The sequence below is a fragment of the Maniola jurtina genome, chromosome 19, assembly GCF_905333055.1.
Source record: "Maniola jurtina chromosome 19, ilManJurt1.1, whole genome shotgun sequence".
Taxonomy (NCBI): domain Eukaryota; kingdom Metazoa; phylum Arthropoda; class Insecta; order Lepidoptera; family Nymphalidae; genus Maniola; species Maniola jurtina.
In genome coordinates, this window is record NC_060047.1 from 10,209,892 (window position 1) to 10,280,939 (window position 71,048).

At 36.1% G+C, this 71,048-nt stretch overlaps 7 protein-coding genes and 1 long non-coding RNA gene across 8 annotated transcripts in view; 6 read left to right on the plus strand and 2 right to left on the minus strand.

The window, feature by feature from the left end:
- The first annotated feature begins 9,409 nt into the window (after window positions 1-9,409).
- Window positions 9,410-21,940, plus strand: LOC123875309. The gene is made up of 8 exons (XM_045921060.1): window positions 9,410-9,517; window positions 12,377-12,593; window positions 15,297-15,404; window positions 16,024-16,166; window positions 19,308-19,436; window positions 20,213-20,429; window positions 20,751-20,858; window positions 21,690-21,940. The coding sequence occupies exons 1-8, from the start codon at window positions 9,410-9,412 to the stop codon at window positions 21,845-21,847; spliced, it is 1,188 nt and encodes a 395-aa protein (XP_045777016.1). The 3' UTR covers window positions 21,848-21,940.
- A 2,713-nt stretch (window positions 21,941-24,653) lies between these two features.
- On the plus strand, window positions 24,654-32,580 carry LOC123874823 (bilin-binding protein-like). Its single transcript, XM_045920346.1, has 4 exons — window positions 24,654-24,792; window positions 29,249-29,465; window positions 30,729-30,836; window positions 32,285-32,580. The coding sequence occupies exons 1-4, from the start codon at window positions 24,685-24,687 to the stop codon at window positions 32,431-32,433; spliced, it is 582 nt and encodes a 193-aa protein (XP_045776302.1). The 5' UTR covers window positions 24,654-24,684; the 3' UTR covers window positions 32,434-32,580.
- Window positions 32,581-36,870: 4,290 nt separating this feature from the next.
- LOC123875310 (bilin-binding protein-like) lies at window positions 36,871-39,662 on the plus strand. Its single transcript, XM_045921061.1, has 4 exons — window positions 36,871-36,996; window positions 37,992-38,208; window positions 38,748-38,855; window positions 39,508-39,662. Exons 1-4 carry the CDS (start codon window positions 36,889-36,891, stop codon window positions 39,660-39,662), a joined length of 588 nt encoding a protein of 195 aa, XP_045777017.1. The 5' UTR covers window positions 36,871-36,888.
- Window positions 39,663-41,024: 1,362 nt separating this feature from the next.
- Window positions 41,025-43,904, minus strand: LOC123874821 (insecticyanin-A-like). Its single transcript, XM_045920344.1, has 4 exons — window positions 43,715-43,904; window positions 42,426-42,651; window positions 41,815-41,919; window positions 41,025-41,308 (listed from the first exon to the last, which is right to left on the minus strand). Exons 1-4 carry the CDS (start codon window positions 43,829-43,831, stop codon window positions 41,115-41,117), a joined length of 642 nt encoding a protein of 213 aa, XP_045776300.1. The 5' UTR covers window positions 43,832-43,904; the 3' UTR covers window positions 41,025-41,114.
- A 957-nt stretch (window positions 43,905-44,861) lies between these two features.
- On the plus strand, window positions 44,862-47,861 carry LOC123874818 (insecticyanin-A-like). The gene is made up of 4 exons (XM_045920340.1): window positions 44,862-45,031; window positions 45,975-46,206; window positions 46,672-46,773; window positions 47,560-47,861. Exons 1-4 carry the CDS (start codon window positions 44,870-44,872, stop codon window positions 47,748-47,750), a joined length of 687 nt encoding a protein of 228 aa, XP_045776296.1. The 5' UTR covers window positions 44,862-44,869; the 3' UTR covers window positions 47,751-47,861.
- Window positions 47,862-47,945: 84 nt separating this feature from the next.
- On the minus strand, window positions 47,946-52,671 carry LOC123874820 (apolipoprotein D-like). The gene is made up of 4 exons (XM_045920343.1): window positions 52,368-52,671; window positions 50,888-51,095; window positions 48,984-49,082; window positions 47,946-48,596 (listed from the first exon to the last, which is right to left on the minus strand). Exons 1-4 carry the CDS (start codon window positions 52,488-52,490, stop codon window positions 48,379-48,381), a joined length of 648 nt encoding a protein of 215 aa, XP_045776299.1. The 5' UTR covers window positions 52,491-52,671; the 3' UTR covers window positions 47,946-48,378.
- A 1,279-nt stretch (window positions 52,672-53,950) lies between these two features.
- Window positions 53,951-57,626, plus strand: LOC123874822 (insecticyanin-A-like). Its single transcript, XM_045920345.1, has 4 exons — window positions 53,951-54,270; window positions 55,085-55,292; window positions 55,907-56,005; window positions 57,409-57,626. The coding sequence occupies exons 1-4, from the start codon at window positions 54,166-54,168 to the stop codon at window positions 57,624-57,626; spliced, it is 630 nt and encodes a 209-aa protein (XP_045776301.1). The 5' UTR covers window positions 53,951-54,165.
- Window positions 57,627-63,696: 6,070 nt separating this feature from the next.
- The window catches only part of LOC123874829, a 17,611-nt gene continuing 10,259 nt past the window's right edge, over window positions 63,697-71,048 (plus strand). Inside the window, exon 1 of the long non-coding RNA XR_006798013.1 lies at window positions 63,697-63,707. This is a non-coding gene — a long non-coding RNA (uncharacterized LOC123874829). The remainder of the gene's footprint in view (window positions 63,708-71,048) is intronic.

Consider the following 71,048-nt stretch of genomic DNA (forward strand, 5'->3'; position numbering starts at 1 on the left):
TTGCAACTTTTTTATTGAAAATTACATTTTGCGGTCACTAGTCATATTATTTGTGTAATGCACAGTAAGAGAGTCGTAATTTTAATAGTATTAAAATCAGCCACGTACAAGTCAATATGTACATTCAAAGTGATTTCAACTTCATCATAAGTATAAAAATACTAAAACCCATTTTCTCTGACTTTTCTTTGTGGAAAATTACCTAAATCGTTTGGAATTTAAAATTTTCTACTTAGCCCGGTAATTAATACCGCAGATAAAAACAGTGCGATTTATGGACTGATAACTAGTATTTAATACGCTTCCTATAAATTCTAGGTGGACAAATAAAAATCGTTCCATAATCTTTAGTCCTGATATGACTGACAAATCTAATAGTTATGTTAGTTATGGAACTGATAAGATAATATAACAAAGATTATATTGTGTCTATGATAGATAACTGTCAGGGTTAAATAATACTGAAAAATTATATCTTAAAGTTGCCTACCTGCCAGTGGTCATACATACCATCATCGTGTACATTGATTTGAATATTATACTGAACTTGCACCCAGTAATAAAACTGAGTTTATTGTGGGCTCTTCTCAAACTGGGCGCGTTTGGAACCCTCGTAGCTTTAGTTTTAAATTAACGTAATGAGCTAATACTATTACATTATTATTTTACAACTAGCTGATGCCCGCGACTTTGTTTCCATAGATGTAGGTTTTTAAAAATCCCGTGGAAACTCATTTATTTTCCGTAATAAAAAGTAGCCAACACGTTAATCAGGGGTAATCTATGTCCGTTTGGTAGTTTTTGCGTGATTGAGTAAGACACATCCATCCATACCTGCAAACTTTCGCGTTTACAATGTGTATTAGTAGGATAACAATAGACAAACAAGGGTTAATTAAAAATTTATAACACCCCCGACAAGTGAAGGTTACAGTAACTAGAAAAGAGCTGATAACTTTCAAACGGCTGAACCGATTTTCTTGGATTATAGCTAAGAACACTCTCGATCGACACCTTTCAAATAAAAAAAAAAAAACAAAATTAAAATCGGTTCATTAGTTTAGGAGCTACGATGCTACAGATAGATACACACGTCAAACTTATAATACCCCTCTTTTTGGGTCGGGGGTTAATGATTGATAGTCAAAATGTGTAACATTGGTGCTTACCTATTTTGAATATCTGATTGGACTTTGACTTTGAAATATTAAAAATTATGAAAAATTTAGTGAAAAATTATGAAGTGAATTATCATCATCATCATTATGATCAACCCATCGCCAGTCCACTACAAGGGTCTCCTCTCAAAATAAGAAGGGCTTAGGCCATAGACCGCCAAGCTGGCCCATTGCGGCTTGGCAGACTTCACACACCTTTGAGAACTTTATGAAGAACACTAAGGCGTGCAGGTTTCCTCACGATGTTTTTGTTCACCGTTAAAGCTAGTAATATTTAATTAGAATAACAGCTTACTATACTAAATTTAAAATGGATGTGTTAAAAAAAAAAAAGATGTTGATGATAAGATACTGTAACTTAAAATGTGTGTTATCAAGATTTGAGATAACATAGGTATGAAAAAAATTATTTTATCATATTTTAATTTTTAATATAAACTAAAATAAGAGTTGTCAGAAGGAAGTGTTCCTTGTGACATGAGTCCGTCACTCCGGACTAAAAATAATAAGATCTACTTATATTTCAAACTCCGTTAATAAGGTGGACAAACGGACACACATTTTCTTGTACATACCCCAGAGTTTTAGGGTGGTTAAAGGGAATAAGTCGGCCAACTCATGGCTTTTATAATATTATGTCAAAACTCTACCACTGGTTCGGAAAGAAGGTTCCATTGAGTGGAGCCAGAAAAAACTGCAGTTACTCAACATGCTATAATGTTGTGCAACAACAGTACCTACTGTATTGAAATCCGCAAGTCTTAAAAAATGTCTTAATAACCAAGATAGTGCAAATCCTAAAGCCGAAGTTGTAATTAGCGGGCTGTAATAAAATCAGCTTTCTGTCAATCGATTGTTTGAAATGCATACCGCTTTCCTACCTACCATCCTACATAACCCGAACATGGGTGCAGCGAAAAGATAATGGACTAAGAGCCCGCGAGTGCCAGACCTTCGTTAGTTTAAACTTTAAGGTCCCTCGCAGGGGGTTGCTGCAACATAAAGGCCCCATTCGCACGAGAGTTTTTTTAACATCCGTTAAAAAGCGTTCAAATAGAACAAATGCATTCCCAAGTATCTGTTCACACGTCAACGCTTTTTTAACGCGCACTTTGTATTTTCAGCGCAAAGACGAGTTTTAACGCAACGCTTTTTTAACGCTCGTGCGAATTAGAGCTAAGTGTCTAGTTATATATGATGTGATTTCTAATACTATTCCGAAGAAAATATAAAAAACTAGCTGATACCCGCGACTTCGTTCGCGTGGATGTAGTTTTTTAAAAATCCCGTGGGAACCCTTTGATTTTCCGGGATAAAAAGTAGCCTATGTGCTAATCCAGAGTATAATCTATCTCCATTCTAAATTTCAGCCCAATCCGTCCAGTAGTTTTTGCGTGAAGGAGTAACAAACATACACACACACACACACACACACACACACATACCAACTTTCGCTTTTATAATATTAGTGTGATTAGACTTTATACTTTGACTTAAGATTTTTTACACCTAGGGCAACTATTATCCGCCAAAGCCAGCATGATCCAAACTTCATAGTCGCTGATCATGCCTCCCAGTGCTAGGGACAATATTCAGAGAAACTTTCAGCTTTTATAAAATAACGTAGGTCTGGCACTCGCTGGCTCTCTCTCTACAATAAGTTCTAGATATGATAAAATATATTGTATTATTGCTGAGAAGTATATGAACGCATTTCTTAGAAGGGGAAGTACCCTTTAGGTTTTCGTGACAGACACGACAGATGGACAGACGGACAGACGGACAGACGGACAGACAGACAGACAGGCAGACAGCAAAGTGATCCTATAAGTATAAGGATTCTTTTTTCCTTTTGAGGTACGGAACCCTAAAAATAACAGACAGACACACTGTCGCATTTATAACTTTAAGTACGGATTGGATTTTTTCAATATCATGACCGGATATCTTCTGACCTAAAAAAAGATTTATAATTCATGAAAGTATAATAATAATAATTTTCTACATTTTTTCAAAGCATTTGACTGTTATCAGTAGTAATGAATTTTATCTATCCATGTACATACTTACCTAGATAATGAGCACGCCTTTAATCTAGAAATTCGATAATAATCCTATTGTTTAGTCATCCACATATCGATAAGCCCTAATGTAGGTACCTATACAATAAAAAAAAGTATTTTTTCAGAACTGTTGTTAATTAGATGTTCATCAATTCTAAGAAGTACGATTATTTATGAAACCGATAGGTAATATACTTACAAATAATAGTAATAATCAAGATACCCTTACATTTAACTACCCTTGGTATATACCCTTTACCCTTTCAGCGTTCGTATTTCCTGCCACGAATATCCTAAATGCCTTCAAAGCAAGAGTGAATTTTATCTAGGCATATCTTCTAGGTGCTCCAATATAGACCTCATCATTGCTTTTTCAAGAATGATTGTCGTCAAGCGCAAGCCTATCAAGCAAAAAAACCGGCCAAGTGCGAGTCAGACTCGCGCACCGAGGATTCCGTACTCGGGTATTTTTTCCGACATTTTGCACGATAAATCAAAAACTTTAACCTATAATATATAAAAATAATAAATAAAAATCTGTTGTAGAATGTACAGGCAAAACCCTTTCATAAGATAGATACCCCCACTTGATATACCTAGTTATCTTAAACGTAGAAAATTGAAACACATTTTAATTTTTTTTAATGATATCATTACAAATTCACAGTTTTCGGTAGCCTATGTGTGGGACCTTTACGAGCGACGATTGACACCTCATTCATCAAAATCGGCCCCGTAGTTTAAGCGCTACGGTGGAACACACAGAATCTGGATACAAACATACACACCCACATACATAGACCTTCCTTTTGGCTTTGCCGCAGTCGGCTAAAAAAATGGTTATCTAATAGGCAAACTAGAAACCGTAATAAGCTTACGACTCCTACGCTCCGGCTCCGCCTCGGGAAAGTCCAAAAGTAATTTGAGGGAATGAGCATAACCTTTTATAACACACTTCCGCAATCTATTTTGGACTTGACTTTAAACAAGTTTAAAAAAGTATTAAAGGTCTATGAGTCGTACCTAGTTTTTAAGTAGATTACATTATAATATTATTATACCAATGTGTTTTATATGTAGGTAATGTCGACGGCACTGGTGTACGGAAAAATTCAAGTTACGGGTTTATGATAAACTAAACTATTGCAAATTCGCAGATATGACGATTGTGATGGTTTCAGTGGACTCCACATGCCACGTCGGTATCCTCGTGAAACAGATCGGGATACTTGAGTTTTTTCTCCGTCGCAGCTCTCACGAGGTTCTCGTCATACGGAATGGTGATGTCCACCAAAAACACCCTCGACTGTGTCCGATCCACCACCACGATGTCAGGCCTATTCACTGGAATAGTTCTGTCTGTGATAATGGACTGGCCCCAATAGAGTTGGACTCCGTCGCGCTCGAGTACCGGCACCGGTGTGTACTTGTAAGACGGCAACCTCTCATCCAGGAGACCGTATTTCAGAGCAAGCTCTTGGTGAAGGATTTTGGCTCCTTGTTTGTGTCTGTCTAGACACTCAGTGTTGGCAAGCGCCGAGGATCCAGAAAGATCATGTCTGAGTGACTCGCCGGGATGGCGACAAGCTAGATAGATGTCGTGAGTGCCATCCAAAATGTTCCTTCGGTAGTTTCGCGTCTTTACCATCTGATCTTGTATCGCACAGACAAAACCTTTGGTGTCCCCGAAGAGGTCACCAAAGCGCAGCCATTGCATGTGTGGCTCATTAAGAGCTTTAAAAAACGTCCTTGCAACTCCTTCTCCTTCCATATTATGGTCTCCCGCTCAGAGGTGCTAAGTACCAGCGGTTTCTGCCACTCGATTTTGGCTAAGGATACTGAAGTGAGTTATCTTTCCTATCCTTTATCACTTATTGCTACTATTAGGTATTATTAAATCAATATTAACGTGTAGCAAAAACCTGTAGGCGATTAATATGCTAATATTTTTTTTTTCAAAAATCCATTAGTACACTATGATAATATACGACCATATTTATTTTCTGAAACGACAGAACAGGTGGACATAACAATATAACTATGTATTTACAAAAAATCCATTTAATTAAACTATTTAATCCACCTGTTTATGTTCGGAAATGATAGAATAGATAAATCTTATATGTATCTAGACTAGATGATGCCTGCGACTTCGTCTGCGTGGATTTAGGTTTTTTTTAAACCCAAGAGAACTCCTCAATTATCCAGGATAATAAGTAGCCTATATCGTTATCTACACAGGATGCAAGCTATCTCTGTACCATACCATCCAAGCATTTGGATGATGCTCGCGACTTTATCCATGTAGAATTAAGTTTTTAAAAGTCCCGTGAAAACTCTTTAATTTACCGGGACAAATTCTATGTTCATCTCCCAGGATGCAACGCCAGATATGCCACGAACATACGAACTATGGTACCTACTAATAACACCCTTTGGCGGTATTCCTACTAGATTTCAACATAGAATTATTCAAGGGGTGGATAAACAAATACTTAAGAAGCCGGCAGGCGGCAACGCATTGCCGGTTCCTCTGGTGATGCAAATGTTCATGGGCGGCGGTAATCACTTAACATCATGTGACCTGCCTGCTTGTTTGTTCACTATTTTTAACCCCCGACCCAAAAAGTTATAAGTTTGACGTGTGTATCTCTGTGTATCTGTCTGTGGCATCGTAGCTCCTACACTAATGAACCGATTTTAATTTAGTTTTTTTGTTTGAAAGGTGGCTTGATCGAGAGTGTTCTTAGCTATAATACAAGAAAATCGGTTTAGCCGTTTGAAAGTTATCAGCTCTTTTCTAGTTACTGTAACCTTCACTTGTCGGGGAAAAGGCAAACAGACAGACTAACTTTCGTATACTTACTGTTATACATTAGTCTGGATTTCAATATTCCAATATCAAGTCGAACAGCTTGTTTCTAGTGATACCTAAATGCATGAAGAAATTTAAATTATGAGGCGTTGGACACGCGCCACTCTGTCATAGGTATTCAACGACATAACAGATGTTATGGCCGATTCACACGATTCGAGTGGTATTCTAGTCCATCGTGTTATATAAATAACTAAATGATGCCAGATGATTAGATATGCTAGATGATTTAGGTTTTCTAAAAATCTCGTGGGAATTCTTTCATTTTCCGGGATAAAAAGTTGCCTATGTTAATTTCCGGGATGCAAGCTAACTCTGCACCAAATTTCATCAAAATCGGTTAAACTGTTGGACCATGAAAAGATAGCAGACAGACAAACAGGCAGATGGACTGGAAACACAATTCAGCATTTCTAATATTACTATGGATCAGAACAGTGTTTTGTGAAAAGTTCACACTAAGTATTATACACCTATTGCAAGAATCAGTAACGTTTTCACCACATTTTTATGCGGATGGAATAAAAGTACTTAATAATGTTACAACTGAGAGCATGTAGCGCTAATGAAATGGATCTATACTTATAAATAAAATAGAAGTGTCTGTCTGTTTGAACGGGCTAATCTTCGCAATGGCTGAACCTATTTTGACGGGATTTTCACAGACAAGTAGAGGAATAACCAAGGAGTAATAATATAAGTAGGCTACTTTTTAACCGAGTTTAAAAAATGGCGGAGATAGGTTTTCTTCTACCTATGTACACATACCTCCGAGATTTCTGAACCAATTTGCATAATTTTTTTAATCGATAGAGGAACTTTGCGACATTGTTCCATCAAAAATTTGGATTCCAACTCCTCAATCCTGATGCTGCAGCGGATCTGACCAAACCACGCGGACGAAGCTGCGGGCATCATAGATAATAAATAAATTAATGTTTTACAAATTGTATCGGCAGCACAAAAGTCCCTAAGTTTGAATAACGTGTAACTCAGGGTTCCCACATAATGATTTGAAAAAATGACGATCCCCCGCTGATTTTCGGCTTGCAATCTGCTTCAGGTAACTTCACAGAAATCATTGGCTGATAAGTAGCCACAGCCATGGCATCCTAAGCTTTTTTTTAAATTAAGTATCTTTTTTTTTAAATTAGTAATAATATCTTCCTGAATTTCAAGCTATGCTAAAAATTTGAGTTGCGTATCCGGGATTGAACCCGGAACACCTGAATACGAGGCTGAGTGTACGTCGCTATCACTAGGCTATTACCGCTTACGATAGGTTATCGCCGCCACTATGGATTATGACTCTATTTTTTTTTTAAATTACCAATAATAATTAATCAACACCAGCGTTTCTTACTATTAAATTTGTATTAACCCCCGACCCAAAATGAGGGTGTTATAGGTTTGACGTCTGTATCTGTGTATCTGTCTGTGGCATCGTAGCTACTAAACTAATGAACCGATTTTAATTAAGTTTTTTTGTTTGAAAGGTGGCTTGATCGAGAGTGTTCTTAGCTATAATCCAAGAAAATCGGTTCAGCCATTTGAAAGTTATCAGCTCTTTTCTAGTTACTGTAACCTTTACTTGTCGGGGGTGTTATAAATTTTTAATTACACTAGTATTATATAGGTACCTACCTTCAGTCAAAAGTGAATATGTATCTTCTATAAGCAAGCGCACTCTATCTTAGATTGCATGATCACTTGCCAGCAGGTGTGTTTCCACACAAACGCTAGCTTATAAATTAAAAAAACCTCTTTTCATAATATGTACTAAGATAGATATATGTATAGATAGATGTACTTATAGAAAACTTTATTGCACACAAAACATGAGATAATCAAGACAAAATAAAGAAACTAAAAACTAAAAACGATTTGTATGCAAAGGCAGCCTTATTGCTCAGAGCAATCTCGACCAGGCAACCTTTGGTGAAAGGAGAAACTATGTGTGTTGGATAGTACTAACACGCAAATTAAATTAATAAGTTAAAATTTTCGCCGGGTTTTTCATTGACCGCTACTATACAAAATAGCGTCCTATTTATCTTGTACCTACTAACCTAACAGAGTTATTATCTGATTGTATTTTTCTGTTATCAGATAATAGTACTTACAAGAAACACAAATGCACACTATGAGCGTCATGATAGAATAGATAAAATCTATAAAAGGGAAACGCCTTACAGAGCCGTACACAACGTGTCGTATGAGGCATGATTTCTTTGGGTAATCAAAAAAATAAAAATACCGGTCAAGAGCGAGCTCAGACTAGTCACTCTTGGTTCCGGATTTAATCTATAGGTGCATTTTTACCCGAAAAGAGGGGTGTTATAAGTATCTGTCTGTGGCATCGTAGCTCCTAAACTAATGAACCGATTTTAATTTAGTTTTTTTTTTTGAAAGGTGGCTTGATCGAAAGTGTTCTTAGCTATAATCCAAGAAAATCGGTTCAGCCGTTTGAAAGTTATCATCTCTTTTCTAGTTATTACTGTAACCTTCACTTGTCGGGGGTGCTATAAATTTTTAATTTACACTTGTTTTATTATAAACACGAGTAAGTGTCAGTCTGTTACCTCTTTACGGAATATCTGAACCGATATCATGACATTTGACACAACTACAAGACGGATAGTTATTATACTAGAACTACTAAATAGTTATTATGAATTATGACGTAGACATCCGCTACGAAAGTTTTTTTTGGAAATTCAAGCCTTAAGGGGTAAAATAGGATTTTGAATTCTGTCCACGCGGACGAAGTCGCGGGCATGAGCTAGTATTGTAATAAGTTAGGCGGAGATTGCCAGACTTCACAAAACTATGATCTATAAACTTTCAGGCATATAGATTTCCTCATATTGATTTTTTTACCTTTTAATGAGGAATTTGTCTGTGACGTCTATCTTACAGAACGCTCTCTAATTTTTAAAGGTTTTCTCCCACATATTTTTTCAGCTTTATAAAGAGTTTAGTGACGTGTTAGTAAGACGGGCAAGTATTTCGGCATATGCAATCTCTCATTACGGAACGCCAAAAACATACATAAATTAATGGCTTGAATTTTGCATTTTAGTATTCAAATAATTATAGGCGTCCTATTCTAGACAACTAATAAACTCGTTGGAAAGACAGAGTAGTAAATAGTGGGTGCCACAAAACGAGGATTTTTCCATTAGGTCTTTCAGAAGACCATGACCCTGGCCAGGGTGGGTTTATAAGTATGACTTATGAATTTGAAACTGCAGTTACTCACAAGGTTTTGGAAAAGCACCATCGTTATCAAAATGTACTCTTTGATTCTTTTCGGTCTGGTGGCGTCGGTTTCTGCCAACGTCTACCACAACGCGCAATGCCCGCTCGTTAAACCCGTGGAGAACTTTAATTTGGAAGCAGTAAGTTTTTATTATGCTTTTAAATATAATTCATTCAACGGCGAAGAAAACATCGTGAGGAAACTATCTTTCTTTATAGTCGTATTCCTTCATTGCTGAGGGTTGTGATTGTGGTATAATGGTAGGAGTTCTCTTGGGATAATAATGCGGTGGGTTCCCAGATCCGACCGCATACAACTCACTGAGAGAACGAAATTTCGATTCTTACGTTTTTACAGTTATTATCAGATGTTATTGATAAAAGCCTTGAAAGTCGGTCACCCATCCAGTTACCGACTGGGGTTAATGGTGCTTAACAATCGCAATCGATTGATATGCGTTGTCACAACTAGGTCTCACGTCCACGAGGAAACTATACCCTGCGAGTTTTCCGTAATGTTCTTAAAGGTGTCTGTCAAAAGTTTGCCAATACACTGCCAATACTTGGAAAGCGCAGTGAACTATTGCTTAAACTATTAGTCCCCAAAGTGGTCCAGGTGGACCCCCAGGGGTCCACGGGAGACTCTACCCTGCGAGTTTTCCATAATGTTCTCAAAAGTGTCTGTCAAAAGTTTGCTAATACACTTCCAATACTTGGAAAGCGCAGTGAACTATTGCTTAAGCTATTAGTTCCCAAAGTGGTCCAAGTGGACCCCCAGGGGTCCACGGGAGACTCGACGGGGGCCTACGTTTGTGTGACAATTTGTAATCGGGGGTTCACGAAAGTTTATCTGCTTTCGATAGTTAAGAACTAAAGTGTTGGCTTGACTTCACCTATCAATGTAGGCAGATAATATTTTAAGAAGCTCAGCGACTGTTAATTGCAAAAACTTGCATATTCCGTATTCTGTACACCATAAATATGATAACAATAATAGTTTATAGTGTAATAATTACAACACAAAAATATATACTTATTATTTTTCTTTTTCTTTTTACCACTCCAAATGAGAAGTTTTCTAAATTGAAATAAGTGAGAATTGATTGGAAAAGCGTAAAGTTGGATGGAATCACTTTTTTTTGTCACTACTTTATGAGATCACAGGCTCAACAAAGTTTCATAATTATAATCTTAGCGTCTCAGCTAATTAAAATACCTAATAAATGATTATTATTTTTAATTAGTCATATCTAGTATATTGTTCACTAGCTTATGCCCGCTACTTCGTCCACGTGGACTACAAAAATTTCAACCCCTGTTTTACCCCTTTAGGGATTGGATTTTCAAAACTCCTTTCTTAGCGGATGTCTACGTCATCATAGCTACCTGCATGCCAAATTTCAGCTCGATCAGTCCAGTAGTTACAGCTGTCCGTTGATAGATCAGTCAATCAGTCAGTCAGTCAGTAAGCTTTTTAACCCCCGACCCAAAAAGAGGGGTGTTATAAGTTTGACGTGTGTATCTGTGTATCTGTGTGTCTGTGTATCTGTGTATCTGTGTGTCTGTGTATCTGTGTATCTGTCTGTGGCATCGTAGCGCCTAAACGAATGAACCGATTTTAATTTACTTTTTTTTTGTTTGAAAGGTGGCTTGATCGAGAGTGTTCTTAGCTATTATCCAAAAAAATTGGTGCAGCCGTTTAAGAGTTATCAGCTCTTTTCTAGTTTTCTTGTAGCAAAGAAGGTTACATAACCGTTAGTTAGGTTCATAATATTATGTCAATTGACAAATGTCAAGCTGTCAAGATGGACGTTGCCTAGATACATAATTATTTATTTGAAAATGATGTTTTGGAAAACTCAGATACTTTGGATCGTAGGCGCGGAATAGCTATAATCCTAGAAAATCAGTTCAGCCGTTTGAAAGTTATCAGGTCTTTTCTAGTTATTGTAACCTTCACTTGTCGGGGGCGTTATAAATTTTTAATTTACACTTGTCCTTTTATACACCTATATAAAGCCTATATATAGATTAGCAGTATCCAGTATCACGTGACGTTATTTTCATTGACGATAACTGGATTGCTTGTGTAGTTATTGATGTAGTTGTGAACGAAATTAGATAATAATAATCATTATTTCGTGTGTGGTGCGATATTCAACTATCGTAAAAGAGTAAACGTTAATTAGCTGACCCATTCAAACTTTGTTTTTAAACAATTTTTAATGCCGCGGCTACATTAACGGCCATTAACGCGTTTTCAACGGCTTTTCACAGTAACCGTAGGCGTGGTCACGTTCAACGCCATAATTTGATCAATGGCATTCACAATGCAGTTTGGCGTTTGTCGACAAGTCGGGTGGCGATATATTTTGGCACATCAAAGAGATTCAGGGCGACAATCATCTTTGAAATACATAGTTTTTTTTAACTTTCTTAATTTTTTAACTTTCTCGGTTTTTTTAAAAAGACCTCATCATCTCATAGTGATCTTAAAAATTACAGCTGAGAACTGACGTTTCAAGAATTCCTGTTCAAACACTCATTTTCCATGGTACTGCAACCCTAAATAAAGTGTCTATTTAGAAAAAATGGTTCATTACTCCTAATAATTTAATGTTTTAATCTTGACTTTTATTTTTATTTCATTTAATTTAAGGTAATATTCAAACACCAGTTACAGTGGTAAAATGTATAAGGGTCATCAGATATTATTTCAACATATTGTACCTGACATATCATTGAATAAATAAATCATTCATTCAATTAAGCGAGGCTACACCTCGATAGCTCAACGGTTGAGCGGACTGAATTCCGAAAGGTCGGCCGCGGCGGTTCAAACCCTACCCGTTGCACTATTATCGTACCCACTCCTGGCACAAGCTTTACGCTTAATTGGAGGGGAAAGGGGAGCATTAGTCATGATTAGCATGGCTAATATTCTTTTTATTATATATTAAAAAAAAAGAAATTATTAATATTAATTATTTATCTTTCAGTACGGAAATGGAGTATGGTTCGAGATCGCGAGGTTGCCCAACGATGCTGAGAAGGGCGCGCAGTGTGGTTCTACTGAATACTCCCTCCAAGGCGACACCATCCAGATCAAAAGCTACCATGTCGCCAACGGAAGACTGGCTTCGATCGACGGCAGCGCCAGGCTAGCACTCCCAAGCACTAGCCAAGGAAAAATGATTTTCACACTCCCTTATGGCGGTAAAGATCTGGATTAATTTAAATCAAAGACATTTGAATCGAAGTATTTAATTTTCGTGTAACGCACCGATCTTTAAACCTTTAGCCTGCATTTTTTTCTTTCGTTGTTAAATGTATACTTATTTAAAGTTAAACACCATGTTCAAAACTGGCATCTTAAATTACATAGTTTATTAGTTCTAAACTAATGAAAATATTACAATAAAACTTAAAGCTAGCCTTATCTAATTACTATACAAATCATGCCCGCGTGGAATGGTGCCAAGAATACTGGCTGCATTTCCACGCTGGACAGTCAGGCTGATCCGTTGCGCAAAAAATGAGCCGGCCCTTCTGTCACCTGATGAGGCTATTAAACGCGGTGAAATGTGTCGTAAACTAAAATAGGGTTTGTCGGTCTTTTATTATAACATTGGTAAGAAAAGGTGAGCATAGTCTAGTCTGAATCAACCAATCTACGAAGTATTCAAGAATATAATAAGCATAAAACTAAATAATCAGTCCTTGTTGCCTCTTCATTGAACGAAGTTTGATAGATGTTTGTCCAAAAAGTTAATCACAAAAAAGTAGGTATATAAGTCCAATTTGAGGTTACAACGTGGTGGTTTGCGCAGGTCATAGACATTATATGCATAAGCACGAAATTCTGTTTTTGTAACATATTTAGTCAGTTTCGTCTTCGGATTAGATTACTTGCAGTGTGGCGCCGGTGACCCCTTTTAGAAAAACCGGCCAAGTGCGAGTCAGACTCGCGCACCGAGGGTTTCGTACTCGGGTATTTTTTCCGACATTTTGTACGATGAATCAAAACTATTATGCATAAAAATAAATAAAAATCTGTTTTAGAATGTACAGGTAAAGCACTTTCATATGTTACCCCACTTGGTATAGTTAGTTATCTTACTTTGAGAATTAAAATACATTTTAATTTTTTTAAATGATGTGACCACAAATTCACGGTTTTCAGATTTATTCCTTTACTTGTGCTATAAGGCCAACCTATCTGCCAAATTTCATGATTATAGGTCAACGGAAAGTACCCTATAGGTTTATTGACAGACACGACGGACGGACAGACGAACAGACAGACAGACCGCCTAACTAGCGCGACCTGAAGTCACTTGTCGGGCGTACACCGGCAAAATTTTATTTGAGTAAAGATACCTCTTTTAATAATAATCACGTATTAAAACTTGGACAAAATTAAATTTTTAAGCAATTTCTAAGCGAGATATGCTATGTCATTATGACAAACGCATTAATTTGCAATTTTATCAGCAAATACCATTATGAGCACTTTATTAAAAATGCGACTCGTTTTATCTTGCTTTTACATTATCAATATCTAAAATAGTTAGACAATTTAGTATCATAGAACATTGTTGTTTTATAAAATAAATATGTTTTTTTTCACACTTCACATTTTTTTAATTTTCTTGAGGATATTATAAAAAAAATACGATAAGCAGACCTGTACGGTATATCTATTGAAAGCAATTTCGGGATCTCAGAAAGGAATTTGCATGATGAAATATAGGTACATTATAATGCAGAATCTTATAAAATACTAGCGTATGCCCGTGTGGACTACATACATTTTTCCCTAATTTACTCCTTTAGGGGTTGAATTTTGAAAAATCCTTTCTTAGCGAATGTTTACGACATAATGGCTATCTGCATGCCTTTCAGCTCGATCCATCCAGTAGTTTGAGCTGTGCGTTGATAGATCAGTCAGTCAGCTTTTCCTTTAGGCCCAAAAAGAGGGGCCCATAAGTTTGACGTGTGTATCTGTGTATCTGTCTGTGGCATCGTAGCTCCTTGACTAATGAACCGATTTTAATTTCGTTTTTTTTTGTTTGAAAGGTGGCTTGATTGAGAGTGTTCTTAGCTATAATCCAAAAAAATCGGTTTAGCCGTTTGAAAGTTATCAGCTCTTTTCTAGTTACTGTAACCTTTACTTGCCGGGGGTGTTATAAATTTTTATTGTACACTTGTACAAGGTGTAACCAGAACGCTAGCAAAAACGATGACAGCTGGTGATGATTACTAAATTAGCTGGTGATGAGTACCACAAAAAATCGCGATTTTAAAATCCTGTTTAAAAAAATATTGCAAATAAAACATCTGACTGACGCTAGAGGTCAACGAATGTTTTGTAAATAGGCCACTCTGGATCAATGCCGCGTCGTAGGTGGGGCATTAACCTGAGTTTTGCACGCTATACATTGCGGGTTTATAAAATACTAAATCACTAAAGCGACACAAAATAAGATATATGGTTATTGGCATTGGATTATGTTTAGGTAGTATAATAATAACTCTTAGTTTTTGCTAGCGTCCTGGTTACACTTTGTAAGTATATTTAGATATTTTAAGTTTTTCTAAAAGTTTTGCACTTCCTAGTAAAGAGTGTCGTGTGTGTAGATTTTTTTGAAATAGGTAATATCCTTATTACTTTTATTCAGTAGGTATGTAGTTGATTTTATTTTATTTATTTTATTTTTATTTATTTAATCGTAATCAACAGCGTTCACAAAATTATTATTCTAATCTTAACCTAGGTTTTATATAAGGCCACAAGAGATTACTTACTTATTTACATTCTATTTCTATAATTTAGCCGTTTTGAAGAATTTGTAGGTTCTTCAAGTGATTTTCTTTGGTAAATGCTTGATTTTGTAATTGTTCAGTTGTTTTTTGCAGTGGCTGGCGCTAAGAACGAATACATTGGCTGGATCCTCGACACTGACTATGTGAACTACGCCATTGTCTACCACTGTAAATACAATGCCGAGAAGAAGGTCCGTCAAGGTAATAATCTCACTCTTATATGCTACATTTTGGTCTAGATCTAGTGGCTTACTTATTTTTTAGATCTTGAGGTCCCTGCTTTGAGTCTGGGGTTGGGTTTGGCTAGAAAAGCTGAAGTTTTCTGGCAAGAAATTGTCAGTAGCAGCCAGGCGTTTATTCAGCAGCGGACGTTTATCACTACCCATATTATAAACTAGCTGATGCCCGCAGCTTCGCCAGCGTGGATTAGTCAGATCCCCTGCAGCATCAGGATTGAGGAGTTGGACTCCAAATTTTTTATGAAACAATGTCACATAGTTCCTCTATCGATTAAAAAAAATTACGCAAATCGGTTCAGAAATTCTCTGAGATTTCGGTGTACATAGGTAGAAAAACACAACTCCCTTTTTGAAAGTCGGGATTCTCCTATCTGGGATGACTTCATGTTCACGCTGGATTATTGTAGTCCGTCTTAGCAGACCCCCCTGGTAACAGAGCTGTCTAGCTCACATATTATCTCCTCATCTTCATCAGAGCCTCTCCACTCTCTTCCTCGTTCTCTTCCTCCTCTCCACCATAACGTTAGGTCACTAAATAAGCCAGGTCTAGTAATGATAGCTTATTCTTGACTTTGTTTCAGACTTCGCCTGGATTCTCTCAAGGTCCAAGACTTTGGACGCCAGTACAAAGGCTAAGATTGACAAGTTCATAGGGGAGTGTACGTTCCTTGACAGCAGCAAATTCATTTACAACGACTTCTCCGAGTCAGCCTGCAGGGTCCAGGCCTACTGAATAACCTGCTAGAAGATTAAGCTTTAAGTTTACGAATACTTTTTCTTATTAATTAATTTTTACTAAAATTAATTATTGTCATCGCAACAGTTCATTAATTAAAATTATAAGTTTTATTGATACAAACACAGTAACACAGCCTTAAGTCTAAAACAAAATGGTGGTGATATTTTAAATAAAGAAATTTAAGTTAAAAAATTCTTTTCCTATACATACCTACGTAATTTTTTTATTAAATTAAGGAGGTAGAAAACCGCAAAATGTCAAAATTTAACTGTGGTGTTTTGCTCCTTAATTAACACAAATAGGCCAGTCATTTAAGCTTAAATTAGGTAAGAATCTCGGAATTCGAGATACCCAGCTGTAAGTGTGTAAATACTTGTATATTGACACCCTAAAAGTTGTCTCAAAACATATAAACCATTTTTGTGACCTTTGACCTTGATATTTAATAGTTGCCTACATCCTACCATATGTAGGTTTTGAAACAACTTTTAGGGTGTCAATATACAAGTATTTACAGACTTACAGCTGGGTATCTCGAATTCCGAGATGAACTTACTATAATGCAGTCATTAGACTAGTAGGATAACACTTTTAACCTGAAAAATCAAAGAGTTCCCACGAGATTGAGTTGTCGTTTTAACATATCCCGGGAGTTAGCCATATCCCTAAGGGAGTTGGCTAACTCCCGGCTTATACCATTTCGCTGCCACATATCCACCTAGTGGGGGGTTCCTTACACTGTGTTGATAGATAAGAGTGCACAGTAACAATTTTATTTTATGTGATTGACTTAAACAACTATTTATGATATTATTTACCCAACGTTCATACGTTATAATTAATAAAAAGTTATTGTTATTGTAAGTTGTATTTTACCTTTATCTCAGGAAACAACTTATCTATATTACAAAGTAAGCTCTTGTTAAAATACAACATTGTTACATTTAAAAACACAGTTAATAAAAGCGGCCAATTGCGAGTTGGGCCTCGTTCTTTTAGGGGTCCGTACATAAATATGTACATTGTACATCATATTATTTTTTATGAAATATTTCTTTTCCCGAGCTTGAACATGGCAGTAAACCGTGAAAGAAACCCGCAAAAAATGTTCATTTGTTTTGGTCACTGCTTATAAAAACTATTTTATAAATCGTTGTTTTCATTATTTATTGTTTAAGTACAGTATATGATACATAACATACCGGAATTTCATATCCCTATCCCTAACTAGTTTAATTTTGAGTTAACAATGGCCTAAAACTGACAACTTTGACGGCCCCCCATTTCTTTACTTTTCAAAATAAAAAATATGTTCGTACTCTACTCAATGAGTTACATGACACATAAACAATGATACCCTATGCTACATATTACATGCTATGATAAGATTTTTTTCGTTCCTTTAATATGTACCTATAAGAAAGGCCCCCCTGAAAAATAATTTAATTGAATTTTTAATTCAATATTTGGTTTCGGTTTTGGGTTTTGGTCTGGTTTGTAGCTCATTTCGTCTATGAACTAGAGAGTAGAGACCACACGCGGACCGACAGGCAGCAGAGTGACATTAATAGGGCTCCGTTTTTACTCTATGGGTACGGAACCCTAAAAAGTAGAACATTGATTGTACGTAAATCTGTCATTTAATATGGATGGAATAGTTAAAGTTAACTTAAATTAGCAAAATAACTTTTTAACTTTTTGAAAACGGCAAGCGGCGCAAGTATGCCTCTCTGGTTACATTTTTGATCCAGTTGTTCGGAAAAGCAAACTCTGCTTTTTAACGGAATTTATAAAAAATCTCAAACCACGCGGACGAAGTCGCGGGGATCATCTAGTCTTTTTAATAAAAGTAAGATGTTTTGATATGTGGAAGGAGCATTTTGATCAGCGATCTGTTATCAAGGGCATAATATGTTACAAGACCATACAGCCATCCTTTTCGCAGCCACCTTGGTATTTTAGGGGCAAAGTAGACGCGAAATTGTAGTAGCTATAAGACTACGTTTGTATCACCATCATCATGATGAACCAATAGACTTCCACTGCTGGACCTAGGTCTCTTGTAGGGACATCCACACGCCGCAATCCAGTGGCTCCCTGTGACTCGCTTGATGTCGTCCGTCCACCTACTTAGTTGGGGGGGTCTTCATGTCGCCAACGAGCCAATGTGCAAGGTCGCCATGCCAGCACCTTGGGACCCCAACGCCTATTGGTTTTCGAACCATGTGCCCTGCCCATTGCCACTTCAGCTTTGCCAATTGCCAGATTGAGCTATGTTTTGATACTGTGAGTAAAATAAAATTATAAAGCAGCTTTACAAAAGATATTTTTAGGCTTATTTATTTAAAAAAAACCGGCCAAGTGCGAGTTAGACCCTTGCGGTTTTCAGATTTATTCCTGTAATTGTGCTATAAGACCTACCTACCTGCCAAATTTCATGATTCTAGGTCAACAGGAAGTACCCTATAGGTTTCTTGACAGACACGACGGACGGACGGACGGACAGATAGACATACAGACAGACTATGAGGGTGCCGTTTTGGCTTTTGAGGTACGGAACCCTAATAAAAATCACAAAACAAAAATGTCATCCCAACCACTGTAACGAGGCAGGGTGCCCAGAACGCTGGGTGCGCGTGGCCATACTAATTATGCTGACCGAGGTATCTGCCAGACACCCGGTCACCCGTAGAGTCCACGAGACTTCTTATATTTTAGTATTTATAGTATTTGCAAATAAAGACACATAATTTCACTACCTTTACTTTAATTACTCTTCAACAGGGGTGTCTCCGTCACTTACTCCATACAATCGTAGTTCTATTAGTTCTATTATATCATTTGAATATTAAACAACCAAAGTCTATAAAATTTTGCAGACACATTCTAGAAACGAATATCTATGCCTGTACTGAAAATTATAACTAACAGGCTTATACTACGAACATAGGAACATACGCGTACGTCACGTAGAAAAACATTATTTTATATTAGATAAGTACTGTTGGCACCTAACAATTGTTTTGTACACCGATATCGTGACCTATGACCAGGCCTTTGGGGAAAAGTATAAAAACCGAAGTATTGTTTTCCGTTCATCAGTTAGACTCTGGCATCAGAACCTAGTCAAGTATCACAATGTTCGCTTTCGTCTTCCTCACCATTGTGGCTGCGGCCATCGCCTCCGACGTCCATGTCCACGTAGACTCGGGCTGTCCCGACGTAAAACCCGTAGAAGACTTCAACCTTGCAGCTGTAAGTATTGAGTTAGCTAATTTGATTAGTTTATGCAAAATCCCATTAAAAATAAAGCAAAAGTTCCCCATACCCGAAAGGTACCAGAGAGACCCTATATTTAGAATAGCATAGAATACAATATTTTTTACTCAAGTAAACTTTTGCAAGTGCTTTTGAATCGTCAAAATAATTTACCACTGGTTCGGAATGCCGTTCCTACCGAAAAGAAGCAGTAAGAAACTCGGCGGTTGCTCATTTCAAGTGACCAATTTACAGTAAATGTTATACTATACAAGTAAGTGCAGCCCCGCGCATTGCTGGAGCGAATCAAATCCATGCTTTTTTATCATTTACGAGTACATAATTTCGATTGTATAGTATGCTTTTATTATAGGAGTATATCTACTTTTAATAGATTTTTTTAACTTGTGTAAGTAAATATTAATGTCTCCGTTGTCCTTCTGTGTGTCCATCTGCTATCTTCGACCGGTGTCCCATGACCGTAATAGGTAGAGTTGTCAGAAAGTGTGTCTTCCAATGGCCGCTATAACAACCAATAATAAAAAAAATCGAAATGACAAATTAAAAAATAAATAAAAAGTACATATTGTTGTATTTTTTATGATTGTACGGAACGCTTCGTGTGCGAGCCCAACTCACACTTCTTGTTTTAGTCTTTACTAATTCAATCATTGATTTTCAAAACATCAATAAAACTCGTGGAACCCAAAAACAAAGCCAACGATACGTCAATTACAGTCGGATAAAAATCTTATTTTTTTTTCTATTCACAGTTCGCAAGAGGCAAATGGTATGAACTAGCACGGTACCCTAATTCTATTGAAGATGGCGCCAACTGTGGCTGGGCTGACTACGTCCTGAGCGGTGATGTCTTCTCCGTCAAGAACTTCGACATTTCCAAGGGCAAGCTTCGTACTATTGAAGGATCTGCTTGTCTGGCTGAAGATGCAGGGAAGACCGGCAAACTGACCTTCAGCTACCCGTATGGAGGTAGGGTTCAAATCACAACTATTATAAGATAAAGATATTATAAGATGAGAGCCGTGGCATCCTGTCTACGTCACTGTCGCGTGGTAGCGTGGTAGCGTGCCTGTGGTGGTTAAGACCGCCTTATATCCGGGAGTCCGGGGGTCGGACTTTTACTGACTAACGAATGACGGTTTACTGACGAAACCATGTTTTACAAGTAGTAACAAACAAATATCTTATACTTGTAAGTTTAAAGATAGGTCAATAATTCTCAATATTGTTTTTCTCACCAGACTTGAGAACAGGTACAACTTTCTGATTCTATTTTATGTGAAATTTCAGTTGCCGGAGCCACCACCAAAAACACATTGTGGGTCCTCGGCACTGATTACGACAATTACGCCGTTGTCTACTACTGCAAATACAACGAGGAGAAGAAGACCCGCCAAGGTATATATCTATTTAACAGACTTCTTGTTCTTCTAGTGCCATCTCCTATCGGAGGTTGGCAATCATTAAGGCTAACTGGATTTTTGTTCACCGCTGCCCTAAATAGTGACCCTGTACTAATATTGAACCACTGGTTAAGACTCTTAAGCCATCTACCGTCTACGTTTACCTTTTATCTTGTCGCAGCATTGACAAATTCCCCAGAGTGTTAATTAATGACATCATGGCTGGTGGTATGGAAGTTTCTGCAAGAGACTTATCTTGAGCAATGGATGTCTATCGGTTGATGACGAGGATGACGAATGATATTTTAAACATACTAGAGTGTAAATAATTTCCAAGCAAAGGCTATCTTCTTGATCCAGTTTATAACAAGTATAGTTACTTTGTTTTTAAACTTATAAATCTGCTGTAGTAATGCCCGTGCGATAAGGTGGCAAAAATACTGGCGCGCCATTTACGAGCTGGTTAACCAGGCTAACACTATCATCTTCTTTTTCTTCATATGCTTCTTCAAGACTGAAGCTCAGCAGACAGTTTTTCAAAGTTTTCCTTGTCCATGGATTGATGGAATACTTCTACAACTGTTTATTTAAGTCCACCCTAATGTTTCGTAACCATAATTTCTTCCGTCATACCGCTCCTCTTTTTCTTGCGATTGTACCCATCATTATTGTTTGCAGTTGCCGCTTAGGTACAAGATCATACATTGCTTGCTGGTTCTAACTTGGTATTTTTTAGTTTCGACAAGAATACTCAGCGTTAGTCATTCTAGCCTATATTACCTGTGTAGTAATTTACAGTTTACACTAAAACTGTATCGATTTACAGATTTCAACTGGGTGTTCTCCCGCCAACACTCCTTTACGGACAGTACCAGGGCGGCTGTTGACAAGATTCTTAAGGACACCAGCTTCCTCGACAGCAGCAAACTGATCTGGCCCGACTTCTCCGACGAGGCCTGCACGCACGACGAGGCTAAGCAATAAGGACATTGATCCAAACAGCGTCAGAATTTGTTAGAAAACTCTCCTCCTCTCTGCTCCTTCGGTTTATACCATGAACTGTTAGTAGCACTGATATGGTAGATTATTATTTAATAATGGCGAATCTCGTAAAATAAATGGAGATTACAAAAAAATATTTTTTATTATTGCTAAGCTACAATAAATCCATTTGCAGCGGGAAGGGAGACTTAATCTCCCCGAAGCTCTTTACCGCAGCGATAGAAGATGTATTTAATACAATTCATTATTATTTATTTGAATAATGTGTTTAAGTACATAAGCTGTTAAATCTAAGAAAAATAGTTCAGCATATTAGCCATAGCGGCGTACAAATATAGGAAACAGTTGAGATTATTAACAAAAAAAATATTAAAATATAGGGAGTCATAAAATTAATCTTAGTATGAATAATATTATTAAATACTTAAATAATTTAAGCCTGGATTGGTATGGACCATCGATGTATATGGATCTAGGCCCTTCGAAGATAAAAATCGCGCTCAAAAAGTCAATAGAATTTGCAAAAGTCCATTGACTTTGTCAATGACGATGACGTAAGATTCAAGCGTATTTTTGCGGACGGAGTTGTATGGGAAAGGCTAATCCATATACAATATACATAGATGGTATGAACTTACTATCAACATCAATGGCGGTTCACTAAGCTTCAATTTGCTGATGACCTATCAACAATAGCAGAGTTTCTCAACAGGTGAGTCTGAAAATATGAGTAAAACTCTCTCTATAAAATATGTTCCGCTCCATCCAGACTTAATCTTATTCAATACGTAATTCGGCATTGTAGACGAGCATAATTATGTAGTATATATATTATATAGGTATTATGTATGTATGCATACGATCCAGCCAGGTAGATTTATGTGTTCACAACCGGTATTCTATGAAACTGCGATACGACCGTGCAACCGATACTATGCAGGCCCGCCTATTTCTTTGCGCTGGGTTTGCCTGTGCAACAACTCTCTTACAAGAACTATTAATTACTGACAAATATTATTCTGTTATATTCTAGTACAATAGTGTACTGTCCATTTGTTCGTTTTCTCCCTAGCGTTAACAGGGCTCTCTCCGTCACTTACTCCATACAATCGTAGTTCCCATTTCATTTGAATATTAAGCAACCAAAGTCCATGAAATTTTGCAGACATATTCTAGAAACTAATATCTGTGCCTGTGGTGTTTCAGATTTTTCTAAAAATATGTAGTTTTAGAATTACAGGGGCTCAAAGATTTGTATGTAAGACCGCGTAACTTTGAAACCGAATATTTAAAAGAAACCTGGAAAACCACAGGTATTAGTTTCTAGAATATGTCTGCAAAATTTCATGGACTTCGGTTGCTTAATATTCAAATGAAATTGGGACTACGATTGTATGGACTAAGTGATGGAGAGAGCCAAAGACAAAGGAGTATGTTTTCAATAAAACTGCCATACCCCAGGTTAGCCCACTTTCATCTTAAGACTGCATCATCACTTACTTACCACCCGGTAAGATTGCAGTCAAAGGTAAACTTGTATCTGAATTTTAAAAAATGGCTTCCTATAATGATACGCCACTTGGAATAGTTATCTTACTTTGAAAACTGATTATTTGTTCATGAACACATTTTAATTTTTTTGTGTGATGTAGCCATAAATTCACGGTTTTCGGATGTTTTCCTATACTTGTGCTATAAGATCTAACTACCTAAAAATTTCATGATTCTAGGTAAACGGGAAGTACCCTATTATAGGTTTTGTTGACAGACGCGACAGACGGACCGACTGACAGACAGACAAACAACGAAGTGATCCTATAAGGATTCCTTTTTTCCTTATGAGGTACCTACGGAACCCTAAAAAACTTTGTTAACGGTATTTGTCGATTCAAAAACGAAATGTAGCTTTCGTTGATATCTAGACCAGCGTACGCGAAAGTCAGAGGTCAGAATTTATTTAAAATATAACAATAATAAATTACCTCATTCAGATAAGAATATAATAGAATCTACTGTAAGTAACAGTTTATAAACAACTAGAAATACCAGTGATTTATTAAAAACTGGATTAATTATTTTTAAAAATCCCACGCGAACTCGAAATTTTCCGGGATAAAAGTAGCCTATATCCGTCTTCGGGATGCAAACTGTCTCTACCTTTAAAAATCTCGTTGGAACTCTTTGATTTTCCGATATAAAATCTTTGTCTCTCTATGATATCTCTGGGATACAAGCTATCGATACGTCAAAATTGGTTGGAAGGATGGGCCATAAAAATGTGGCAAACATACAGACACTTTAGCATATTTTATATCAATATAAAATCATTAATATATTATAATACATTTTTATACTAGCTGATACCCACGACTTCATCCGCTTGGATTTAGATCATCTCGTGGGAGCTCATTGATTTTCCGGGATAAATTGGAATATGTTCCACGTCTTTATCTGTATCCGTGCAAAAAATCACGTCGATACGCTGCTCTGTTGCGGCGTGTTTGATGGACAAGCCACTAAACCAACAAAAAACCGCACTTTTGCATTTATAATAAATGCGTGAACTACTGATGAATATAATTACATGTAAATATATTAATATGGATCTACTTCAATTATTATCTAATGGTCTAATCTATAGCACTCAAATATTTTTTTCTTAACGGTGTACGTACAGACAAGCCGTGTCAATTATTATGTACATCATACCAATATTGCGACCTCTGACCAAGCCTCCGGGAATTAGTATAAAAACTGCAGTATTATTTTCCGCTCATCAGTCAGGCTCTGGCATTATTAATACCTAGTCAAGCATCACCATGTTCGCTTTAGTACTCCTCAGCATTGTGGCTGCGGCCTCCGCCAACGTCTACGTTAACTCCGGTTGTCCCGACGTAAAGCCCGTAGACGACTTCAACCTTGAAGCTGTAAGTACAGAGTTAGCTAATTCGATGAGTTTGTACGAAATCCCCTAAGGATCGTCATACAAAAAGCGATAACGTTTTTCTCCCCGTGAATAAAGTCCAATTTTCATCATTTTTAGGGTTCCGTACCTTAAAAGGAAAAATGGAACCCTTCTAGAACCACCTTGTTTTCCGTCGGTCTGTCCGTCTGTCCGTTGTGAAAAGCGATAACGTTTTTCTCCCCGTGAATAAAGTCCAATTTTCATCATTTTTAGGGTCCGTACATTAAAAGGAAAAATAGAACCCTTCCAGAACCACTTTGTTTTCTGTCTGTCCGTCTGTCCGTTGTGTCTGTCAAAAAACCTAAAGGGTACTTCCCGTTAACCTAGAATCATGAAAGGCAGGTAAGCAGGTTTTATAGCCCAAGTAAAGTGAAAAATCCGAAAACTGTGAATTTGTGGTTGCATCACAAAAAAAAATGTGTTCATGAACAAATAATGATTAGTATTTTCAGTTTTCAAAGTAAGATAACTATGCCAAGTGGGGTATCATATTATGAAAAGGCTTTATCTGTACATTCTAAAACAGATTTTTATTTATTTTTATGCATAATAGTTTTTGATTAATCGTGTTAAATGTCGGAAAAAATACCCGAGTACGGAACTCTCGGTGCGCGAGTCCGGTTTTCAGAAATGTTGACTAGATGTAATGAAGAACTATGTTTTAACTTTAAAGAAATATTGCATATGTTACAAGTTACTAACGTAAAGTGCCTTCAAACTACGGAAGTATAATACAAACAAAACAGGCATAGATATTAGTTTCTAGAATATGTCTGCAAAATTTCATGGACTTTATTCAAATGAAATTGGAACTACGTTTACATGGAGCAAGTGACGGAGAGACCCCTCTTAACTAATTAGCGAGTTTAAAAGCGTATGATAGAATTCAATACCTACAGTTTTAAAAAAAAAAAAATTATACCTATATTTTTGTAAAATACCATAAAGTTGATTTCAAACTACGGAATATAATATATAAATATAAATATAAATATAATATTACCTCTAAGTGTGAACAGTGACATTTAAAAGTAGGGTGAGCGATATTTATATATTATATTATATTCCATAGTTTTAAAAAAATGGTTGCAAGAATTTTTTTTATGCAGCTGATGACCTCGTACGACACATTAAGATTTGATTTTGAAACTTTATTTAAATTTAACTTATTTTTTTCTTCAAATGTTAATATTGACATGTAAATAAGACAGTTTCTAGCCTGTATTCTTTAACATTATAACTGTAAAAACATACTATTGAAATATTGCGCGCCATTGCATGGCAGATTGTAATTGGACTTTTATAATTTTAAGACCCATTGTAGATACAATTTTGCAATAAATAAATAATCTAATCTAATCTTTAATTTACCTGTTAGTCTACACAGGTACTTAAATTTTGCGAGAAGCTTTTATATTTTTACTTATCTTATTTTTATCAGGGGGCACGGCAGTGCCCCCGCCAAGACGAGCCAAACGGCGGCCGGGGTGCTACGTACCTTTTTCTCGAAGTGTTTCGCCGTATTTTCGACCCGTCATAACTTCGGTCTGGATGACGCTAGAAAGCTGAAATTTTCAGTATAAGGTGTCCTCAGCAAATTTACCAAATATACTAAATATCAAATATCTAGCTTTTATGGTTACAGATTTATTGATACCTAAAATACGCCGATTTCGTCCCTCACTGATGATCATCAAAACCTCTACTCAAAACCTCTAAGGTACTTCCCGAAGTTCTAGAAGACTGAAATTTGGTATGTAGACTAGAAATTGCAAACAAACTACAGGAAAATTAAGACTTTGGAAATTCCCCCCCTCTACGCCTCTTATGAGAAAAGCAAATTTGTAAATTCTGTTGCTAGAATGCTGATATTTTCAGGATAAGATGTCCTTGGCAAATTGATTAAACGCATTGAGTATCAATTGTCTAGCTTTTATAGTTTCAGATTTATTGACAGTCAAACTTCTAGTCTGTAATTCTAGGGCACTTCCCGAAGTCCTAGAAGACTGAAATTTGGTATGTAGACTAGAAATTGCATACAAACTACAGGAAAATTAAGACTTTGGAAATTCCCCCCCTCTACGCCTCTTATGAGAAAAGCAAATCTGTAAATTCTGTCGCTAGAATGCTGATATTTTCAGGATAAGATGTCCTTGGCAGACTTATTAAACGCACTGAGTATCAATTGTCTAGCTTTTATAGTTTCAGATTTATCGACATTCAAAACCTCTAGTCACAAATTCTAGGGTACTTTCTGAAGTTCTAGAAGACTGAAATTTGGCATTAAGTAGGAATTTCAACAATTATGAACAACAGATAAATTAAGAAATCGGGTCCCCCTTCATCCCCTCGTATATGAGATGCATATCTGTAAAATCTGTTGCTCGAATTCTAAAGTTTTCAGGATAAGATGTCCGTGGCAGATTTATCAAACGTACCAAGTATCTGTGTTTCGTGAAGTCCTAAAAGACTGAAATTTGGTATATCTGCTTCAAAATTGAGTTGCAAGATTCCACCCGAACAAACATATTTACATACGAGTACATTGCAAGTTGAATAAAAGCTTTTAAAAAAAGAGGTAACGATAGAGAGTGGGCCATGAAAACGATGTACCTACAAAAAATAGATCCAAAAAAATCTAGGGCACCTGCCAAAAAGAAATGAAATCCCACCAAAAACATTTCATGTAAAAAGGTAGCCAAGACTCACAAGTTCATAATGTTTTCACTGTTAAAAAGTTATGAGATCTCTAGTAGAGCCAAGCCCCTAGCTGAGCTTAGATTTGTGCTGGCCATGGGACCTATCCCAAGCCCAAAGTAATATAGCTCTTAAATGTTCTTGACTGTATCAAATTTATAACAATAAATAACAAATCACTCTACTTACAAGCTCTGATTCTACAAACCCTATATCTTGGTAAAAAAATTACGGCTTGGCCGTTTACAGTTCGTGGATTTTTTATCTGAAATGACATCTAAGCCCGAAATTGCTTCTGCGACCATCACGAAGTACAATACAAATTAGTAATTGTCGAACAAACTATTCCTTAAGGCCTTAAAATATGTTATGTCATGTAATAGTTTTACGAACATTAAACGGCCAAGCCGTCCTTTTTTACCAAGATGTAGGGTTTGTAGAATCAGAGCTTGTAAGTAGAGTGATTTGTTATTTATTGTTATAAATTTGATACAGTCAAGAACATTTAAGAGCTATATTACTTTGGACTTGGGATAGGTCCCATGGCCAGCACAAATCTAAGCTCAGCTAGGGGCTTGGCTCTACTAGAGATCTCATAACTTTTTAACAGTGAAAACATTATGAACTTGTGAGTCTTGGCTACCTTTTTACATGAAATGTTTTTGGTGGGATCTTACTTATCTTACTCGATTTTATCTTACTTTTTCTCCATAACTTTTAATAATAAAGAAATAATTTTAAATAAAAATTGTATTAATAATAATTAAGTTATAGTAATTGTATACATTACGCCACTAAATAATAAAAATAATAAGAATATTTTTTATGATTTCACTCCGAATCAGATAATATGTTTTTCAACGATTTTCACCAATTTCATCAGTTCTGACGCATATCTTTTAAAATTTTAAATTAATCTATACCTTTGTATATTAGAGGTAAAGTCTTTAAGTTCTTGTTCTTGTTAATCAACCGATTTCAAAATCACCAGAAAGCTTAATTATTTTGGAGTGACATAGGCTCTATTTATTTTCAAAAAATCGAACAAGTGCGAGTCAGGCTCGCGCACTGAGGGTTCCGTACTCGGGTATTTTTTCCAACATTTTGCACGATAAATCAAAAACAATTATACATAAAAATAACTAAAAATCTGTTTTAGGATGAACAGGTCAAGCCCTTTCATATGATACCCCATTTGGTATAGTTATCTTATTTTGAAAATTGAAACATATTTTAATTTTTTTTTAAATAATGTAACCACAAATTCGCTGTTTTCAGATTAATTCCTGTATTTGTGCTATAAAACCTACCTACCTTCCAAATTTCATGATTCTAGGTCAACGGGAAGTACCCTATAGGTTTCTTGACAGACAGACAAACAGACAAACAGACAGACAACAAAGTGATCCTATAAGGGTTCCGTTTTTTCTTTTGAGGTACGGAACCCTAAAAATTGGTATGCGCCTAAATTTCTCAGTGCAATTCAATACGGGTTTCATTGTATTTTCATTGTATTCAGATTTTCAGAATATATCACGAGGAATGTTTGGTAGGCTTAGTTTTTAGGTAGATTCTAATAGGTATAACAAATTCATAGCAACATTTTGTCTATAGAATAGGTATGCGTGAAGCCGGGGCGGACCATTAGTACAATCTATGCCTAAACGAAGCCAACGACACATCAATATAATCGGGTAAAAACTTTCATTTTCTTTTCGCAGTTCGCAACAGGCAAATGGTACGAACTACAACGGTACCAGAATGCTGTTGAGAAAGACGGCAACTGTGGCTGGACTGAATACCTTCTAAGCGGTGATGTCTTCTCCGTCAAGAATTTCGACATTTCCAATGGCAAGCTTCGTGTTATTGAAGGATCTGCTCGTCTGGCTGATGATGCAGGGAAGACCGGCAAAATGATCTACAGCTACCCGTATGGAGGTATGGTTCAACTGACAATAGTACCTACTGATCCTGATAGCAACTAAGTTTTGGAGTTGCATCTTTTTCTTACCAATATAGTAAGAAAAGGACGTACAAACTAAAAATTTAGAGCTGTGAAACCTTGTGACTTTAGGTCAGTCTTGAGCATAGTGTTTTTTCTAGAGTGCACTTAGACTATTTATTTTCCATTATTGTTTAGCAATATTAACAACACAAAGTTAAACAGCACTAAAACCCGACTACTACCCGCGAACTGCCGATAGACTGGTGTATTTTATTTAACACTAGAGGATGCCCGCGACTTCGTCCGCGTGGATTTAGGTTTTTTAAGATCCCGTGGGAACTGTTTGTTTTTCCGGGATTAAAAGTAGCCTATGTCCGTCCCCGGGATATAAGCTAACCAAATTTCGTCAGAATCGGTTAAACTGTTGGGCCGTGAAAAGGTAGCAGACAGACAGACAGACACACTTTCGCATTTATAATATTAGTATGGATTGTACTAATTTATATTTATGAACTCAGATTCAATTTTTCTCTCTTTCATTTCATATCCCACTCGATAAAATCGTATCAAATGTATCCTGTCACCCGAACTATAATAACGAATCGATTGACACCTCGTTCATCAAAATCGGCTAAGTAGTTTAGGCGCTACGGTGGAACACACATAAATACAAACCTCCGTAGATATAAGTTATTCGTAGTACTCCGTACTTCGTCTAGTGACAGATGGACGGGCATATTTTTGGCGCAAAGGATCAGCCTGGTTTCCTAGTATTTTTTGTAATCACTACCAATATTATAAATGCAAAAGTGTTTTAAAAAAAAGAATATTAGCCATGTTATTCATGACTAATATTCCCCTTTCCCCTCCAGCTAAGTGTAAAGGTAAAGCTTGTGCTAGGAGTAGGTACGACAATAGTGCAACGGGTGGAATTTGGACCGCCGACTTTTCGTAATACAGTCCGCTCCTTAACCGTTGAGCTATTGACGCTCTAAAGTTGATTTGAAACTACGGAATATAAAATATTATAATGTAAATATCGCTCACCCTACTTTTAAATGTCACTGTTCACACTGTTAGATGTAAGGATATTACATCTAAGTGTGAACAGTGACATTTAAAAGTAGGGTGAGCGATATTTATATAATATTTTATATTCCGTAGTTTGAAATAAGGTTAAAGTTTGTTTGTTGGTTTGTTAGTTAAGCTGATATTTTAATGTACAATAAATAAATAATCATTTTCTAAAATTTCAGTCGACTTTGCCACCACCAAGAACACGTTGTGGGTTCTCGGCACTGACTACGATAACTACGCCGTTGTCTACTACTGCAAATACGACGAGGACAAGAAGAGCCGTCAAGGTATGTATATTTCAGTATTCTGTACCTATGTCTTCATTAATTTTAATTGACTTCCCTGGCTCAGTGATAAGTACTTTAACGGCCGAAATTAATAATCTACTCGTATATGTAATCTGTCGATAAGTTACCTACTTAGCAATGTTGTTATTCGTCAAAAGTCTTTTTGACGATTAACAGCGTTGCTAAGTAACTTATCGACAAGTTAAAGATAGATTGAGCATTAATTTTGGCCGTTTGAAGAGTTGATTGCTTTCATGAAGTCATGAACGTGGTTATAGATTTCGTAAATGGTTTTCTTTTATTTTTTATTCATTTAAATAGACAATCAACAAGTAACAATAATATATTTTAGCTGTACAAAAAGAATGTATTACATATTATTGGTATATTGTAGACCCGCTTATTGATTGTCACAGCTTGCGATTTGTGTCACAGTTAGAAGGAGAAAAAAATAAAAAAATAATGGCTGTCTAACTCCCCTTACATTTTGAAGATCTCTCTGGAGAATATCGATATATAGAACATAGAATATAATATAGGATCTTTTTGAATATTCCAAAAATCCGAATTTCTTTACTGAATGCGAGGTTTCTGTTGAGAGATGACCTCGGCCGTGGCGAAAACACCTGGCAGGCGCAATTTGGAATTTTGTACATAATTGACATTTGATTTTAATCTTTTTTTTATTTTTAATCCATTGTTTACGTTTTCTAAAAATATTTGTTTATGAACTACTATCCTTAGAAACTGCATAGGGATCATTAAAACATGAGTGCGGGCATAATCATGGGCAACTGAGATATTAATAATAATGAATGATATTTATAGTCCATTTCCTAATGTGTCATAACCATGACTTCTTCCTACTTTTGATTCTTTTTACCTGCTATTTTGGCCATCATTATTGCCTGCAGCATGCATGTAATGTGCCGTATACTATGACCTACGAGGTACCTACCTGCTTGATGGTTCTTACTAATCCGGTCTTCTTCGGTGTTCGGACAAGAATCCTCTGCGTTCGACATCTTACCCTTATTAACAGGGCTCTCTTCGTCACTTACGCCATACAATCGTAGCCCCAATTTCATTTGAATATTAAGCAACCAAAATCCATGAAATTTTGCAGACATACTCTAGAAACTAATATCTGTGCCTGTGGTGTTTTAGATTTTTCTAAAAATATCTAGTTTTAAAATTACAGGGGCTCAAAGATTTGTATGTGAATCTTTAAGACCGCGTAACTTTGAAAACGAATATTTTAACGGAACTCTGGAAAACCACACATTAGTTCCCAGAAAGTTTCTACAAAATTCCATTGAGTATGATTGATTAGTATTCCAATGAGAGACGAACTTCGTTTGTATGGAGCGAGTGACGGAGAGACCCCTCTTAAGTACATATATTATCATAGCAATTCACACTATATTTACTGACATATCAATTCACAGACTTCAACTGGGTATTCTCCCGCACCAAGAGCCTCGCGCCTGCTGCCAAAGCCGCTGTTGACAAGATCCTGAACGCCAACACTTTCCTCGACAGCAGCAAACTGATATCGCCCGATTTCTCTGACAAGGCTTGCGAGTACAAAGCTTAAGTAATTAGACGTTGATAAGATGATATCAGAATTTGTTAGAAGCAGGTAACCCGCCTGTTTATATCAAAAACCTGCCATTAGTACTAATATTATTATTATTATTATTTGTAAAAGATGAATCTCGTGAAATAAACGGAGATGGAAAAACGTGTTTTTTATTATTCCTAAACTACCATTCGTAGTCCTAATATTTCAATACAAATTCGATTTAGCCTAATTAATAACGCTTTGAATAAAAGCGCTTTGAAGATTTTGACCTCCCAAGTACTTACCTAGTCAATTATTTTCCAAAATATGGCCGCACATAAAACGTATATCAATCAATGGCTGACATCAATACAAACAAGTATTATGTGTGATAAAATCTTCCAAATTGTCAGGTTTCCAAAATATATAAGCTATCTTTCTCGTTTCCAAGATATATACAACAGACTAGCCACCAGATACTATTGGAGGAATAAAAAAATCCTCTGTTAGTAGATATACTGAGACTGCACTTGGTCACATTTTTTTTTATAAAGAATATTAGCCATGCTAGTCATAAACTAATACTCCTCTTTCCCCTCCAATTAAGCGTAAAGCATGTGCCAGGAGTGGGTACGACAAATAGTGCAACGGGTGGGGTTTGAACCGCCGACCTTTCGAAATTCAGTCCGCTCCTCAACCGTTCAGCTATCGAGGCTACATTTCGTCAAACAAGTTCGCACTTTATTAGTGGGTATAGCTGACTCTACAAACTGCAAAGTTTGTAGGGTCATTGATGACATTCAACATTTACTGATGGAGTATGGGTGATCGGAGTACTCAGCTCAGCATCGACGTGTTCATCCTCGACATCAAACCCCTTTAGCAGCTACGAGTTAGAAGATACACAGATTATTTTGATAAAGAAAAAACGATTCCGGGTATCGGCTTAAAAGTTGATAACTTTTTAGCCGATACACGGAAGTGTTTTGATGTTTTATTAAGATTTCAACAGTATAATCGAATTTCTACAATCGTGCTATTATCTAGAGCTACCTACCTGTCTCATATTTTGTTAAAAAATCCTATGATAGAATAAGGAATTCTAAGTTCAAATTATGCAAGAGACTTCGCCAAGATTATACCTAATTGGCCATTTGTTCTTTGCTACTATTATGATCGTCGAGTAGATATTAGATATTGCACCTTTATTAAGAAACCGCAATAACTCAAAAAATATATTTTTCGAGATTTTAGCCATAAAACGAATTAAATCGGCGTTATGATACCCCTCAATATGAGTAATGAGTAATAATATGTTATGATACCTACTCAAGTAAAGTACATTCACTAACCTATCGTTACCTAACTTAAGTATATTTAGGTATTATTTATATTTGTATTTTACAACAGTAATCATAAGTATAATATGGCATTCTATTTTATTCTTAGTACAGAAAACATTTATTTAGAGCAACCGCCGAGTTTCTTGCTGGTTCTTCTCGGTAGGAACGTCATTCCGAACCAGTGGTATATTTTGACGCTTCAAAAGCACTTGTAAAAGCTTAATTGAATAAATTTATTTTGAACTAGCTGTGCCCGCGACTTCGTTCTCGTGGAATCAGCGCGCTTTATATAGCCACGGACGCTCAGGCGCGAGGCGTGTAGTACGTACTCTGTACGTTAAAAATGTTCCCCGTGATTCTTTAAATTGACATAACTTTTTATTTATGAACCGATTGACATGAAATAAACACTAAATACTACAATATATTAGTGAAAACTGTATCTAAATCGAATAAGCCGTTTCTGATATTAGCGTGCACAAACACACAGCCAAACAGACAAAAAAAAATTAATTACAATTTCGGGTTCGGCATCGATATAATAACAACCCCTGCTACTTTTTTTTATATATTTCCATTGTACATACACCACTTTTCTACAATTTTATTATATGTATAGAAGATTTGAATTTAGCAAACAGCAAAAATTGATAAAATAAAAGAAAAATAATAAGTGCGCTTGTGGTCACAGCGGCATTATGTTAGCGAATAGATTTTAACACCTAATTCAGCTCGAAGAGCCGAATCGAATTTTAATAGAGTTGGTCTTATGCAAATTCATAAACTTGATATAGATAGAGTGGCCGTGCACCAGTCCTGTTTTTCTAGCTACTTAATTTAAAACTGAATCTGCAGACTGGATATTCATACGGCCGGAGGCCTCTATTAAATGATCTTATACTTAAACTAATGATAAAATCTGCGACTTCTTCATCGTTTTTAGGGTTCCGTTCTGTTTGTCCGTCTGTCGTGTCTGTCAAGAAAACTAATAGGGTACTTCCCATTGACCTAGAATCATGAAATTTGGCAGGTAGGTAGGTCTCATAGCACAAGTAAGAGAAAAATTCCGAAAACCATGAATTTGCTACATCACAAAAAAATAATAATTAAAATGTGTTCATGAACAAATAAAATTACTATTTTCAATTTTCAAACTAAGATACTATACCAAGCGAGGTACCATATGAAAGGATTCTACCCGTACATTCTAAAACAGACTTTTATTAATTTTTATGGATAATAGTTTTTTAATTTATCGTGCAAAATGTCAGAAAAACCCGAATACGGAACCCTCGGTGTGCGAGTCTGACTCGCACTTGGCCGGTTGTTACTCAAAATGACAGATCTGCACCAACTTGAATGTACGCTCTAAGGAAATTCGCGAAAAAACCGCAGTCGAGTGGAGCACGCGAATTACATTACAAACTAGCGATGCAAGTCAGTCTTCGTTTTGAGTTACAAAAACTCGATACATTACACCAAAATGTTACAAATCAATCTCGGGCATTAAAACGTATCTCTATCGTGTGTGAACGTTTCATTCAGTTTGATTGATAAATAATATTCAAACGACAACTACGTTTGTATGAAGCACGTTACGAACACACTTTTCTAAAAGTTTATTTTAATTTTCTTGTACTCTCAATATTATTATGAGCTTTCTAGATCACTTTTACTGTACTAACTCTTATAAACAAATATCACACAAAAATTTTCTTCTTGACAATACAACAAAAAGTTGTGGGCCTTCATAACAAATGTTCATGGCCCGCTCCACTCAGTAATCGTTGAGAGTTCTGAGGTCCTTCAGGGTTTTGTTGGTTCACCCCTTAAATAACCCCATGTTGTAACCCCATGTGAAATTGGAGGGTGGAATGAGCAAACAGCTCTTTTGAGCACTCTCCATTATGAAGGCGATAGAACAAGCAAATAAAGATTACATCTTTGCGGTGCTCTAGGCTTTCTAACGAGCCTGTTAGTTTGAGATCGTCCACAAGTTAAAAAAGCCCGCCTTTGCATCCGGTCAAATGGAAGGAGTAGATAATGGGGTGTTCCGGCCCAAAGATAAGAGCAATACTTCGTATAATCTGGGCGAACCTGCGAAGTACCTCTTTGCTCAGTTCCACACTCGAAGCTTTTTGGAGGCTAATTTGGCTTTATCTTCCAAGTGATCTCCAAATTCAAATGTGGACTCGAAGAATCTCAATGCTGATGGAACGGGTGAGGGGAGTGCTCTGAAAGAGAAAAGATGTGGTAAACGGGGTCTTCTTGGCGGCAAACGCACAAACTTGTTTCTTTAAGAGCTTAAATTGCACTAGATTTTGTGAACCCCATTTTAATACTTTACCTTGGCAAGTTTCTATGTCAGCCATAAGTTTGGCTCTACACTCCTCCAGCACTGTGCGAGAAAGCTGTCCATGACCATTGAAGAGGGTCCTTTGTGTGAGGGTGTGTGTTGGCAGTGATGACATTATGGACCATGAGTCAAAAAGAACAATTTATCTCATTCAGATAAGTATTGTAGGTAGCTGTCTATAAAGAACCAGATAATGCCCTCGACTTTGTCCGCGTAGATTTAGGGTTTTCAAACCTCCCGTGGGTAGGTACTCTTTGCCTTTCCGGGGTAAAAAATAGGGAGCCTATCTACGTCCCCGGGATCCAAATAATCTCTTTACATCCGCGACTGTGGTCACGTAGAGTTAAGTTTTTAAAAAAAAACGCATAGGCATCGTCCGGGACAAAAGTAGCCCATGACCGTCCTTGGGATGCAAGCTTTCTACAGACTAGAAAATCAAAGTCACAGCCTTTAGTCAAAATCGATCAAAGCCGTGAAAAAAAAGCAGACAGATATACAGACATACAGACACACTTTCGCAAAGTAAAATTTTCAATATATATTGAATGTACAGAAATCGTCCAGTTACAGTTTTATTATAAGTATGGATGGCTCAACTTGTTTTATCATCTAATGGTCTAACCTAAGGCCTTCAAAAAATTATATTTTGTGTTATGATAAAGACACCTACATACGTCACAACTATTTTGTTTACCGATCGCAACCTCTGACTAGGCCTCCGTGAAATAGTATAAAAACAGTAACATAGTTTTCTGCTCATCAGTCATTAAAACCTAGTCAAGCATCATCATGTTCGCTTTAGTCCTCCTCAGCGTTGTGGCTGCGGCCTCCGCCAACGTCTACGTTAACTCCGGTTGTCCCGACGTAAAGCCCGTAGACAACTTCAACCTTAAAGCTGTAAGTATACTGAGTTAGCTTATTCGATTTGGATGTACCAAATCCCCTAAATTAAAAAAAAACATAAAAAAAAATATTTTTTAAACTCTTTAGTAATTCAATTTACTCTTTTTTAGGCGTTAGGTATAGGTTTTATATTAAAAAAAGTTAAGTTTAACGTTTTTTTTTGCTAAAATAACTTCAGTTGGATTTCATGATAGTTATAAAACATATTTTTTAATATACTTCGGGACTTTATAAAAAATATATTATTTTAAACATAGTTTTTGTAATTGTTATTGAAAATGTGCCTTACGATTTATCAAAATAGAATTTTGTTTATTTTATAGAACAACTCTATTTTTTTATATATCAAGTTGTTTGTTATACCAAAACTAAATAAAAACAGTTGTGTATCGTTTTTGTGTAAAAGGTTAGATAGTTTTATCAGAAAATACGTTTTGTGTTTTATGTTTTTCCCCAAAGATGTTTATTTACTAAGACTTCACACTTAAATTAAAAGCGTAACTTTTTTACTTTATTGTTTTTCTTTGGTTTTTTTATTGATGGTAATTATATATTCTTATCACCATTTTTTGATTTTTTAAATACACATTTGAAATTCATTATTTACTCAATTGCTCTATCTAGAATAATATTCTCTTATAGTTTTTTTGGTAATTTTTTTTAACATTATTTTATATGGCAATAGTTCTAAATAAGTCCATAAGTCCATAGTGACCCAGCTGTCTGGTTTATATCGTCAACCCATCGCTTCCTTTCTCTACCCCTTTTCAGCTTTGAGCCATCCCTAACTTCCCATTCCGTCATAGTTTTGGTCCACTTTTCTGACTTCTCTCGAAGCATGTGTCTAGTCCATCTCCATTTAAGTATTTAAGTTTAGAGCGCAATAGTTTACAGAACGCGCTAAAACGAAGCATGCGAAACCTCAATAATAAGGTAAAGGGTAAAAAAACTTCAATTTTATTTTCACACGTTTCATTTTCTTTTCACAGTACGCAACAGGCAAATGGTATGAAGTAGCCCGGTACCCCAACAAGATTGAAACAGACAGCCACTGCGGCTGGTCCGACTACGTCCTGAGCGGCGATGTTTTCTCCGTCAAGAACTACGACGTTACCAACAGCAAGCTTCGTACTATCGAAGGCTCAGCTCAACTGGCTGATGATGCAGGCAAGACCGGCAAAATGGTCTTCAGCTACCCATATGGAGGTATGATTAAATTTACAATCTATACGTATGAAAAGACTTATAACTAAAGGAGATGATTTTTTTTGAGTAACAATTTTTTTTATCATACACCGAAAAACAAAAAAACTATATTATTTTAGGGTGGTTTTGAATTCGGTGCCAAATTCTCCCCATAAGTCAGGCGGACTGTAATCCTGCTACTTTGGATCAAGAATTTTTTATAGAACTATCTCGGATTTTCTATTGAAATTAGAATTTGAAATTGAAATTAGAAGAAAAGAATTAAATCGCAGAAATAATTTTTTTTTTAAATCTAATTGCGGATTTCCAACGAATCATATTCAATCGTGTCACAGTGTGACTCTTTGGGGTTCATTGATTTTTTTCCTACATAGAGTCATACTGTCGCTAGTAGTTGCAACTTTTTTATCCATTAGAATTCCCAACGAGTCACACTCGTTGTGCGACTCTATGAAAAAAAAGTTCAAGATCCGAACCCATCGATCGGGATCGAATACCCTCCTTTTTTGAAGTCGGTTAAAAATATTATATAATTTCAGTTGCCGGTGCCACCACCAAGAGCACATTGTGGGTCCTCGGTACCGACTACGATAACTACGCCGTTGTCTACTTCTGCAAATACGACGAGGAGAAGAAGAGCCGTCAAGGTATGTTTATTTCATCTATTTGACGAAAGCTCATAGTAGTGTCATAGTAGCTTTTCTCTCTTAAAAGTCGTGATAGCCCAGTGGTTAAGACGTCGGCCTCCTATTCAGATCGTCGCACGTTCGATTACCTCTAACTTTCCGGAGTTATATTTACGTCTTAAGCAATTAAATATCACTTGCATTTTAACGTTGAAGGAAAACATCGTGAGGAAACTTGCATGACTGAAAGTTCTCCATATTGTTCTCAAAGGTGTGTAGGTGATATTAGGTATGTCGTAAAATATGGCTTCGGTATCTTACACTACTTGATGGTTCTTACTCGATCTTTTTCTATATTTGGGCAAGAACATCTGCGTTAGACATCTTTAGCCTGTTATAATAACCAACAAGTATATTAATCAGGTATATTTATATATGTAATCAGGTAATATAGGTACCTAAAAGTCATTTCGAATAATTCTTTGCGACTTGGTACTATCCAACACTAGCTTCTCTTTTCAGCAAAGGTTGCCTGGTAGAGATTGCTCCAAGCAATAAGGCCGCCTTTGCACACAATTGTTTTTCCTGTTTTCTTCTTTCTGTGTTGAGTTACTATGTACATATGTTTTTGTGTGCAATAAAGACTTCTATCTATCTATCTATCTATTTACAGACTTCACCTGGGTGCAATCCCGCACAAAGACATTCGATGGTGCTGCCAAGGCCGCCGCTGAAAAGATCGTCAAGGACAGCGCCTTCCTCGACAGCAGCAAACTGGTCTTCCCCGACTTCTCCGAGGCCGCCTGTGCTTTCGATGCGCCAAAATAGAAAACTTCATAAAAATAGCGCCAGAATTACTTAGAATCAGGAGCTTCTTCCTGTTTATATTTGACTCTGCTGGTAGTACTACTGATGATAGATTATAATTTAAAAATGATGAATCTCGTAAAATAAATGGAGATAAAAAAAATTATTTTTTAATTATAGCCTAAGCAAACTGTTAAATTCAATAGCGGTTAACAGAGGACTCTCCGTCACTCGCTTCATACAAACGTAGTTTCATTCTCATTTGAATATTAAGCAAGTCAATGAAATTGTGTGAAATCGTTCTAGAAACTATAATATCTAAGTATCTATGTTTGTGTTCGGATTTGCAGTGCGTAAATAGCCTTAGTAGTTTGACCTTCAAACCTAACAAATTGACAAATACTTTCTTAAGTTCATCGCTCCCATCTTCTTAATAACATATTTCCGGTTATCATTAACTAAGGTCTTTTTATTATCTTAACTGGTTAGACAAGTTCGCAACTGCCTATGAACTAGTAGGCCTGATTAATTTTATGTAAGATTTTAAAATTATTATTAACGTTGGATAGGTCAAAATTTCCGGAAACATGGAATAGAAATAAAACATACTTACCTAGAAAATTCTGCGAAGAGAGGGAAACGCTGCTCAAGTGGCGTTCCAGTTATAGTCTGTCGGTCGAAAAAGACCTGGACCACCCACACTTGGAGGAGGCCAACACCCCACCGTTGAGGAAGACCTTAAAAAGTGAGACTCCCGTGGAAATATGTCAAGGCAGTAGCTAAAGACAGTGGCACATGGAAAACAACTGCAGACGCTCTAAGTTTCACGGAATACTAGGTCTCCATCAAAATACAAGGTCATTATCACCTAGACGGGTCTGCTACATTTTTAAGGTCATCTGCTTAACCTTTTTTTGATGAAACTTGAGAGATAGTTTGTATCCCGAAGACAGATCTCTACAATTACGAATAATCAGTCATTTTTGGACTGAGTTATGAGTATGACAGAAAATCGTAAGATTGAAGTGATGCTTCAGGGAGAGGGTTACTCTTCATCATCATCATCATCATTATCAACAACCCATCGCCTGTTCACTAATGAACAAGGGTTTTCTCTCAGAATGAGAAAGGTTATTCCATAGTCCTCCGCGTTGGCCAGGTGCGGATTGACATACCTTACACACCCTTGAGGACATTATGGAGAACTCTTAATCATGCATTCAATCCTCACGATGTTTTTCGTTACCAATAAAGCAAGTGATATTTAATTGCTTACAAAGCATATAACTCAGAAAAGTTAGATTAGAGTGCCTGGGACTGAACCCCGGACCCCCGATTAGGGAGTTGAAATAAATAAGTAGGTAGGTACATAGTAGACAGTAATGATTCATAATATAAAACAGTTTAATTTAAGTAAATAAATAAAACACGAGATTACAGTATTTTGATCACATTTTACATCAACTATTAAATTCACCAAAAGTTGCTAGTGAAGAAATCAGTCTCAAATTTATTAGTGTAAGCGCAGTTGGGTTCAGAGAAATCCTTCAGCACAAAGGATTGCCTGTGCTCAGCCAGTTCGGAGTACTTGGATAGAGCATCCTCCACATTCTTCAGCGTCTCTCCTTGCAACTTCTCTTTGCTTCTTGACAGCACCCAGGTGAAGACTGGAAGTGTTTTACAAGAATGCGTTTAGTCAATCAAATCTTTATATAGGTATAAAAGGAAACGGAACATAACTTGCTGACGTCTACATCACTACCTCAGTCGCTATAACTACCTAACTACCCATATCATAAATATGGGTGGTGTGTTTGTTTGTTTCTTTACTGGTTTGTCCTTCAATCACGTCGCAACGGAGCAACATACCGACAGATTTTTACATGGGTCTAGCTAAAGGATGAAAAGTGACATAGGCAACTTTTTATCCCAGAAAAACAAAGAGTTCCTGTGGGATTTTTAAAAACTAAATCCACGCGGACGTACTTGCAGGCATCAGCTAGTGATATAATTAACTAGTTAGCGTTTATGTGAACACCAAATCTTGATCCATAAATTGAAAAATTCTGACTCATTGCATTACTTTGTTTACATTAGGGAGGTACGGTATGAATAGAATCTCTCGCAGTACCTATTATTCAATATTCTCTTACAATATTTTGAAAACAGTTACCATAATGAGTTCTTAGCTTCTTCTTCAACGTCTTGCAAGTGTAGGCAATGGCAAAGCCGTCGTAATCCGTGGTTAATATGAAGAATGGAAACTGCAGCACTTTGTCTGAAATATTAATAGTTATAATTAAATGTTATACATTTTGCCTTCTGCTACTACTAGTTCTTCTTCTGCTACTAGTACTACTTCTGCTACTATTGTCTGCTACTAAAAGTAACATCCAGATAAGATTTAAGAAGTCAGGTAGTTGCGTGAAATATTTTATTTTCATTAGGAGGATTAAGAGCTGATTTTGCGATCGCTTGATAAACTATAACTCATTAATTAATTTGACGTGTTGACAGATTTTTTTACCCCCGACCCAAAAAGAGACGTGCTATAAGTTTGGTGTGTGTCTGTGTATCTGTCTGTGGCATCGTAGCTCCTAAACGAATTTAGTTTTCTTTGTTTGAAAGGTGGCTCAATCGACAGTGTTTTTAGCTATAATTGAAGAAAATCGGTTCAGCCGTGTGTAAGATATCAGCTCTTTTCTAGTTACTGTAACCTTCACTTGTCGGGGGTGTTATAAATTTTTAATTTAAACTTGTTCTTCTAGAATATAATATACAAACCTCCGTCTTCATGGCTAACAATGAACTGAGCCTTGTTTCCAGCATCAAAAGTAGGGTCGACCCTTGCAAAGTATGACTTCTGAGTCCTATTGCCCTGGTCCAAATCCACGTAAGTTTCCCGAATAGTGTACCCTAGATTATCTTCCTGGAACTCCAAAGAAGCACAATCGTAGATGTTTCTGCCGTCACTAGCGTAGCTGGCTACGTTGTACCATACTCCTGAAAACTACAGAATACAGAATAGAATAGGTAGATAGAATATTTTTTCATCAGTTAAATTTTTACAAGTAGGTACTTCTGATAGTCAAATGCATCTACCACTGGTTCGGATTGCCTTTCCTACTAAGAACAACAAAAACTCGGTGACTTTTGAAAGATTTTATATATTTACAATATTATTTTGTGTAAGTAGTAAAGTAATTGGTTTCAATTTTTTATCTTTTCAAAGTTTTAAATCAAATATTTGACCAAATGATCGAGTCATTGAAACTGCTTACAATGAATAATTTTTATTACTTTCCAGGAAATTGTAAAAATGTCTTGATATATTTTTAGGGATAGTTTGTAACTACTTTTTAACCCCCGACCCAAAAAGAGGGGTGTTATAAGTTTGACGTGTGTATCTGTGTATCTGTGTGTCTGTGTATCTGTGTATCTGTGTATCTGTGTATCTGTGTATCTGTGTATCTGTGTATCTGTGTATCTGTGTATCTGTGTATCTGTGTATCTGTGTATCTGTGTATCTGTGTATCTGTCTGTGGCCTCGTAGCGCCTAAACGAATGAACCGATTTTAATTTAGTTTTTTTTGTTTTTATCTTTGTATTATAAAATTTGGATAGATTTTGATGTCAGCTTTCGACTATAATTTATTATTATTTATCAATGTAATTTGACCTCTAGGTGCTGTATACAATCTTGTTGCTATCAGTTACAGTTATAAAAGGTTATTATAACAGTGGAATGAAAATTAATATGAAGATTAGAAACCTCCGTGAGGTGGCGTGACCATTGCGATAACAATTTATCAAATTTTTTGCTACTTTTGATTAGGAAAATTGTCTGATATCTCCTTATCCCCACTAATTACTAAACGAAACATTCGTTGATTATGGTCTTGTAGTTTCAATTCATTCTTTCAGCGAAATATACGAATACAGTCAGTTAAGATTTTCTCATTCTATAGGCTCTTCAGTTAGACCAAGATTTAAGTAAAAATTTGGGTTATATATCTCAATTCATGTTGAAAGGAAATATGCAACATACATCAGAATAATACAGAATGCCTTACCTTTGTATAGTCCAGATTTTCATGTATCTTCACATCTGGACATTCGCCGGCCAATGTGAACTCTGCCCCCAGAGTGCAGGCGAAAGTGAGATAAAAACAAAAAGCAAATAAAAGCATTGTGGAACAAGCAAACAGCTCGGGTGTCTCGTATGAAATGCTCTGAATCCCACGCGATAATTAAACGAATGATACGTCGTTTATTTACGTGATCGCTGGTTAAATTGGATTCAAGGGTTTACTTATAATATGGACGTCCTTAGGTCAAGTTTTTTTTTAGCATACTACGTAGAACCAAAACGATTCGTGACATTTTTCTCCCAACTTTTGTCTTCAAGGAGGTGGATCACTGGAAGATGTGAAACTACTTGATTTTCAAGTACTACCGTCTACCGCCAATTTCAATAAGGAACTGCCAATATGATGGCAGATTCATTGACCTTCATACCACAGACTTTCTTGAACCTATTTTCTTTAAAAAATTTGTGTGTGTGTCCCTTTTCCTAAAGCAAAGAAATGTACCATGAGGTAGATTTTGAAAGCAATTTGTATACTGAAAATCTGGAAATCTGGTTCGCATGCGAGTTGAGTCCATCCATTTCTTTCATTCCTGGAATTTGTAATGTTGTCATATTCAAACGACACAAATAAGTGATTAGATACTTGGAAATTGAAATTGTTTTTCATAATACATATTATAATCAATTCATAATGATCATAAGAGGCATATATTTTTATAATGTAATGTTTTATACAAGCTTTTACTGTATGTTTCTCTTTCTCAATTTTAGGCCTTTTTTTCAACCTGGTTTAATTAAACACATTAAAATATCGTTTACCATCACACAAGATCGTGGTCAAACAATACAAAACTAATGAAGTTTTTGACGGATCTAGTTAGTACCCAGACAAAAAAATTAACATTTTGGGACAAGAATCAGGCTCAAATGATTACGTAAGAACCTTTTTAAGTTAAATACTCATTGAAACTTAAGCTTCCAAGTATTATAAACTATCAGACAGTTTTAAAAGTGTGAAAGTATGGGTTGAAAGCTAGTTAAATTAGTAAGAAGACAAATGGGATAAATGACTTAAGAGTATATTTATTCTTAGAACATTTAATTATAATGCAAGATAACCTATGACATACAAATAATCATGTGCACAATTCGATGTTGCTCGTTTTACTGTAGTCACGACGCAGCCATGTTGAAAATAATTTCTTTCATTATTTGTTTTAATTGTGTATTTGCTTATTTTACTCTATCTGGCAAATGTCCAGAGAATGTCACTTTGCAAGAGGAATTCAAACTACCTGATGTATGTATTATAATTCTGGCTCTATCTAAACTCTGTTGCTTACATTTTGTGGTTCATCATGGAAATTTCAATTATATTGTTTTCTTTCGAGTATATACCTACTTTGCTTGTAAGAGATTGCTTTAGCAATAAAGCCCCCCTTGCACCTTTTATGTATTGTTTCTTCTGTGTGTTTTGTATATGTATATGTTTGTGTGTCAAATAAAGAATTCTAAATACAAGTGTAAATTAAAAATTTATAACACCCCCGACAAGTGAAGGTTACAGTAACTAGAAAAGAGCTGATAACTTTCAAACGGCTGAACCAATTTTTTTGGATTATAGCTAAGAACACTCTCGATCAAGCTACATTTCAAACAAAAAAAAAACTAAATTAAAATGGGTTCATTAGTTTACGAGCTACGATGCCACAGACAGATACACAGATACACACGTCAAACTTATAACACCCGTCTTTTTGGGTTGGGGGTTAAAAAAATACCTACATAACGAGATTTTTGCTTCATCGTCATTTTTAACTAAGCCAAAATGTGTTTTTCTTTCCCTAAAATACTTAATACCTAATAAATAAAATCAGGGAGACAGTATCAAGACCGGGAGCCGCAGCTGAAATGGCTGAAAACGGCAAGCGGCGCAAGTATGCCTCTCTTATTGAGAGTTACATTTTTGTTCCGTTTGCCGTGGAGACCCTGGGGCCATGGAGTCTTAGTGCAAAGAAATTTTTACGAGACATTTCACCGCGTTTAATAGCCTCATCAGGTGACAGAAGGGCTGGCTCATTTTTTGCGCAACGGATCAGCCTGGCTGTCCAACGCGGAAATGCAGCCAGTATTCTTGGCACCATTCCACGCGGGCATGATTTGTATAGTAATTAGATAAGGCTAGCTTTAAGTTTTATTGTAATATTTTCAATAAAAATACTTATTTAATCCAAATTTTTCAGTTCTTTGGTAAATGGTACCAGTCTTATCACTATTCCAGCGATGGTCAGCAGCAGAATAACTGCTCTACTCTGGAATTGATGACTAGGCCTTCAGGGTTCTATCTGAATCAGTCCAGGGTTGACCGTGGTCTGTTCCATCGGTACAGTATCGGCAAGCTTGATATCAATCTAAGAATGGAAGATGCTGCACGATTGGAACTCATGTTTGCTTTCAAAAATGCTCCTCGACGATGTAAGTATCATAATAATTTACCTGCTACAATTTGCTATTCTGTTCTTAAAAGGGCTCTCTCCGTCACTCGTTTCATACAACGGTAGTTCCAATTTCATTTGAATATTAAGCAACCAAAGTCCATGAAATTTTGCAGACATATTCTAGAAACTAATATCTGTGTCTGTGGTGTTTTAGATTTTTCTAAAAATTTGTAGTTTTAAAATTACAGGGGCTCAAAGATTTGTATGTAAATTTTTAAGACCGCGTAACTTTGAAACCGAATATTTTAACAGAAATCTGGAAAACCACAGACATAGATATTAGTTTCTAGAATATGTCTGCAAAATTTCATGGACTTTGGTTGCTTAATATTCAAATGAAATTAGAACTACGATTGTATGAAACGAGTGACGGAGAGAGCCCTGTTAAGTTATTAGTTTTTCAATATCGTCCAGGTTATATTAATGTTTTGTTATTTTCCAGTGAAAACAAGAAGATATCCTTTTCATATTCTGGCAACTAACTACAACTATTACGCTACCATTTATACTTGCCAGTACAGTCCACTAATTGATAAACATTTTAGTAAGTACTTCTTCTTTAATTAACCCTTGACCCAAAATGAGGGGTGTTATAAGTTTGATGAGTGTATCTTTGTATCTGTCTGTGGCATCGTAGCTCCTAAACTAATGAACCGATTTTAATTTAGTTTTTTTTAAAGGTGGTTTGATCGAGAGTGTTTTTAGCTATAATCCAAGAAAAACGGGTCAGCCGTTTGAAAGTTATCAGCTCTTTTCTAGTTACTGTAACCTTCACTTGCGGGGGTGTTATAAATTTTTAATTTACACTTGTATAACAGTGCGTCTTGATCATGAAATGTTATAAAAATGTAGATGCATACCACGCCCACAACAATTAAACATTACTTTGTGTCACGATTGTGATCTGGAAGTACCTTTAGAATAATGTTCATACTATGAAATGCTGCTATGAACTTCATAGCAGCATTTTTAAAATATAAATCAACAGAAATGGAAAACCGGTAACCAGCGCAAGTATAGGTATCTCTCTTATCAAGGGTTACCTATTTGTTCCGTTTGTCGTGGAGACCCTGGGGTCAAGGAGAAATATTGCAAAAAAAAAATTGCGAGACATTTCACCGCGATTAATTGTCCCATCTGATGACAGAAGGGCTGGCTCATTTTTTGTGTGAAGGATTGTCCAGGGCGGAAATGCAGCCAGTATTCTTGGCACCATTTAACATGGGCATGATTTGTACAATAATATAATTAGATTAGGCTAGCTTTAAAGTTAATTGTATTGTTTTAAATTTTTTTTTATTAAAAACATTAAAATCATGTTCCTTTACAGTTTACGTCTGGATTCTTTCCCGGAATCCCATCTTGAACGATGTTTCAAAGGAATTGGCGATAAAACCCCTGCAAAAAATTGGGGTGGACTCCTCCAAGCTGGTTAAGGACGATCAAGATAAATGTGTTCCGAAGTACTACGAAGATGTGCCAGTAGAACCTACGACTTTTAGATTCCCCGTGCCAATTTAAAATGAAAATTCAAGAATAATAAAACCAATTTGGTGAAAAGTGAAGGATGTACTTTCCAATTAAGAAAACTTTAGTTATTTATAATATCAAAATTATATTTTTTGAAGACTCGAATTTATTTTACCTCGACCTCTTAAATAGTCCTAAGTATATCGTTTTAAGAGAATGCAGCAGTTGGCAGCTGGTACCACAATTTGCATCGTTGTCATCTTTATAGTATAAACCTAATAATAGACGCCCACAGCTTGACATAGGTATCTTGTAGAGACTTCCATACGGTCTTGCGTTGTATTGAACTCAGCGGCTCCCAGGACTCGTTTGATATCGTCTGCCTACCTAATGGGGGGGGGGGGGGGGGGTTTGTTTTGCCCTATGCTGTCTTTTCCAGTACGAGGTCACTTGAGCCTCTTAGCTCACTATGCCGGTTACTCTGGTTCTCCTGCGGATCTCCTCATTTCTGATTTGATCAAGTAGAGAAACTCTCCAGTTTGACCGAGAATGTAACCTAGATTATTAAAAGGTGGAAGAGTACATAACCTAGGTAGGTACGAGTTTTCGATTAAAACTGTGAATAACACATAGAAGGTAATATAAATATAAAGGAATTGAGCCTTTTAAAATCCTTTGTTTATTTAAAAGAGAATAATGTGTTACGGTCGGTCTGAGTGTCGTTATTGTAAATTGCCTGCACGTGCGCCGTCCAGTGGTAACTGCAGAGTTCCTCCGAATGATTCACAGTCTCCATGTATGCGAGGCTGAGCCCGGGTATCAATTTCAACTCCTTGTACGCATTATCCAGTATTTCAGGAGGCAACGTCGTATTTCTTGATAGTATCCACGCCAGAACTGTACGTAACAATAATAAAAATAAATAAATAAAAACCGGCAAAGTGAGAGTCAGAGGGTTCCGTACTCGGGTATTTTTTCTGATATTTTGCACGATAAATCAAAAAGCTATTATGCATAAAAATAAATAAAAATCTGTTTTAGAATGTACAGGTATAGCCCTTTTATATGACACCCAATTTGTCATAGTTATCTTATTTTAAAAATTGAAAATTCTAATTATTTTCTCATGAACACATTTTGTAATGTTACCACAAATTCACGGTTTTCGGATAAAAATCCGAAAACCATAAGTTTGTGGTAGGTAGGTCGTAAGCAAAAGTAAAGGAAAAATCGTAATACTATCTACACTCTAAGCTATCCGCCTCCAAAATCAATGATACGTACCATATTTAATGTTTACTAGCTGGTTATGTTTGCATCCATACACAACAGCATAATTTGTGTAATCCGTCCTTAATATTGATAGGGGAATACCGACAGGATCTAAAATATCAAAAAAGTTTTTTTTTGATTCTTCACGACACTGGCCAAGTGCGGAATAGCAGATTTCACATACTATGGAGAGCTCTCAAGATGCATGTTTCCTCACGATGTTTTGAAAAGGACGTGTGAGCACCCATCGAATGCTGGAAAGTCCGGATAGGAGGCCAAAGTATCAACCACTGGACTTTCTACGCTTTAGCTAGGCTATCGCCACTTTTTTAGCCGACTACGGCAAAGCGAAAAGGAAGGGTTATGATTTTGTATGTATGTTTGTATCAGATTATGTGTGTTCCACTGTAGCGCCTAAATTACTGGACCGATTTTGATGAATGAGGTGTAAATCGATTCTTTATTATGACCCGGGTAACATAGGTTACATTTTATACATCGATGGAAAAAATTGACCTAACGGATGTTACATTCAAAAAACAGTTTTTTTTTGCTATTGCATCGAGTGAGATATCAAATGAAAGAGGAAAAAATTCTGAGTTCATAAATAATAAAAATATAGTAGGTTCAATGTTAAAATACACTGAGCGATAGAAAAATAATTTTACTAGGTATATCTATCGCTACTTATCTATCGGTAGTTCATGGGTATAATAAGTAGTTGGGTTTTAGTGTGTAACTTTATATTGTAATTGTACCTATATAATTTAAAATCATAACAATTTCTTTCGGCTTTGCCATACTCGGGTAATTATGTGGTTAACATTATTTTATCAAATGAAAGATTTGAAATAGATTACAATCATCATTAAATTAATATCATGGATAATAATATGACGCATATTTTAATAATAGCAATGATTAAAACGTGGTGTTTGCGATTAGAGAAACGGAACTGGAGCACCGAGTCAGTAGATTATAATATTCGGAATTTATACTATACTAGCTTATGTCCGCGACTTTGTTCGCGTGGACTACATAAATTTTAAAGCCTTACTTCAGCCCTTTTAGGGATTGAATTTCAGAGGGGTCTCTCCGTCACTCGCTCCATACAAACGTAGTTCCAATTTCATTTGAATATTAAGCAACCAAAGTCCATGAAATTTTGCAGACATATTCTAGAAACTAATATCTATGTCTGTGGTTTTCCGGATTTCTGTTAAAATATTCGGTTTCAAAGTTACGCGGTCTTAAATATTCACATACAAGTCTTTGAGCCCCTGTAGTTTTAAAACCACATATTTTTAGAAAAATCTAAAACACCACAGGCACAGATATTAGTTACTAGAATATGTCTGCAAAATTTCACGGACTTTGGTTGCTTAATACACTATTATTATTATTCGAACTACAATTGTATGGAGTAAGTGACGGAAAGAGCCCCTGTCTACGCCAAAATAAGTAGCTATCTGCAAAATAAGTAGCCCGATATCGCCGTACTGTACTTAGAACTGTGCGATCAATCAGTCAGTCAGTCTGTTTCTACTTTTATATATTTAGACTAACCAATGCCTTCAGCACGATGGACCGATGATATTAAGCGGCTGGCGGAAAGTGGCTGGATGAGGAAGGCTGAGGACCGGGTGTGGTGGCGCTCTTTAGGGAAGGCCTATGTCCAGCAGTGGATGTCCACAGGCTAATGATAATCATGATGATGAATGCCTGCGACAGCATCTGCTTGGATTTAGGTTTTGAACAGATTTTCGCATGGGAGCTCTATGAGTTTCCTTAAATAGTCTATACCTATCACTTTCCAGGTCTTTGCAAGAAATCACGCCAATCCGTTGCTTTGGTGTGTGATTGAAAGACAACCAAAACGACGAAAAGTGACGGAAGTGAGTCGGAATGCTACTTACCTATATTATTTTTTGGTATATCAAATACAGCCTCGTCTCCCGGGGCATAGGTGGTGTTAATGTGTAGTACATATTCGATCCCTTTTTGAATGGATCTGTGCTGCAACTCAATTGTCCTTCCGCATTGTTGGACTAGCTTATATGCGCAATGTCCGTACTGTTCGTACCATGATGGAAAATGTTGTATTGTATACCATTTGCCTAGAAACTGAAAAAAGAACGATTTATATCTTACTTTACTTCCCCCTTATTTTTATCAATCAACTCTTGAGGCATTATTTAAGTTTATGAATTTATCTAATTCGCAAATAAGAACAATTTCGCAATTCCTAAATAATTTTTGTTCATTTCGGTATAGATTACCTACTAATATTATTATAAATGCCAAAGTGTGTTTGCCTGTCTGTCTGTCTGTCTGCTAGCCTTTCACGGCCCATCCGTTAAACCGATTTTTACAATATTTGGTATATCTAGCTTGCATCCCGGGGAAGGACATAGGCTACTTTTTATCCCGAAAAATCTAAGAGTTCCCACGGGATTTCAAAAACCTAAATCCACACAGATGAAGTCGCGGGTCATCTAGTAATAAAATATACCACCGGTGTTTTTGCCTCTTACAAGTATGCCAGATAAAACTTGCAAGACACGCATACCTAGGAATTTTGGTTTAGGATCTTCATATGATATAGATTATGCAAATGATAAAAAAAGCATGGATTTGACTCGCTCCAGCAATGCGCGGGGCTGCAATTGCTTGTATAGTATTGCATATTATTGTAAATTGAACAACTGAAAGGAGCAACCGCCGAGTTTCTTGTTGGTCTTCTCGGTAGGAACGGCATTACGAACCAGCGGTAAATTATTTTGACGATGCAAAGGCACGTGTAAAAGTTTATTTGAATAAAAATATATTCTATTCTATTCATTAAATATAATAGAGATAATAGAATAGAGATTATTAGCTTCCAGTTAATAAGCATTAAGATCCTCATGTTTTTACGGAAACTATTCAGCGGATACCTGCGATTTGAAATCAAATACCTTGACATGCTTTATTTTAGTCCCAGGAGAGTTATCGTCATGTTGACATTAACATTTTGCAATACCTAAGTACCTACCTACCTTACTTATTAGTAAGGTAGGTAGATTTTCTTGATACTGTAATAAACTAAGAGCGCATTATTTATACTCACTAACCCCCGACCCAAAAAGAGGGGTGTTATAAGTTTGACGTGTGTAACTGTGTATCTGTGTATCTGTCTGTGGTATCGTAGCTCCTAAACTAATGAACCGATTTTAAATTAGTTTTTTTTGTTTGACAGGTGGGTTGATCGAGAGTGTTCTTAGCTATAATCCAAGAAAATCTGTTCAGCCGTTTGAAAGTTATCAGATCTTTTCTAGTTACTGTAACCTTCACTTGTTGGGGGTGTTCACTTGTTTTCAAATACAAACCCAAAGTTACTACGTAAAAGGCACTCACTCTTTCAATCTCAAAGTATTCCATTGTTTTGACATCTTCACAGTCTCCAAAAAAAATCACTTGCCCACTACATAATACAAGAAAACTTAGAATTACTACTAGAACAACATATTGCTTACACATTTTACTACGTCTTCGGAACACTTTACGTTTTCTCCTAAATTTTTATATCCAAGATTAGTTTATCAGATACGCGTCTTTTATTGATATCGAATTGAGATTTATATTGCACATAACTTGGGAAAGGTTTATCTTCTAATAGTCTAAGAGACGGTGTCATTAGAAGATGAAGAAATAAGCTACATTTGTCATAGTCTAGGAGCAGATTTTATGACCAGCATAGGCTGATTCGCTAATTCAGTGTCTTGGGCCCGGTATCCACCTAAGCGCAGGAAAGAGGAGAGGAGACGAGTTCAGTCGACCAATCAGACGCGAAAAAATTATCACTGACAATCTGATTGGTTGACATATCCTCTCCTCTCCGCTTAGGTGGATACCGGGCCTAATACGGAATGATACAAGTAGCTACCGAGCTCATTTAACATTGATTGGTTCTAAATTGAAACAAGAAACACCCCCGACAAGTGAAGGTTACAGTAACTAGAAAAGATCTGATAACTTTCAAACGGCTGAACCGATTTTCTTGGATTATAGCTAAGAAAACTCTCGATCAAGCCACCTTTCAACTAAATTAAAATCGGTTCATTAGTTTAGGAGCTACGATGCCACAGACAGATACACAGATACACACGTTAAACTTATAACACCCCTCTTTTTGAGTAGGGGTTAAAAATAAAAAAATCGTTGAAAACCTTCCATGGGTTTGGGAGCGAATCAGTAGGGTGCTTAGTTCATAAAGTATTTCTATTGTTTAGTATCATAAAATCGATCATAAATTAATAAGAGATAAGCAGTTTAGTTATTCAATAACAACTTTATATTTGAGGTTTATCTAAACTGAAAATTGAATAAAAAAATACGTTACTTATCGTAGAAACAATTCTTTATCTTTATTTTTTCGTCCATCGTTTTTATTTGCTCCTGATTATTTTCGACTTTTATAGATTGGAGGAGTAGAATAAATGAGTGTATCAAAATATTCCTGACTAGCCGATGCCCGCGACTTCGCCCGCGTGGATTTAGGCTTTTCTAAATCTCGTGGGAACTCTTTGATTTTCCGGGGCAAAAAGTGCCTATGTGATAATCCAGGATATTATCTATCTCCATTCCTGTCAGTCAAATCCGTCAAGTAGTTTTTGCGTGAAGGAGTAACAAACATACACACACACACACACAGACATACACACAAACTTTCGCCTTTATAATATTAGATGATAGCTAAGAAACTATGTATGTCCAAAATTAAGCTGGTAACCAGTTGGCTTAACAGAGCACTATGAAATTTTAACATATAAATAGCCTAATCAGCGAACTTTATAAAACGTCAAATCGCTCGCTTAGGGAGCTTGTATGAAAAACAGACGTGACGTCTTAAACGTAGTTAAAAGTTAAAGTTTAGTTAAAGTGTCTTATAAACGAAATCAAGGCGTAAGTCATACATCTTTATTATCTATAATATTCAAACATCTTTTGTCTTCAGGTAAAATAAGTAAGATCATTTTTTTTGCTCAATTGTAAACAAAAATCATTACAATACTAACGGGAAATTCGCTTCACTTTTTAACTACGGAAGTTCCTAATTGCTTGCCTAAAAAAACGTTATAAATGTAACAACTTTTTGCATTGGATCTTAGTTGGCTTGTAACTGTTTGAGACGTTGCTGTGACAAAGTTCTAAAATGTTCTTCTTTTTGCTGTTGACACTTTCTGTTTTTGAGGTTGAAAGTGTTACTCGGAATGCTAGCTGTCCCATTGTTAGACCAAGGGAGTTGGATTTATTTGAGGTGAGCCTGTCAAATTTTAATTTTTAATTTGTACTTATACGTAGAGTCTAAAACATATTCATGGTTTATAACACGCAAAAACAATAACAATCAAACTTAGATGTAATTATTATTAGAAAGAAAGAAAGAAAATGCTACAACCAAAAAATACTTCATATTACTCTTCATACTAAATATATTAATTTAAAAATAAAAAAATGTGTCTGTTTGTCGTTTCCTTTTCACGGCTCAACCGGTGAAGTTGACTCTTGGTACTTGCACCCTGAAAGAGAAATAGAGTACTATTTATTTCAGAAAATCAAAGAGTTCCCGCGGGACGTAATAAAAAGCAAATCCACGCGAAGGATATGGCGGGCCTAATGCAAAAAAAATAAATCTTTGAGGTTTTAATTCCGCTTAAATACTAATCCATAAAAAGAATATTTCAAATAGCATAGCAAAATTAATTACTTATCCATACTAATGCGAAAGTGTGTCTGTCTGCCTGTCTGCTACGTTTTCACGGCTCAACCGCTGAACTAATTTTAATGAAATTTGGTACAGAGTTAGCTTACATCTCGGGGATGGACATAGGCTACTTTTATCCCGGAATATCGAAGAGTTCCTACGGGACTCTTAAGAATATATCAGTTAAACCGATTTGTATGAAATTTGGTACAGAGGTAGCTTACGTCCCGGAAATTAATTTCGGCAACTTTTTATCTTGGAAAAGCAAAGAATTCCCACGGGATTTTAAATAAACCTAATTCTACGCGGACGGAGTCGCGGGCATCATCTAGTGTGTCTTAATATTTTCTTAAACGTCTTTTTTTAGCTCGATGGTAAATGGTACCTCGCAGCCGTGGCCACAGATATGAACATTCAAGGCGATTGCGCTATGGTGGTATTCAGCCATAAGAACACCAATACAACAGATGTGTCTATAAGCTGGATTGTCAATAACACTGCCAGTTACTTCAACGGATCTGTCGCACTTACTAGTAACAGCAATGGAGATGATTTTTTGATGGTTACTTATACTGGTAATAGATTTTGCTTTGCTAATTATTGTCTGTAGTTATCCTCTACTATTAGTCTATTCCTATTAGTATTACTTATTTCTTATCATAAGTCCAACAGGTCTATCAAATAGAGCATCCTCATTTTTTGATCCTGCTCCTCATAACTCATTTTTGTTCAGTCTTAAAGAAAGTCTTTAAGCCATTTGACATCTATAGTTAACAATAATTTGTTTATATTTAATGAAAATTTTATGTAATAATGTTTGTGAAATGTCAGAAACTACTGTAAAAAGTCTTATACAGTTTTCACCAATTGATAGTCGAATTTAACGAAGATTAACAATTTGTCATGTTTATAAAAGCAAAAATCTTACTTGAGAGCTTTTCCTATTTTTTGGGTATTTACTGCGTACATGGAAACAAAGTATTGTTGTACTGTGACTTTTTCATATCTAGAACTAAAAATATTCATGAAACTATTTTCAAAGATTATCTCACAATAAGCAAAAATATGCCTTTAAAAAATGCTACCGAAAATCTGTGGAAACTTTGGCTATTCGTTTTTAATCCATAAGTAGGCAATATCTTAAAAAATGGAAGAAGTTGCAAAATCCTACAAATGTTGTCTGTTACAGATAAAAAAACCGAAACTTACTCAGTGTTGGACGTGGACTACGAGCACTATGCTGTGATTTTTGCGTGTTACGATGATCCTGATGGAAACAGCAGTAGTTGTAAGTACCTAATTCATTATTTTATATTCCCCTTGGCAAGCTGAAGTAGCAGTTCATATTGCATAGCAGGCCATATTTGTCGTAGAGCTGAAAAGTATTAGATAATAATTATGATGATTTCATATTATATTATGAACTATGTTATTTTTTGACGTGACAACGTCTTATAATTCGATAGAGCCGGCTGCACGCATGAAAAAACATGACTCATGCGGCGTTACCTCGCTCTGAGGCGTTCCATGTAAGGCTTGAAGTCCAAGCGAGAGCGCGGAACGAGCGACAAAGAAGCACAATCGGCCTTTGTTGTCACGTTCAACTATCGTCAGTAAACCGACTTTACAGACAACCAATTTTTTAATTATTTAATTAGAAGGGACATTTCATATATCCTCTTTTTAAATTTAAATTCAAAATCAAAATATTTTTATTCACTTAAACTTTTACAAGTACTTTTGAATCGTCAAGAGCATCTACCACTGGTTTGGAATGCCTTTAATATCGAGATCTGGGAAAGTAGAGGGAAGAGGGAAGGTTGTAAAGGTAGAATAATTTTTGAAAACGTTGTTGTAATGTACTATAAAAAAAATAGTTTTAAAACTGCTTTGAGATAGAACCCTTTGAACTCTTTAAAGTTTCAATTGATTGAATTGATTGTTTGCCATGGACACAATGAAGCATCAGTGTCTAGAAAAAAGTAATGGAAGATTTTCAAGGCACTCCAATTTTATGCATCAATGGAGGTCAAGCGCACTGAAACGCGTGAATTACTTTTATTGTAGTCTTCGTATTAAAAAATTGAAAATCTTAGGTACCTACTTACTTCTATTATAGTTATAAATTAGTTTTATAGTTTACTTAGGATAGTCATTAGAACATTCTGAACCATGAGTGAAACTAACATGGATGGCTTTAGAAATTTTTATTTAATTTTTTAATTTTTGTATTTTATTTTTCAATATCCGCTATACGCATTTGTTTATATTTCCAAAAATAAGACTTTTCACTGTAATTGGTTGAGAATAAACCTTCCTCTTGGTTGACACCATTGATGTAACAAGCTTTTTTTTGGGTTTGGTTTACACCAACAAACAAGTTGTGGCACCTACTTGTTTTTGGCAATTGTTAATGTTATAATGTTGTGTTTCGGTTAAGTTTTTTTTTTTTTTTTATAAAAAATATTAGCTATGTTAAATGACTAATATTCCCTTTTCATCTCCAACTAAGCATCAGGCTTGTGTTAGGAGTATTGTTTCTAATCTTTCGTGTAAACACGGACTTACTTTTTGATTTTATCATCTTGATTTTTATGATTTTTATGTTCGATCTACGAAACGAGTTTTCATAGAAAATATGTGGGGTCAGAGTCTTTCCAAATTCAAAGGACGTCAAACTTTTTCTTGCAGATGAGCTATGGAAATTAACTCGATCACCGCATCTGAAGAAGACAGACGCATTAAAACTGGACCAAGCTGTGGGCAACTACAGCCTTCAGTCTACCCCGTTCATGTTCTTCAACAACACTGAAGATTCTTGTCGGATCAACGCTGGGAACCATTTGAATCCTGCGGCTTTAGTAATGACATCAGCTGCTGCTCTTACTTTGTTTAGACGGCTTTATTAAAAACACTAGCCGATGCCCGCGGCTTCGTCCGCGTGGATCTAAGTTTTCCAAAATCCCGTGGGAACTCTTTGATTTTCCGGGATAAAAAGTAGTCTTTGTACTAATCCAGGATAATATCTACCTTTATTCCAAATTTCAGTCAAATCCGTCCAGTAGTTTTTGCGTGAAGAGTAACAAACATACACACACACATACACACAAAAACTTTCGCCTTTATAATATTAGTGTGAAGTGTGATTTTTATAAGTAATTAAAGAAAAATTCATCATTACCATCACAGTTTTTACTTGAACCTTTCTTGAAAAATGGATTTGTTTTTGTATACTTACGCGAATTTATTAGTTCCAAAAAGTGAATTTCACCTAAATTGTAGTTGACTATTTTTGTTCTTTGTAACCTTTTGTATCTTTTTGGATGATTATGCTCCATAATTTCGTCAAATAAAAACTGATGTTGTTGATGCAATGAATCATTTACATAATATTTTCTTTTCTAATTTCTATTACAATACTTTGCAGCATCTATGTATCTAGCCTTCCATCCATTTCCATATATTTTATGTAGGAACCTTTGTAAATTGTGATTATCTCAAAATAGTTGCTATTGAAATTGTAGGTAACTATAATTAGGTATACGTATGTTAATTTTTGTAAATATAAAAAATATTATTAGTTTTCTATAGGTACATATGTGTCTTAAATTCGAAAAAAATTATGTGCAATAATACGTACCTACTTAAGTATATGCAAGTCAAGCTGTTAATTACAGATGTAATGTACAATATGAACTCTTACTCTCTTGTGTACTTACGGCGGTAAGTTAAACGATTATTTAAAAATGTTGTATTTTTTAACCCCCGACCCAAAAAGAGGGGTGTTATAAGTTTCACGTGTGTATCTGTGTATCTGTGTATCTGTCTGTGGCATCGTAGCGCCTAAACGAATGAACTGATTTTAATTTAGTTTTTTTTTGTTTGAAAGGTGGCTTGATCGAGAGTGTTCTTAGCTATAATCCAAGAAAATCGGTTCAGCCGTTTGAAAGTTATCAGCTATTTTCTAGTTATTGTAACCTTCACTTGTCGGGGGTGTTATAAATTTTTAATTTACACTTGTTATTATTAATAGTTTTAGAAAACTTAAATAGGTAGTGTATGATAAATACAGTTTGAAGAATGCCATCTAGCATTTAGCTGGCAAACTATGTGTTCAAGGGGACTACATCACTCGCCATGAATGGGTTCTCGAGAAGAAAGCTTTTGAAACCAACAAAGTTCAAGGAAAGTAACTGAAAATACCACTAGATGTAGCTAAACGCACAACGGTTTAGTTAAAAAAAAAACTTTTCAATATAGGTTCGCTTATAGGCGCTCTATGGAAACTGATTAAATAAAAAATCAAGTCTCTGTTTATGTGATACGCAGAAAGAGAAAAAGGCTGAAATCTTTTGCACTGAATGATTGCAAAATATTTCCGTCTTGTTATTTCTAAGTTTTAACTAATGTTGCGCAAAACATGCGAGCAAAAATAGGAACCTAAGGGTCGGCGCACATATGGCGGAGCGCAGCGCAGTGCATTTTTCACAGTCAAAATATTATCGACATTGAAATAATATCTAAAATCAATTGTGCAGCCGTGCGGATACTCGCGCATCCGCGCGCAGTCCCGCGCGTGCTCGCGCATTCTTTGGTACAAATTCGCGTAATGTGTCACGCGATTAGAAAACTTCGCGGGCATGCTCTGCGTTGCGCTCCGCCATATGTGCGCCGGCCCTTAGAGAATAAACTTTGTACATAAACACATTATATCTGTGTCACAAACAGAAGGTTATAATTGCATTTAAATTCTGAATCCATGTGTAACTTTATAGGTACTTAATATCTATTATCAAATCTTAAAAGAAAAAAGCTATACTTACTTAAAACATTAAAGAAAAGTATCCAAATCAATATAAAAATCTATATGCCCCATCGATGTACGTATAATATCATCATAACGGTACGGAATCCGTAAAAGTAAGCATTATTAGACCGTATCATCAATCCCCAGGGATATTACAATCCAATCGTTGGATGCGGTTACTTATTATGATTACAAACGGTTCACAGTTTACTACCAACAGGCAACTTCCAGAGGAGCTCGTTGACTTTTACGGCAGTTTTTACACCCGCGAATCGTGAGTTCGGTTGCGCTGAAACAAACTGTGCAAACTTATCCTTGCAATCCGTGAACCGATTGCCACAAAACACGAAGTCTTATCACCATGTGATAAATATCAAATTGGTTTGTCGCAGGTTTTGATAGATGCAAATAAATTTGTTTTCAACGAGTTGATTACAGTAATGTTGGAGGTGAAATAGTGGGTGGGAGTTTTCTTCGGTGGTTCGGAGGATAGACGGTATGTGAAGTCGGTAAGTGTTCTAACAAATTAGCTCATCGTGTACTAGGTTGAGATGAAGATAGTTTGGCGGATCTGTGAAGGCGTGATTTGTTACATCGTCTATCTACTTAGTAGGTAAATCTGGAACTTTATTTATTGTTTTCTGTAGTTTAACTTTTCTCGGTTTATCCAACCACTGCAAAATAGCATAAAAGTAATCACCGAGCCATGAATATAGAAAAATGTATCCAAGAAAAACCACGAATAAGTACTAAAAATTAAAAAATAATTTAAGTAATTTATTGCGTATCTAATTAATACACATAAAGTGGGCTCTACACTCGCGGCGCGAACGGCCGCGAAAGCCCGCGACAACTGCGAATCACGAGTGTAGATGTTGTTCACGCTTCGCGCCTTTCCCCGATCAGTGTCGGTTTTTGGTTTGCGACAAAGGGTTTCGTCCATAGTCACAAACAAGACTGTGAAGATTTGCGAGTGTGGAAGGGACACAGTTCACGCGTGGATCGCGGCATACATTCACGGCGTGAAATAACGGCGCGACTTCACGTACGAGTGTAGAGCCGGCTTTATATTATGTACTTATTACAATAAAAAAATTGTTAAGTTCTATGTTAATATTTTTTGAAGCCACACACACTGGCACACACTCGGCACGGGTCACCTTTCAGAATAAGAAGGATTTAAGCCATAGTCCATCACGCTGGCCAAGCGAATTGGCAGACATCACACACCTTTGAGCACATTATGGAGTACTCTAGAAACTCTCTCTAAAAACCTATTTTAAATATTAGTTTATGGAACTGAATTTACAACTGACCAAACTAACTAACTGTTTTTATTCCATTTGCTTAACAGCCGGTTATTATGAAAGTTCTTAATTTAAAGTACTGGGCGAGCAGAATTTATCAGGAGGTAGACCATAAAAAGCTTGCCAACTTTAAAAATATTTTACCCGCGAGTCGGGTATATACCAAATATGGCACAAAGTAGAAAAGTGTATTTAAATACCCTCTAATAAGTATTACTAGCTGACCACCCAGGATTCGCACGGGTGGGCTTGACTATTCTATGGACAAAAACTGGCCAAGTGTGAGTCAGACTCATGCACCGAGAGGGTTCCGTACGCGGGTATTTTTTCCGACATTTTGCACGATAAATCAAAACTGTTACCTATGCATAAAATAAATAAAAATCTGTTTTAGAATGCACAGGTAAAGTCTTTTCATATGATACCCCACTTGGTATAGTTATCTTACTTTGAAAATTGAAAATACTAATTATTTATCATTTGTTCATGAATACATTTTTTTTGTGACATAACCACAAATTCATGGTTTTCGGATTTTTTCCTTTACTTGTGCCATAAGAACTGCGCCTAGACAGACAGACAGGCATACAGACAGACAACAAAGTGATCCTATAAGGGTTCCGGTTTTGCTTTTGAGATACAAAACCCTAAAAAGAAAATATAAACCTGAATTTGTGAATATTTCGCTTCGGGCAGGTAGATACTAGTCGAGTAGGTAACTGGAACGCTGCAGTTGTTAACACCGCCACCGGATGTTGCAATTTTCTCTTACGGCTAATTGGATTTTTGCCTGCGTTTATTAGTAGTAGAACTACATAGTTATTGATATTCACTAAGAATTGCTTTATTTTACTTGGCATTTTCAGTATAATGTATGAAAATTTAAGTTTTAACAACTCATAATATTTAGTTTCAATCAGTTTTTAACCCCCGACCCAAAAGAGGGGTGTTATATTATGTTTGACGTGTGTATCTGTGTATCTGTCCGTGGCATCGCAGCTCCTAAACTAATGGACCGATTTTAATTTAGTTTTTTTTCGTTTGAAAGGTGGCTTGATCGAGAGTGTTCTTAGCTATAATCCAAGATTTTCGGTTCATCCGTTTGAAAGTTATCAGCTCCTTTCTAGTTACTGTAACCTTCACTTGTCGGGGGTGTTATAAATTTTTAATTTACACTTTTTGAATACTAGGTCTATTTCAATACTTTTAACTGAGTATTTTTCAACTGCTACTCTCAGTAAAATTTCAAGGAAAAACATATTTGAGTAAGTAAACAATTTACGTTTTCCTCGCTCACTACAACAGTTGCTCTTTTTTAAACGCCGAAGCTCCAATAAAAGATTTTCATTAGGAGATGCATTTCTAAGCTCGTTCGTACGCAAAGCCCCTACCAAGTGTTATTGCTATTTATTTGCTAAATCAACAAAGATTTATGACTAAACCCGAATGTTGCAAAAAAAAAAACAAATCTTGTATTGTTTAAATTGTTTGGGTCATCAAACTTGGGTAGACACAAGAGCGATTCGTTCATTGATTTTCAATTTTCAATCGTTAATCGGTCCGCGTCTTTATTCAGAGAGAAGAATTGACATTTAACCATGATTTAACCATTGATTTATTTGATTAGCATTTCAAAAATCAACTATGAGACTTACCTTGTGGGCTCTCGTCAGGAAGAACCTAGAATTTCTTAGAAATATCATGCCCAGCTATTTAAATATTGGAATACTAAATAGTTTGTAGACCGTAGTAGGGGTCAATAGATTTTTTTATTATTTTCACAGTCCACTCTGCTCATGTTCGCAAACATGAGGAGGTAGAGAAAAAGTATTATATCGAACGAATTTTGGACGAAACGTGTGTATGGCTCGTGTGTTTTCGATGAGGTCTCATGTACCTACATACGCTAAAGTCTGAAATAGATACAACGCGAGACGGTAAAGATGATGAGATACAAAGTAAAAAGCTTAATTTGTTATAATCCGTTGAAACAGACACGTTTTGGGGGATTTGTGTGGTGCTGCGTGGTGGGTATTGCTTGCTTGGTGGCAGCTGTTTAGCAGTGGAAGGGCGGGCGGTGTTTATTGAATTGCTGCATGTTGCACCCATACAGATTTGTCTGTTTCAGCGGATTATACCAAATTAACCTTTTGGTTTCTTGTATATCGTCTTCTACCTATACAACAGTAGTTTAAAAAAAAAACGTTGGTTGGAGCCAGGTATAGCCTCATCAGTTTATCTACAAACTGTAGCATTTGCCTACATTATATTCAGCGTGAGTATTTACCTACGGTGTATTTTTTTCCCAGATTTTGTACTCACTGAAGTATAATATTGGGACGATCGGTCCTGGTGCCTCTACCTTCATGGTTGCAACAGCTTCTTGCATTACAACTTTTACAAGTCGTAATTAAAATAACTAAAAAAAGCTGCCCCGTTGAAAAACGAACTGAAAAATAACAAAAAATCACATTTGAGAATAGCACTATGGAGCCGCCATATTGAATTAAAAAAAATTGTTATAGCCAGTGTCATTCGGGATTGTGTAAGAATTCTAACGATACCCCATACATCTAAGTCTGTGAGCGTATTTAGAAGTTACGGTCAAATATAGAAACTTACATACCTACATGAACCATGTATTACACTCCTTTTTTGGGATGACCTGTAAAAATACGCGATGGACACGCTACCGCGTTTTGTTTGTTTCACCCTTATTGTAATTCAGACGTAGCTACTACACTTATTCTTGCTACAGTGGTCACAAGAGTTCTTATTTTTGGGGAATTCTGGCTTTTTGTGTGCGAGTTTTGTTTGAATTCCCAAGAGCACTAGTAAATTAATTTGGGGTCTAGTTTTTATTTTATTGACTTTGAGTGTCTTTGGAGTAGGTACTTCAGACTCGCTAAAGGGTTTGCGTATATTCTAGTTCAGTGCTCCTGTACAACTTTAATAGTATATTTTTATTCTTAGGGTATTCTTTTTTTAGGGTTAATTTGTTAAGCTTACCTGTATAACTTCATGATCTACTACTCACTACCGAGCACGGGTCTTTTGTCAGAATGAGAAGTGTTTAAGCCATAGTCCGCCGCTGGAAGGAAGAGGCTGGATTTTTCGAAATTTCCATAGATAGAGAATAAAAATGATTTATGTTTTCAACGAGAAAAGCAAAGCCGCAGGCGGTGATTACATACTACACAATATTATGCTATAAATTCGCAAACACAAATAGCATTAAAAAAAAAAATAGCCTACGCATCCCATCGGGCGGATGGATTTCCCTTTTGAAAAGTCAACACAACGCTATATTTTACGTGAATATTTACAAAAATTGATATAAATAATGGTTTGTGTATACATTTCCGCATTCCCGATGGCGTACAGCGAAAAATGGAGGCTATTTTTAGTTTTAGACAAAAATAAAAGAGACAGTCGCAGGCGTCAATTCTTTTGTACACAAAACCTTTAACTAAATTTACACGGCTGAAAATCGAGCCACCCTATTCAGCTGAATATTTTGAAAAGGAGGACGCCAATGGGATTGAGGACGCCATATTTAGGCTTCATAGTAACTCTTATAGTTAGTCAAAGTCAAAGTCAAATAATTTACTCAAATTGAGTAGCATTGTACACTTTTTGATTGTCAATTGTTGAATTTGTAAGATATTGATGAAATGGTGATAATGAAATAAGTATTTAATAATAATAAACCTGCAGGCCCGGTTTCTCCGCAGGAGCGGAGTGGAGGTGTGTTCAGTTCAGTTTGGAAGTCGGGGGTTTGATTCTGGGCACGCACCTCTAACTTTTCAGTTATATACGTTTTAAGCAATTAAATATCACTTGCTTCAACGGTAAAGGAAAATATCGTGAGGAAACCTGCATGCCTGAGAGTTCTCCATGTTCTCAAAGGTGTGTGAAGTCTGCCAATCCGCGTTGGGCCAGCGCGGCAGACTATGGCCTAAACCTTTCTCAGTCGGAGAAGAGACCCGTACTCAGTAGTGGGCCGGCAATGGTTTCATCGTGATGCTGAAGTAGGTAAGTACACGTAGAAACCCTATTCCATGATTGTATCAATAAAACTACACACTCGGATAAAAGTGTAAAGCACCGCAGGTTGTTTTGCTCGTTCCTTTAGCGGGTGAATTGGTTCACTCGAAGCCAGAAAGTTTTCCGAGCGCCACAAAGAATTGTGAAGAAAATGCTTTACAGACGGCTGTGGAGAGCTAAAAGCTTTCTCAGAGGCAGAGAGAACTAGAGTGAGAAAGCTCTCGATTTGATCTTGAACTATTCTACCACTTCTTTACATACCGATAAGAGATATGAGTTTAATGGAATTGCCATACCCCTGCCAAGTTAGTGAGCTTCCATCTTAGACTGCTTCGTCACCTACCACTAGGTGAGATCTCAGTCAAGGGCTATCTTGTAATGGAATAAAATAAAACATTTGCGGCACTATAGTTCTTCACCTTCACTTCTTTCACCAAAGGTTGGTGAAAGAAGTTCACCAGAGATTTCTTTAGCAATAAAGCCGCCTTTGCTCCCTCATGTCTAGTTTCTTCTGTGTTTCCTGTATATGTATTTGTTTGTGTGTACATTAGAGAATTCTAAATAAAAATTCTTTTATTGCTCATCAAACTTGCAGGCAGTGAGTGTCAAAGTTAAACTACACCTAAAATAAAGAAAAACGCACTCTACGAATTGGTCCGGACGTTTTCGTTCTGGAGACCGCAGGCAGCTTCAAAGAATGTTGTTATTATTATCCGACTATGAAGAAGAAAATGAAAAGTATTGACTTTCCAACGAATTCAATAAACTTTTAAGAGTAAACTTGTATTGGAAAATATTAATTTTACTTATAGTTTTTAAAATATTGAAAACTAGATAGATAGATAGATAGATAGAAGTCTTTAAAGGAACACACATCTTTTCACATGAAGGATGAAAACAGAAAAAACGAATGTGTGCAAAGGCGGCCTTTTTGCTTAGAGCAATCTCTACCAGGCAACCTTTGCTGAAAGGAGAAGCTAGTGTAGGATAGTACGAAGTCGCAAAGAATTATTCGAAATATATAGCTATATTAATTATTATTATTTGAATAAACATAATAAATATACATACATGATGATAACTAGATGATGCCCGCGACTTTATCCGCGTGGATTTAGAGTTTTTTAAAACCCCGTGGGAACTGCAGAAATGCTGGATTGTGTGGTATATTATATATTACAATATACAATATATAGTAGGTATAGCTATTCTTTATGAAGCTTGTTCGAGGAGTAAGTGCGAATATATGTATGGGGATCTAAATAGGCTCTCCCTTGCGTTGGGGGCTTAAAATTTAATACAAGGCACAAATTAACAGCTTCCAAAAACATAACAATGGTTCTGAAAAGTAAGCATTATTGACGCTGACTGTACTGTGTACTGATGGTTACCTAAGGGACCCTTTGTTTCAAGGGTTTTGGAAGGGAGCTGAAATTACAACACCGTTTATCTTTTATGACCCCCCCACAATCTGAGGGGATGCAACACTTGCTGCTTGTTTTATTTTTAAGGATTTGAGGGTAATCCGTAGAGGGCGATGGCCTATAATAAAATAGAAACTTTAGACAGTTTAGAGTAGCAATAGCTGGTAGGTAATTTTTAAGTTGTTTCCAATGGTTACAAATAATTGGAAATTGGGATGATGATGTCAAAAATAAATTATTTCTTAGGAATGATTAAATTGAGGGTCTTCCAAATTAGTCCGCTGTTAGTTTCAAGTTTGATAACCATTTTAAATTATCTATTTGGAGTCTTAGTGCAAAAACAAATCTACGAGACATTTCACCGCGTTTAATAGCCTCATCGGGTGACAGAAGGGCTGGCTCATTTTTCGCGCAACGCAATCAGCCTGGCTGTCCAACGCGGAAATGCAGCCAGTATTCTTGGCACCATTCCACGCGGGCATGATTTGTATAGTGATTAAATAAGGCTAGCTTTAATTTTTATTGTAATATTTTCTTTAAGATAATCTATTTAACTAAAAAAGTAGGTACGTCAAATTACGTTAAATGTTTATGACGTCACATCTATGTATTGAATTAAATGAAACTAATTAGAGTTACTCTTGTACATATAAACAAGTGTAAATTAAAAATTTTCAACACCCCCGACAAATCATTTTCAAATAAATAATTATGTATATCTAGGCAACGTCCATCTTGACAGCTTGACATTTGTCAATTGACATAATATTATGAACCTAACGGTTATGTAACCTTCTTTTCTACAAGAAAACTAGAAAAGAGCTGATAACTCTTAAACGGCTGAACCAATTTTTTTGGATTATAGCTAAGAACACTCTCGATCAAGCCACCTTTCAAACAAAAAAAAAAAAAAAATTAAAATCGGTTCATTCGTTTAGGCGCTACGATGCCACAGACAGATACACAGATACACAGATACACAGATACACAGATACACAGACACACAGATACACAGATACACACGTCAAACTTATAACACCCCTCTTTTTGGATCGGGGGTTAAAAATACAACTAAAAAGTCACCTAGAGCTAATATGTACGACACTGTTCAACAAATAAGCAAAGCTCGTAATAAAATAAGGGAATCACTGAAAAAACATGTTACACGATAAATGATATCTGTTATAAATTATTCAGAGAGCCGTGTGAATTAATCCAAGAGCTTTTTACACCATGCCGCATGTTGTAGTGCAACTGTGGACCCAGTATATAGAATATAGGTGCTCTTTGTGTGGACTTTGGACTGTGGACCATACTTAGATTGAAATATTTCACTAGATGAATGTTTGAACACCCAAAGTCCGTAATTTTTCAATTTATATCATAGAAAATTGCTATTTGGGTACCTATTAGGATTTTCGAAAACTAATTTTTGACGACCTCCCTGGATGAGTGGTAAGCGCTGTGGTCTTATTAGTGGGAGGCCCCAGGTTTGATTTCCGGCAGGGGTTTGGAATCGGCCGTGGCTACTAACCACCCTACCGGCAAAGCCGTGCCGAGAATTTAGTGTACTGGTACGATGCCGTGCAGAAACCAAAAGGGTTTAATAAAAACTGCCATACTCCTTCCAGGCTAGCCCGCTTCCATCTTAGACTGCATCATCACTTACCACCAGGTGAGATTGCAGTCAATTGCTAACTTGTATCTGAATAAAATAAAAAAACTCCGATTTTCTAAAATTCCACTCCAGCGATGCCGAAGTAGTTTACAATTAGTATACTTATTTATTTATCCCATTCAGGAAATTTTCCGAGATTTCATTGAATCGCCATTCAATTTGTGATTACTATCTCATAACTATAAGTATCGCACTTAAAAAAGAGAGCAGGTGATTATTCTTTTATTAAAACACTTATTTATGAATAAATGAATTAAGTAACAAACAATCACCTTGGACACATTACATAAAGTCTAACAGTTTGATTGTAGCTGCAGCACAGACGCCGCTGTGGCCTGCTTTCATAAAGGCTCTATGCATCTGCATTAACAAAATGGCCGACATTAATGGCATTGCATTCTTTCGTTTTGCCTCTGGTTCGTGTCCACATCTTTCACGTTAAAGTTACGAGTAGGAATATCAGGGAAAATTAACTGAGGAACTTTTAATGTAATAAGATATCCTCCCCATTATATAAGGAAGCTCCATTATATATCATAAGCTGTGATAGCCTAGTGGTTAGAACATCCGCCTCCTAATCGGAGGTCGGGGGTTCGATTTATGTGTGATCGAGTTATGTGCGTTTTAAGCAATTAAATATCACTTGCTTTAACGGTGAAGGAAAACATCGTGAGGAAACCTGCATGCCTGAGAGTTCTCCATGTTCTCAAAAGTGTGTGAAGTCTGCCAATCCGCATTGGGCCAGCGTGGCAGACTATGGCCTAAACCCTTCTCATTCTGAGAGGAGACACCCGTACTCAGTAGTAGGGCGGAAATGGGTTGATCATATAAGGGAGGGATAATCTTCATCATTATTATCTCAACCCATCGTTAGCTTAGACTGAGCACAGATCGTCTCAGAATGAGAAAGGTATAGGGCTCTACCACCACCGCGCTACCACGCTCTTTTCCTTACGATATTTTTCTTCACCTACCGTCAAAGCAAGTGATATTTAATTGCATAACTATATATAAAATATTAACTTGCTTTCTTGTCTGCCTGTTTATTTGTTCATCTGTTCATTACAAAATTTAGCATTCAAAAAGTTGTAGAAAGAGAGAATGAAAAAAAAATAACAAGAAGAAAAAATATTTATTTAAACCCTAAAAAAGAAAAGTATAAAAAATAGTAGAGTAATAGTAATGTCGTTAAAAACTTTCACAACCCAAAATTTTGCATCATTTGCCTGAGGAATACAATAATTATTTTTGTGTCAATCAAGCATCAATTAATTATTTTAACTATTCCGTACGCCTCACGTTCTCCGTTTTAACTTTTAAATCTTACAAGTAGTGCTTTATACTTTTTTGACCATTTTAATAACGTGGTAAGTACTTTACAAGTGTAAATTAAAAATTTATAACACCCCCGACAAGTGAAGGTTACAGTAACTAGAAAAAGCTGATAACTTTCAAACGGCTGAACCGATTTTCTTGGAATGTAGCTAAGAACACTCGCGATCAAGCCACCTTTCAAACAAACAAAAAAAAAAACAAGATTAAAATCGGTTCATTAGTTTAGGAGCTACGATGCCACAGACAGATACACAGATACATACGTCAAACTTATAACACCTCTCTTTTTGGGTCGGGGGTTAAAAATGTTTTTTATCTAAATAATTTTACGTTATAATTGGAAAAGGAAATAAAACAACTGCATCTAAAGTGCCAAATACAAACAATTCCGACATGATGCAGTAAGCGCAGCACTCAACCTATTTCCCGAATACTGGAAAACGTTTCCAACTGGTATTTTTTTTTAATTTTAGGGTTCCGTACCTCAAAAAGAAATAAAAAGGAACATTTATAGGATAGGATTTATGTATATCTGTCTGTCGTCAAGAAAAAGCAATCAAAACTTATAGAGTACTTCCCGTTGATATAGAATCATACTTGGCAGGTAGGTTTTATAGCAAGGAAAACACCCGAAAACTTTGAATTTGTGGGTACATCACAAAAAAAAAATGTGTTCATTAACATTTAATTAGTTTAATTAAAACACAATGTAAATGGCGCTGTGCATTGTTCTACAAAGGTATACCTTGTACAAAGGTACGGAACCCTTCGTGCGTGAGCCTGACTCGCACTTGACCGTTTTTTCATCTTGAACACTAATTTTATTTTTAAACGAAACAAATATTATGTCGCGAGTGCTGCTGGTTGCAAAATATTACTAATTTTCTCATATACCCGACTGACGCATACGGACAGAGTAAAATAGAGCCAGCCTTTTGATAACAACTTAAACTCAGCTTTATATACGTTGACATACGATTGAAATTGGTATACTAAAGTATTAGTATCACTAACCTATTAATACACGCTGGACCTGCAACTGCTGACCTGTTTTTGAAGCAACTTTGTTTTTCGCGTCGATGGTTTTTCGCCATTTTGGTGCTGATAGTGATAGTGTCATTAATAAGAATAAGAATAAGAAGTGTTTATTTGCTAGAATATGGTATAATATACAAGTACATTGGTCTTAAATATTATGTGGAACCGCATATTCTGCCAAGCATGGCGTGCAAAATTTATTGAATTTAATTAATGTAACAAACATGTCAAATTATTATTAATTATTGCATTCACTATTTAAAATTTGTCATTCAAAAATTCATTAACATCATAATAACCTTTGTTTAATAAAAATTTAAATAAATAACATCTAAAAGAAGTAAGGCTCATTGCATAACTGTGTGACGGTAGATGGTTATGGATACGTATTGCCGCACAGTACACATTCTTTGTATATAAAGCCAATCGTTGTGCTGGTATACAAATTTTATTTTTATGTCTACTGCTCGGTTTTATTTCAGTCTTTAGTTTAAAGTATTGGGGATATTTACGGGCAAATATGCAAACTTCATAAATATATAAACATGGGAGAGGCAATATTTTAAGTTTTTTGAATAAAGGCTTACAACTGTCAGTAAAATCAGCATTACAAATAGACCTAACACAACGTTTTTGCGCCTTAAAAGCTTCTAGTGCATTGGTGGAATTTCCCCAAAGTATTATTCCATATCTTA

Bases quoted from the DNA above. Each gene is read 5' to 3' on its own strand.
- LOC123875309 (XM_045921060.1), top strand. From the start codon at position 9,410: ATGTACTCTTTGATTCTTTTCGGTCTGGTGGCGTCGGTTTCTGCCAAC. The intron at 19,437-20,212 runs GTAAGTATTGAG...TTCTATTCACAG, and splicing joins AAGACTTCAACCTTGCAGCT to TTCGCAAGAGGCAAATGGTA. The intron at 20,859-21,689 runs GTATATATCTAT...ATCGATTTACAG, and splicing joins GGAGAAGAAGACCCGCCAAG to ATTTCAACTGGGTGTTCTCC.
- LOC123874823 (XM_045920346.1), top strand. From the start codon at position 24,685: ATGTTCGCTTTAGTACTCCTCAGCATTGTGGCTGCGGCCTCCGCCAAC. The intron at 24,793-29,248 runs GTAAGTACAGAG...TTCTTTTCGCAG, and splicing joins ACGACTTCAACCTTGAAGCT to TTCGCAACAGGCAAATGGTA. The intron at 30,837-32,284 runs GTATGTATATTT...ATCAATTCACAG, and splicing joins GGACAAGAAGAGCCGTCAAG to ACTTCAACTGGGTATTCTCC.
- LOC123875310 (XM_045921061.1), top strand. From the start codon at position 36,889: ATGTTCGCTTTAGTCCTCCTCAGCGTTGTGGCTGCGGCCTCCGCCAAC. The intron at 38,209-38,747 runs GTATGATTAAAT...ATATAATTTCAG, and splicing joins CTTCAGCTACCCATATGGAG to TTGCCGGTGCCACCACCAAG. The intron at 38,856-39,507 runs GTATGTTTATTT...ATCTATTTACAG, and splicing joins GGAGAAGAAGAGCCGTCAAG to ACTTCACCTGGGTGCAATCC.
- LOC123874821 (XM_045920344.1), bottom strand. From the start codon at position 43,831: ATGCTTTTATTTGCTTTTTGTTTTTATCTCACTTTCGCCTGCACTCTG. The intron at 42,652-43,714 runs GTAAGGCATTCT...TGTATTCTGTAG, and splicing joins AAAATCTGGACTATACAAAG to TTTTCAGGAGTATGGTACAA. The intron at 41,309-41,814 runs GTAACTGTTTTC...AAACACTTCCAG, and splicing joins GAAGCTAAGAACTCATTATG to TCTTCACCTGGGTGCTGTCA.
- LOC123874818 (XM_045920340.1), top strand. From the start codon at position 44,870: ATGTGCACAATTCGATGTTGCTCGTTTTACTGTAGTCACGACGCAGCC. The intron at 45,032-45,974 runs GTATGTATTATA...CAAATTTTTCAG, and splicing joins AGGAATTCAAACTACCTGAT to TTCTTTGGTAAATGGTACCA. The intron at 46,774-47,559 runs GTAAGTACTTCT...GTTCCTTTACAG, and splicing joins ACTAATTGATAAACATTTTA to TTTACGTCTGGATTCTTTCC.
- LOC123874820 (XM_045920343.1), bottom strand. From the start codon at position 52,490: ATGTGTAAGCAATATGTTGTTCTAGTAGTAATTCTAAGTTTTCTTGTA. The intron at 51,096-52,367 runs GTGAGTGCCTTT...TTCTTTTTTCAG, and splicing joins AATACTTTGAGATTGAAAGA to TTTCTAGGCAAATGGTATAC. The intron at 48,597-48,983 runs GTACGTATCATT...TGTTACGTACAG, and splicing joins GCTAGTAAACATTAAATATG to TTCTGGCGTGGATACTATCA.
- LOC123874822 (XM_045920345.1), top strand. From the start codon at position 54,166: ATGTTCTTCTTTTTGCTGTTGACACTTTCTGTTTTTGAGGTTGAAAGT. The intron at 55,293-55,906 runs GTAATAGATTTT...TGTCTGTTACAG, and splicing joins TTTGATGGTTACTTATACTG to ATAAAAAAACCGAAACTTAC. The intron at 56,006-57,408 runs GTAAGTACCTAA...TTTTTCTTGCAG, and splicing joins TGATGGAAACAGCAGTAGTT to ATGAGCTATGGAAATTAACT.